At 30.3% G+C, this 60,705-nt stretch overlaps 3 protein-coding genes across 4 annotated transcripts in view; 1 reads left to right on the forward strand and 2 right to left on the reverse strand.

Moving 5' to 3' along the window:
- The window catches only part of cbfa2t2 (CBFA2/RUNX1 partner transcriptional co-repressor 2), a 39,895-nt gene extending 37,668 nt beyond the window's left edge, over positions 1 to 2,227 (reverse strand). For both annotated transcript variants that reach the window (XM_073851204.1, XM_073851203.1), the window contains exon 1: positions 2,089 to 2,227. In XM_073851204.1, the coding sequence (XP_073707305.1) occupies positions 2,089 to 2,116 (28 nt within the window). In that variant the 5' untranslated portion in view covers positions 2,117 to 2,227. The remainder of the gene's footprint in view (positions 1 to 2,088) is intronic.
- Positions 2,228 to 13,575: 11,348 nt separating this feature from the next.
- Positions 13,576 to 52,884, forward strand: LOC141346355 (alpha-1-syntrophin-like). Its single transcript, XM_073851206.1, has 8 exons — positions 13,576 to 13,912; positions 24,288 to 24,473; positions 43,305 to 43,488; positions 43,890 to 44,079; positions 44,177 to 44,298; positions 45,846 to 46,042; positions 46,885 to 47,072; positions 49,059 to 52,884. The coding sequence occupies exons 1-8, from the start codon at positions 13,627 to 13,629 to the stop codon at positions 49,149 to 49,151; spliced, it is 1,446 nt and encodes a 481-aa protein (XP_073707307.1). The 5' UTR covers positions 13,576 to 13,626; the 3' UTR covers positions 49,152 to 52,884.
- On the reverse strand, positions 19,990 to 22,860 carry LOC141346740 (uncharacterized). The gene has a single exon (XM_073851692.1). The coding sequence runs from the start codon at positions 22,858 to 22,860 to the stop codon at positions 19,990 to 19,992; it is 2,871 nt and encodes a 956-aa protein (XP_073707793.1).
- Positions 52,885 to 60,705: the final 7,821 nt, after the last annotated feature.

Consider the following 60,705-nt stretch of genomic DNA (forward strand, 5'->3'; position numbering starts at 1 on the left):
ACCCAGCTCTGAATACCATGGTAAAATAATATAGTAATCAAAATCACTATTATGTTATTGCTATCGGACATCATTAGAAACAAACATAACACTGGCAAATGGTAGACTTTAAAGGTGCCATAGAATGGAAAACTGTGTTTACCTTGGCTTAGTTGAATAATAACAGTTCAGTACATCGTTTCCTACTTCTTATATAAATATAGTGTTTGCAAAAGACCACCGAAAAATAGGTCAGTTCCAATATAACAGACTGTTACGCAACATCCCCGGGAACGTTAATAGTTACGCCCCCAACATTTGCATTGCCCAATCATCGGTAACGTCAGTACATCAGTAAAACAAGGCAAGCCACTGAAGGGACACGGTTAGCTTAATGCTAGCGCTAGCCTGTTACATTGCAGTACAAAATATTTCACTTACCACATAAACAGAGAGATGACTGAGTTTCCTAATTAAATATATATTTTTTATCAATGTGCCAGCTATTGAGATGAGCAGCTCTGTGAAACAGCCAATCAGAGCAGAGCTCATTAATATTCATGAAGCTTCCAAACAAGGCAATAACAGAGCATTTCATTCTAGGGACAAGTCCTAGGGTTGTAAATGGACCTGTAAAACCGTTTCTGGAGGTTTTTTTGCCCGTTCCTATGCCATATACCTTCTATGTAGATATCAGAGAACAATTTCAAATATTCTCTCAATGCTTTCTATGGCACCTTTAAGACAAGACACTGCAGGTCAATAGGGTAAATAAAAATGAACTAATAGTTATCACCTTACTTACCCAGTTGATTGATTACATTGATAATTGTAAACATTTTTGTATTACGCGTTTTCTAAAATGGTAGGTTTAAATATGCAAATGAGTCATTATTTAATGAAATATGAGCTAATTTGCATACATTTCTAGCACAAAAATTTAAAAACTGGATGAAGTCAATTTCCAAATTCTTGTTTGTTTTTTTGACATATTAGAGCAGTGGTTCTCAATCCTGGTCCTGGGGGACCCCTGCTCTGCACATTTTGCATGTCTCACTTATTTAACACACCTGATTGAGATCTTCAGCTTGTTAGTTCAGTTCATGGATCTCTCTCCTAATGAGCTGATCTCAATCAGGTGTGTTAAATAAGGGAGACATGCGAAATGTGCAGAGCAGGGGTCCCCCAGGACCAGGATTGAGAACCACTGTATTAGAGTCAGATGTTTTTACAGAATTTTGGATATCTCATTTTGCCACTCCATAATTCAGAAAATACTCAGAACAGACAGAAAAAATACATTTTTTACAAAATATTTTATAAGATCAAGCAAATCATATATAAACAAATCCCTCTGTAAAAACCTTCAGAGTATAGACAGGAATAAAAATGTAAAGGGTGGTGTGTAAAGATGTATTGCTCAGTGTAAGAGAAAAAAATCATTTTGCGAAAAAAGCCTTTAAAAAGATGTATTGTAATTGAAATCTAGTGCCAAAAAAGTGTTTTTTGCATGTTTTCTTTCCACTAGTCTCAAAATCTCAAACTTGACAGATGCATGAAAAAAATGTTTTTTTCTGCAGTGTCTCCCTTTAGGAGTACATTTTAATGATACAGTAAACAACTTACCAACAATTTACCTTGGTATGGGTAGCTGGCACTAAAATACCCTATTTAACACCTCACAAAAGCTTTATAAACAGTTTGAAGGTGGTTCCATATGAATGTATTGCGTTTCATTTATTTAGTTTAATTATCAAACAGAAAAATCATGCAAACAATCGCGAGAGTTTGGAACGTTTGTGACCCGAAGATGCTGAAAAACATCAATGCGCTGTTCCGCATGCGCACACTGACCTTCTTACAAGAATTTAGTCAATATACAATACTAATGCAAAGCAAGAACGCATTTTATTCCATATAGTATCAATAACGAATGTAATTAAGCTATTTACAATAAAAGATTCACCGTGTAGCCTACCACAATACGTGCTATCCTTGCTGTTCTGTTGCTCTTTTTTAGTGTGACAAGCCGCGATATGTGTTACTGTAAGATATGAGCTGCACAAAATGCTGCAAACACGCATAATCACGTCAAATTAGGGCACTTACATTGAAAAGCGCCCGGAATCCCGACCATTCTGATCCTCCTCTCGCTGACAGACTCGAGCCGTTCGCTGTGCGTATTGTGCTTTGTAGATCTTCAGTAAAATGATAGATCCACGGATTCCAGCGTGCCTGTGTGTGTTTGTCTGAAGGGGGTCTGAACACACTGACAGCCTCTCTAAGATTTTCATTACTGGAGGTGGAGCCACTGAGACTCCGCTATACAATAAACCAAAACAGTTTGGTGATACCATGGTATAGTGATGATACTAGATGTTACTTTGATGCATGTAAACATCGCCAGAAACCATAATACATGTTCAAAAGCTATCGTTTTCAGAGAACATGATAAAACCTTGGGATATTTCTGACAAAAAAATAGCATTTGCATGTTTCCAAATCAAAGGTACCAAGATAAAGCCTTGTACTTGTGGTTTATTGATTATTTTTAAGACCATGACAGTACCTTTACTTGAAGTTCACTTGACAAATGAAATGTAAATATTCCATATAGACTACAGACATTTTAATAGTTTTTATTTTAGTAAATATTGTTAATATTTATTATTAATTAGTTATTTATAATTGAATCATGATTTAGGCTATACTATAGCATACATTTGAGGTCAAAAGTTTACACCCCCCTTTCAGAATTTACCAAATGTTAATTATCATACAAAATGCATGTTGATTATTTAGTACTGACCAAAATTAGATATTTCACATAAAAGACGTTTACATATAGTCCACAAGAGACAATAATAGTTGAATTTATAAAAATGGCCCTGTTTAAAAATTTGCATACGTTTGATTCTTTAAACTGTGTTGTTACATGAATGATCCACATCTGTGTTTTTTGTTTAGTGATAGTTGTTCATGAGTCCCTTGTTTGTCCTGAACACCTAAACTGCTTGCTGTTCTTCAGAAAAAAATCATTCAGGTTCCTCAAATTCTTTGTTGTTTTTTTACTGCATTTTTGTGTATTTGAACCCTTTCCAACAATAACTGTATAATTTTGAGATCCATCTTTTCACACTGAGGACAGCTGAGGGATTCATATGCAACTATTACAGAAGGTTCAAACACTCACTGATGCTTCAGAAGGAAAAAAACCATGCATTAAGAGCTGGGGGTTAATACTTTTTGAATTTGAAGATCAGTGTACATTTAACTTTTTTTTCTTCTGGGAAACATGTAACTATATTTCGTAGCTTCTAAAAGGCAGTACAAAATGAAAGAAAATGTACACTCATTCCCACCAAAAGTTTTCACCCCTTGGGTCTTAACGCATTGTTTTTTTCCTCCGGAGCATCAGTGAGCATTTGAACCTTCTGTAATAGTTGCATATGAGTCCCTCAGTTGTCCTCAGTGTGAAAAGATGGATCTCAAAATCATACAGTCATTGTTGGAAAGGGTTCAAATACACAACAAAGATAAAAAACAAAAACTGAAAGATTTTTCTGAAGAACAGCAGGCAGTTTAACTGTTCAGGACAAACAAGGGACTCAACAACTATCACTAAATAAACAAACACACACACACAGCTGTGGATCATTCAGGTAACAACACAGTATTAAGAATCAAGGGGATGTAAACTTTTGAACCGGGTCATTTTTATAAATTCAACTATTACTTTCTGTGGACTATGTAAACATCTTTTATGTCATGTATATTATTCAGGTCAGTACTAAATAAACAATAACATGCATTTTGTATGATCCCTTTTACTTTGGTAAAATAATTAACATTTAGCAGATTCCGAAAGGGGGATGTAAACTTTTGACCTCAGCTATATATTTTCATAGTAACGTTTTGGTTGTTTGTTCTGGTTGCATCTATAGAGTGTGATTAATGTACAGGGTTCCTAAAGTGGCTGGGAATGAGTTTGGTCATCTGAATAAAATCTATAGGGTCTAAATTGCTTTTCATCCCTATCTGTGTTGATGCTGTGTCCATCCAGGTCCTCATATGCTGGTCGTGTCTCTAAACAAGATGAGAGTCTCTCCCCTCCTCCTGTTGCCTCCCACACGAACACATGCCGCTCATTCTTTCCCAGTCCCCTCACGAGTCGCCACCTGCTCCTGAGCGTGCGGCACAGCTGCTGACCAACAACAACAAATTAACACCCACCGTCCGTCCTGCAGCGAGGGAGCCATGCTGCGCCTCCTCCTGACTGAAGCGCACCGAAAAGATGCTCATCCTTGAACCTGCCCAAGCCACATTTAAAATGTCATTAGATGCAGTATATAAAAGCAAGATACTTAAAAATAACATATTTGACTAAACATTTGTTACAGTGTTTATATTTTGATGAGAACACTGGTTTGTAAATGCTAGAATAGACACTGAACTTGAAGACTTGAACGTGTATGAATTTTTAGGAGAAATGATCACCAAGCTGATAAGTGTTGGGGAAAGTTACCTTTAAAAAGTAATGCATTACAATATTGAGTTACTCCCTAAAAAAGTAACTAATTATGTCACTTAGTTACTTTTTATGGAAAATAATGCGTTACTTTTTAAATCTGGGCAGCTTTGCTTGTTTGTTTTTTAATATAAAACGTTAAGATAAAAAGCCTTTTCACACCAAAATCCTCAGGCTTAGAGAAAAGTAAATTGACGTCTGTACAGTAGACCGCAGAAGAAAAATGTCAACTCTGCAGCAATAAAAAAAAAGGAAAACAAATGTTAGATTATCTTGAGTAATTTTTGCTTATTAGTATGGATGGATTGGATCATCGAAGGTCGGCAGCAAAGACATCGGTTAATAAAATGGGATTAAATACATGAAGGATATTTGTATTATTTAACATATTTAATTACAGGTTTGCGTTGAATTTCACTGTTTTTATTCTTTTTGAGGAATACTGTATCTGTTTTTTTTCAGTGAGTGAGATGAATTAATGCATGTTCACATTCTAAAACTACAGTAACATTTTTCTCATAATTTCTCTCAACATGGGGACAAGAGAGCTTTTAATCAATAAATGAGGGGAAAAAGTAACTGGCGTTACTTATTTGAAAAAGTAACTTTTTATTTTCTTGTCAATTAAAAAGTAATGCTTTACTTTAGTTAGTTAGTAAGTAATATTATTACGTAACCTCCAACACTGTTAGTAAAGAGAAAAGACTCAAACGGAGCCGTTGGTGCAGACAGACGGACTAATAAGCGTGCCGCCTATGAATACATCATATATGTCACTCAGCAGGCCTTTGTGATGATAATTTGTAACGGGCAAATGAAGCAGCGTGCATTACGTCAACAAAGACAGAAAATGCGTTAGTCCGAATGGCAGAAGTCACCCTGCTGATGTGACTCGTGCCGGCGTGTGTGTGTGTGTGTGTGTGTGTGTGACAGCTGGGCTTGTGTCTTTGAGTCTGTGTGTCTTTGTCACTGGTCTATTTAGTGCATTAGCAGGTCTTTCACAATGCAACAGCTTGAGAATGACCGAGCAACACACACACACACACACACACACACACACACACACACACATACACATACATACATACAGGGTCCGTCTGCCCCCTCAGCTCTTGTTCTCCTGCTGTTCGGCTCCTGTGCTTGTGATTGTGTACCTGCTGTTCTCCTGAGGTCCACGTAAAAGGCCGGGGTCAGAAAGGTCAGCAGGCAGACGCTTGGTTAACCCTCCGGGGTAAAGACATCACAGACACACGCGAGCACCACTTGAGGACGGTAAGATTATATGTGAGCAGATGGACACCAGCGACGGCTTATCGTCTGCTCACATACAGCACAAATACATACATTTACATTTCATTTTTATCAGGCAAACGCGCACAGACTGTTTGTGGTGGGCTGCTTGTGCTGAGATTTGCACAAATAGAAAATAAAGTTGGGGTTAAACTTTTAAATAAAATTTTAATGCACATGCACAAGTGTTATTTATACACTATTAGAGTTTTGAATATTTTGAACTTTTTTTGTCATTTTTCTGTTTTTGTTTTAATTATCTGGTTTATTTGTTTTTGTTTTAGCTTTTATTTCAGTTTTTCAGCTTATATTTATTTCAGGAACATTGCTCATTTTGTTTACATTATGTTTTCATCTAATATTTATATATTATAAATCATTTTTTCCATATTTGATTTTGCTTCTAGGATGTATTACAATTAAATACATACATTTACATTTCATTTTTATCAGGCAAACGCACACAGACTGGTTGTGGTGGGCTGCTTGTGCTGAGATTTACACAAATAGAAAATACAGTTGGGGTTAAAATTTTAAATAAATACACTATTAGAGTTTTGAATATTTTGAACTTTTTTGTCATTTTTCTGTTTTTGTTTTAATTATCTGGTTTATTTGTTTTTGTTTTAGCTTTTATTTCAGTTTTTCAGCTTATATTTATTTCAGGAACATTGCTCATTTTGTTTACATTATGTTTTCATCTAATATTTATATATTATAAATCATTTTTTCCATATTTGATTTTGCTTCTAGGATGTATTACAATTAAATACATACATTTACATTTCATTTTTATCAGGCAAACGCACACAGACTGGTTGTGGTGGGCTGCTTGTGCTGAGATTTGCACAAATAGAAAATACAGTTGGGGTTAAAGTTTTAAATTAAATTTTAATGCACATGCACAAGTGTTATTTATACACTATTAGAGTTTTGAATATTTTGAACTTTTGTCATTTTTCTGTTTTTGTTTTAATTATCTGGTTTATTTGTTTTTGTTTTAGCTTTTATTTCAGTTTTTCAGCTTATATTTATTTCAGGAACATTGCTCATTTTGTTTACATTATTTTTTCATCTAATATTCATATATTATAAATCATTGTTGTCATACAATATTTGATTTTGCTTCTAGCATGTATTACTATTAAATGCACACATTTACATTTCATTTTTTATCAGGCAAAAACACACAGACTGGTTGTGGTGGGCTGCTTGTGCTGAGATTTGCACTAATAGAAAATAAAGTTGTGGTTAAAGTTTTAAATTAAATTTTAATGCACATGCAAACGTGTTATTTATACACTGTTATAGTTTTAATTAATATTTTGAACTTCATTTAAATTTTTTTGTAATTTTTCTGTTTTTGTCTTAATTACCTGGATTATTTGTATTTATTCTAGGTCTTTGTTTTTGCTTTTATTTTAGTTTTTCCAGTTTATTTTTATTTCAGGAACATTGCTCATTTTATGTTTTCATCTAATATTTATATATTATAAATCATTTTTTTCCATATTTGATTTTGCTTCTAGGATGTATTACTATTAAATACATTTCATTTTTATCAGGCAAACGCACACAGACTGGTTTGAGATTTGCACAAATAGAAAATAAAGTTGTGGTTAAAGTTTTAAATTAAATTTTAATGCACATGTAAAAGTGTTATTTATACACTTTTATAGTTTTAATTAATATTTCTTCTATAACTTCATTTTATTTTTTTGTTGTTGTTGTAATTTTTCTGTTTTTGTTTTAATTACCTGGATTATTTTTATTTATTCTAGGTCTTTGATTTAGCTTTTATTTCAGTTTTTCAGTTTATTTTTATTTCAGGAACATTGCTCATTTTGGTTACATTATGTTTTCATCTAATATTTATTTATTATACTGTAAATCATTTTTGTAATATTTGATTTTGGTTCTAGCATGTATTACTATTAGTGAATAGTCATTTTAGTTAATATTCTCTGAACAATGAACAATTATACTTATGAACCTGAGGCCATATAATTATAAAAGGCTTAAAGTAATGACATTTGAAATCATGTAGGATGAGGACATGCTGCAAAATAATGTATATGTATATGCAAAAATAGAAAACATCTATGAAAACAAAGTAAACAGACTCGCTCATGCATTTAATCACACACACAAAGACACAGCAAAGGTACAGAGACAGACACGCACAGGTCTGAGACCCCAGACAGACATGAAGGATTATGAGAGCAGATGGTAAAATGGCAGAAAACACCCAAACCAAAATATGCAAATATTCATATAATACCCCCAAACACGCCCACCCACACAAACACGCATATAGTCCTACTGTAGCTGTTTTAAAAAAAATATATATATACACCAATACAAATTCTGTGGTACATTATATGTGACCCTCTATGTAGCCATAAATACATTGTATGCGTCATTTTTCTTTTATGCTGAAAATCAATAGAATATTACATGGTTAGTTCCATGAGTAATATGCAATGCTAAGAACTTCACTTAGACAACTTTAAAGGCATTTTTCTCAATATTTAGATTTTTTTTTTGCACCCTCAGATTCCAAATTTTCAAATAGCTAAGCCAACAAACCATACAATCTCAGTTTTTTTTTTATAAAATGACCCTTATAACTAGTTTTGTGGTCCAGGGTCATATATGGTCTCTATGGGTTTTTTATATGTATGAAAAACATTCATACACAGGTTGGTAACTGTATTAGTTAAAATGGCAAGGACAAGTCTGATCTGCAATGCAAGTGAATCAAATCAGAGACAAGCTGAAGTGACTTTATCTGTTTAGTCTGTTCCTTTCTCTGATGATCTTTTTTTGTGAAATTATTCCACTAGCAATAGGGAAACAATTTTAAAGGAAAGGAAAGGAAAGGAAAGGAAAGGAAAGGAAAGGAAACATTTCTAAATGAAAAAAGCTAAATAAATAATTCATGGCCTGTAAGATTGAAATAGCTTCTTTCAATCAAAGCAAGATTTGAGCAGCACAAATCAGGTTTTTGAATAAATGTTGACTCACTCAATCAAGACTTTTCTCGTTTGTGAATAATTCAGTGTTGTTGAAGAAATTATTAAATGAATGATTCAGTATTCATTAATAATACATTCCCTTATCGAAATTTACTGCTGTAACTATGCAACTGCAGAAAAAATAATAAAATAGTAAAATCCTTATATGTATGATTCAGTGTTGTGAATGCTGCCATCTACTGGTTTAACTATGTAACTCCTAAAAGACTCACTGTAAAATCCCCACCACTAATTGTACAGACTGACGATCTGTCTGAAACAAACACCGCACAAAAACAAATGAGGAAAAGTCACAGTACTGTTACATATAAATACTATTTGTTTGCCTTTTCATCAGAGTTTTTTCTTCAGAAAACTTTACTTCTCAACATTCCAAAGCATAATATTGTTCTTTTTACATGCACTACGTTTCATATTTAATATCTTTTAATACTTAATTACATTAGAAATCTATTACTTTCTTACTTTTACTCAAGTAAGTCAAATATTTACTTGAGTGCAAGAAAGTACTACATTTTTAATGTTCACAAGTAATAAGTAAAACAAACAACAACATTTATTTATCAAATATAGTGCAGTAAAAAATGGAATGTTTTGGAGTGTAGTAAAGTTTTCCAAAGGAAAAAAAAAAGATAAACTACAAATACTTTTTTAAATGTCTTAGAGTAAAGTTAAAATACTTAAAAACACTTAAAATCTTTAATAATTCAATCGCTGAATCTTGTCAAATAAGGCATCTTTATTTAAACAATACAGATTGTGCCAAAAAAACAGGAAAATAATCTTTCAATAATGCAAACAAAAGTCAGTTCAGCTGTAAATAAGCTCTAAAAAAGGACAATAGTTAACAGTCATTTTTTCAGTTCAGGTCAGTTCATTGTTGAACAGTTTTGTAAAAAGTTACTTTTAAAATTAACGCGTTACAATATTGCGTTACCCCCTAAAATAGCAACTCATTATGTTACTTAGTTACTTTTTATGGAAAGTAATGCATTACGTTACTTTTGCGTTACTTTTAAAATCTGGGCAGGGCTTGTTTGTTTTTATAAAAAGTTCTATTTTTGTCAAATGCAAAAGCCTCGTCACACCAAAAGCCTCAGGCTTAGAGAAAAGTAAATTCATGTCTGTACAGTAGACCACAGAACAAAAAATGTCAACTCTTCAGCAATAAAAAAAAGAACAACAAATGTTAGTTTATCTTGAGCATTTTTGCTTATTAGTATTGTTAAATTGGATCATGGAAGGCCAGTAGTAAAGACATTGGTTGATAAAATGGGATTAAATACATAAAAGATATTTGTAATATTTTACATATTTAATTATTGCAGGTTTCGTCATGTTCTGAGTTTTGAGAAATACTGAATCTGTTTTTTTTTGTGTGTGTGTGAATGAGATCAATTAATGCGTGTTCACATTTCTTCTAGACCTAAAGTTACATCTTATTCACAATTTCTTTTCCATCAATGAATGGGAAAAACGTAACTGGTGTTACTTATTTGAAAAAGTAACTCCAATATTTTCTTGTAAATTAAAAAGTAATGCGTTACTTGACAAAAAGTAATTTGATTACTTGTAATGCGTTACTCCCAACACTGTTGTTGAATATGTATATATTTGACATATTACTGTTGACTTTGACAAATATCTGGATAGCAGGGTCTATTCAGGATTCAGCACAAACCATTCATTTGTTTTAGCTTCTCACTAGACATTAGGTTAATAACAAATTAAGTCCTAGTTGATTATGTGTATTATGTTCCATAAACATGAATTATTATGTTATATTATTTAACCATGATTATAATATGTTCGCTTATATCAGGGCATTTGAAGAACTGACTGCACCACTAGAGGGAGACAAACTCAATCAGATGGGAACACAAATAATAAATAAATCCTGCATCCTCAGCATTACTTTCTATTTTGTTGGTATTTTGTAAAATTCCTTTAACTAACAAAAGTTCTTTCACGACATCATCATATAGGAAGTTACATAATTTATTGAATTCTGTGATGTTTTGTGAGGTTTGTGCAAACATTCGTCCTGTTTAAAAATGAATTTCAAGTTGAGGTCATTATGTTAGAGTTCAAAATATTGCAACACAGGAATTAATGATCTAAGAAATTGCTCAGAGTTTCTACACTGTAAACAAAATCTGTAGAAATTACAGTATTACTGGCAGCTGGTTGCCAGTAACTTACTGTAGATTTTAATTTATGCTATTTACTGGCAACAGTTTGTTCAAAGTTAATTGAACATTAAACATTAACAAGTCTTTATCTTTACAGAATAAAACTAAAATAACAGCCTCATGCAAAGCATTCTGGGAACCAAAATCTGAAGGAAAAAAACTGAAAAAGGTTGATGAAGGTTTCTGGTTCCCAGAATGCTTTGCAGTAGGTTGTTATTTTATAGTTTTATTCTGTAAAGACAAAGACTTGTTAATGTTAAATGTTCATTTAACTTTGAACAAACTGTTGCCAGTAAATAACATAAATTAAAAATCTACAGTAAGTTACTGGCAACCAGCTGCAGAACTACAGCAAAATTTTTTACAGTGTAGCTCATTGTGAATGGACTGCAGAAGCAGTGGTTTGCTCTTTTGCTCTTTCGTATGTAGGTCAGTGAGGAGCATGATGTCTGGATCAGCGTTTGCTGAGGAGCCATCCAAACCTTTCCACATATAAAGAGACTAATTAGAGTCTCTGTTTGGTAATTAGGTTGAATAGCTTCACACTGTGCCGTCAGTGCAAACATGAGAGTCTTTCACTACATTAGCAGCCGACTGAAAAATGGTTTCAGCTGTCTGTGTTTGAGGTCTGTAGATAAAAATAATACCCTTACAGAAATGTTCTATAAATAAAAGTAAAATACCACAGTTATGGTATCAAAGAGAAAGATCATGGTACTTTGATATGTTTCATAAAATCTATCTATGGTACACTAAAGAATTATGTGCTATAAAGTGCTTGGTTTTATGTGGTTTTAAATATGTATGAATACCGTTGATTGAATAACAACAACAACAACAACAACAAAAATAACAATAATGATTATTATTAATTTATATTTATTATTTAACAAAATCAAAAATTGTAATTTAATTTTAATTTTTTTTAAGTGTTTAATTTTATTCCTGTTAAAGACACAACATATGAATTACACTCTACAAAAATTTACCATAGAGAATTCTTTGCATTTATGTATAAAAGATTTACCAAGAATAATAAATAAATGGCAATTTCCTAATAAAATAATTTGTTTTGTCATGAAAAAATCTTATTAAAAGTGATTTAATATTACAATGTAATATTAAATATTTGCAATACTTAAAATTTTGAATATTATATTTTTTATAATATTTTTTAATATAATTTATTTATAATATGATTTTAATTTTTCCTATATATATTATTAAAAGTGTTTTAATATTATAATATAATATTATATATTTGCAATATTTTATATTTTGAATATTATATATTTTTTTATTTTTTAATATAAAAATTATTTATAATATTGTTTTAATTTTTCATATATATATATATATATATATATATATATTACCAGTTAAAAGTTTGGACACACTTGATTTAATGTTTTTCATGATCTAAAAACTCAAAAAGTAGTTTTTTAGTCAAAAACTAACTATTTAAAAAAACAATACAATATATTTTTACTTTACTTTACTTTACTTTACTTTACTTTACTTTACTTTACTTTACTTTATTTCATTTTATTTTATTTTATTTTATTTCATTTTCGAATACAAATTGTGCCAAGGAATGATTCTCAGTTTGTTTTTAAGAAAAACTGAAGTTAAGAATTTTTTCCCATGGAAAAAAAAAACAACAAATTCCTAATTTCAGCTTTTCTTCAAAAAACAAACTGAGAATCATTCCTGGGCACAATTTGTATTTAAAAAAATAAAACAATATATATATATATTGTATTGTTTTTTTTTTTTTTTAATAATTGATATTTGACAAAAAAATTACTTTTTGAGTTTTTAGATCATGAAAAACATTGTCAAGTGTGTTCAAACTTTTGACTGGTAGTGTATATGAATAAATAAATCTATATATTGTGGAGTTTAAAATAAAAAATAAAATAAAAAAATGTTTTAGTTTATTAAAAAAAAAGACAGAAATGTTGGCATAAGGTGTGAAATAATTTTATTATTATTTCTTTGTAAAAACAGTCTGTGGCATACATGCATGGAGCCATTTTGTTGTCATGTGATGCCTTGCATACCCATGTGACCCCCCTAGACCCTCATAACCTTATCAAGCCTTTTTCATTATTAATAAAGTATTTTGATCTCTTTATATCCACAACTCAAAAGTTCATGACGATGAGTGATGTATTCAAGATGCAGGGAAAGTTTATATATATATATATTTTAACTTAATGTAACCAATAATGTTACATTTTAATGTATTATTGAAAGTTATTATTACTATTATTATTAAACTGGTATTCGATTAACATTTTTGTCAAGTTTATTTGAATATTTTTCATTTCATTTTTTTCTTTTGTTTCTTTTCTGCCCTTTTCTATGTGATGAAGCTGCAATATTGTAACAAGCATGACAATAAAACTACTTTGAATCTAAAAACTAAAGCTGAATTGAGAAAGAGAGATAGAGAGAGGCAAGGAGAGAGAGAGAGAGAGAGAGAGGTAGAGAGGTAGAGGGGTTTGGTTTTGGTTAGTAGGAGGGTGTAAGTTGAGTTCGGGACTGCAGCCCGTCCGCTCCGCTCCTCCGCTGGTATTCCAGGAATGTGTTGATCATGGCGGCCGCTGTGAAGCCCGTGAAGAGCGGACTGCTGGAGCTCCGCGTTACCGTTCACCACTGGATCCGCGTGCTCGCCACTCTCAGCGAGGACTCGTTTATTGTGAGCCCCGGAGAAACCGCCGATGAGTCCGCGAACAGCTGCTCGCCCGCGCCCGGAGGGGCTGTTAACGGGGATCCGGCGAACCTCAGCGCCTCCCCGGTACCGGACACCATCACGAACGTCAAACGAACCGTCCGAGTCACCAAACAAGAAGTTGGAGGACTCGGAATAAGTATTAAAGGTACGAAAACTCTTAAATATCGGTTATTAAAGTGTTCTTTGTTTACTAAAACTTATTCTTCGTGAAACAGTTACTTTGAAACTGAGGAATCTATCTATCTATCTATCTATCTATCTATCTATCTATCTATCTATCTATCTATCTATCTATCTATCTATCTATCTATCTATTTGCGCTTCTTGTACTATGGTCATAGCATAGTATTCTTTTAAATTCTCATGGTGAAGTTGTGATATCAGATACTGAAAATAATACCATGGTTTTAAATGGGTTTTCAAAGAAAACTATGGTGCAATGTCCAAAATGTCTTAAACCCATAGAACTATGGTACTTTTTTTGATATTTTTTGCCCATTCATACCATCAGATACTGAAAATAATACCATGGTTTTAAATAGGTTTTCCAAGAAAACTATGGTGCAATGTCAAAAATGTCTAAAACTCATGCAACTATGGTACTTTTTTTTTTGCCCATTCACACCATCAGATACTGAAAATAATACTATGGTTTTAAATGGGTTTTCAAAGAAAACTATGGTGCAATGTCCAAAATGTCTAAAACCCATTGAACTATGGTACTTTTTAGTATTTTTTGCCCATTCATACCGTCAAATACTGAAAATAATACTATGGTTTTAAATGAGTTTTCCAAGCAAACTATGGTAAAATGTCCAAAATGTCTAAAACCCATTGAACTATGGTGCTTTTTGGTATTTTTTGCAATCGCATACCATCCGATATTGAAAATAATACCATGCTTTTAAATTGGTTTTCCAGGAAAACTATGGTGCAATGTCCAAAATGTCTAAAACCCATGCAACTATGGTACTTTTTGGTATTTTTGCCCATTCATAGATCAGATACTGAAAATAATACCATGGTTTTAAATAAGTTTTCCAAGAAAACTATGGTAAAATGTCCAAAATGTCTAAAACCCATTGAACTATGGTGCTTTTTGCTATTTTTTGCAATCTCATACCATCCGATAATGAAAATAATACCATGCTTTTAAATTGGTTTTCCAGGAAAACTATGGTGTAATGTCCAAAATGTCTAAAACCCATGGAACTATGGTACTTTTTGGTATTTTTTGCCCATTCACACCATCAGATACTGAAAATAATTCCATGGTTTTAAGTTGGTTTTCCAAGAAAATTATTGTGCAATGTCCAAAATGTCTAAAACCCATGGAACTGGTACTTTTTGCAATCTCATACCATCAGCGTACCATGAAAATACTATAGTAGCCTACATTTATTTCAGTACCATGGTATTATCGTCTGACACTTTACTTTACTATGGCATCTTTGGGGTTTCTAATTTTATTTAGTATCTCAAAACTTTGACAGCTGTCAAAATAAGTGACATATCAGTGTAGACCTTGGAGAAACATCTCAGCATTTGACCAGATCAGTTATGATGTTTTATTAATAATGACTTGCATGGATGTGGCTCGTCATTGGGTTGCTATTAAGATTTACAGTTCGTGAATCGTGCAGTATGTGTGTGTTCTTGGGGGGGAGGAGGGCGTTTGCACCCTAATGTCGACAGCTGACCAGGGAATTACCCATCATGCTCTGCCTGTCACTGGCTTCAGATGAAAGCTGTGGAACGAGAGCAGAGGAGAGTATGGTGCTGTTTATTTTAGGGAGCCAGAGAGGGACGACCTTGCCTTGAGTACGAAGTGCAGTTGTATGTCTATATTTACTGTGGTACAAGTCTTTGGGCCTGAACACTTTTGGAAACACCTCAAAAACACACATGCAAACTTAGCAGCAACTCTTTTTTAAAATAAGAACTTTTTGCTTGGGTTTGTATGGTATTAATATGTCACAAGCCAGAAATTATATGACTAGAATTTGGTTACCATTTTGGATGTTGGATATGTCCAGGTTAATTTATGTATTGGTCTCAAACTGTAACTGATTTTATTGGAGATATTGCATTCTCAGCATTGCCACAAGGGGCACTTTGGCCTAAATGATCAGGTTTTCAATTTTAAGATTTGAGGACATCCACAACAAAGGAAAATCTCCAAATTAAGTAAGACATAATTCAACATCCAATAGCGTAAGCAAAATTCGATTTTAATATTTAATTTCTGGCTAGTAACTTTTACTGGCTTCCTGTATAAAAGCTTGACAGTTTAAAACAGGGTTATTATAGTTAATAAAAAAAAGCTGAAATAAAATTAACATTAACTTAAAGTAAACAAAAATTAAATTAAAACACAATTTTTTCAGCTAACAAAAAACACAACAAAATAACTTTAAAAGTGGAAAATGTAAAAATAAAAATTTATTCAAAATACTAATAAAAAATATAAAACTTCCTGCATAAAAGCTTGACAGTTTAACACAGGGTTATTTTAGTTAATAATAATAATAATACAAAAGCTGAAATAAAATTAACGTCAACTTAAATAAAGTAAAAAAAAAAAATAATAATTCAATTTTAAATTATTCAATTATTTTATTTAGTTAACAAAAATACAACAAAATAACTTCTAAAAGTGGAAAATGTAAAAATAAAAATTAATTCAAAATATAAAACTTCCTGCATAAAAGCTTGACAGTTTAACACAGGGTTATTATAGTTAATAATAAAAAAGCTCAAATAAAATTAACGTTAACTTATATAAAGTATAAAAAAATACTTTTTCAGCTAACAAAAAACACAACAAAATAACTTTAAAAGTGAAAAATGTAAAAATAAATTCAAAATACTAATCAAAAATATAAAACTATTGTTTCATTCATACTAAAATAACATTGGTTTAATTAACAATTGAAAAAAAATACATATATATATTGATAAACTTTTATTTTTAATTTAATTTAATTATGTTTGCATATATGTGTGTGTACTGTGTGTATTAATTTATTAGTTATATTATTATTTTATATTATTTATAAATACACACACATACATGTATATATTAAGGGAAATATGTTAATTTATATGTTAAATATTTATATATAATATAAATTGTATACAAGTGTTTACATACTAATGTTTTAATATATTATTAATATATAATTGTTTTGCAGCTCTATTATGTATAGAATAGGACAATATTTGGCTGAGACACAACTATTTGAAATCTTGAATCAGAGGGTGCAAAAAAATCTAAATATTGAGAAAATCACCACCTTTTCTAAATGTAGTCCTTAGCAATGCATATTACGTGCAAATTCAGTTTTGATATATTTACAGTAAGAAATATATATAAAATTCTTAATGGAACATGATTTTAACTTAATATCCTAATGATTTTTGGCATAAAAGAAAAATAGTTCATTTTGACCCATGCAATGTATTTTTGTCTATAGCTACAAATATACCCGTGCTACTTAAGGTTTTGTGGTCCAGGGTAACTTGTATAACCTGAATCTTTTTTTTTTTTTCATATTGCATTTTAAATCACAACTTTTATTATGAACAATCATGTTTTTCCTCTGAATCATGCCGCCCTTCTTTTAACAAAATGCTGAGAGATGTACACAGAGATCCAAAAGTCTAAGACACACATTTTGGTTCAACATTACACTGCAATTCTTATGCTGCTAAAATAATTTGTAAATAAAACAGAAGCATTTCCTCTAGTGGACTCAGACCTTTGAACGCTGTATTTGCAGAAGAATGATGCAATCAGCGGAAGGTCGTTGCATTTTAGCATTAGTGTGTTTGTGCAGGACGTCCTGGCAGGGACTGCAGAGGGAAATGATTGATAACTTGCTGGAGCTCAAGTGGAGAGCCCACAGATTGCCAACAGTATCTGGCAGGAGCCAAGAGCCCAGCCGCATGCACGTTGCATCTGTCTTCAAAGGTCAAAAGGTCACCACAGTTGGGTTATTTACATAAGAACTCATCCTGATGATGATGGTGAGGAAGAAGCTGCTGGTGAACATGACCACACAGTCTGCGAGCGTCTTTAGAGCGATATAAAACCTGGAACCACCCATAAATGTTTTATGGTTTATGCTCAGGGTGGTCATTTCTCATGCCCTTGAATTTCTAGATATGTGTTTAAAGCCTAAGATCCTTTGAGACCAGGGATAGCAGCTGCCTGATTCTCCTTGGAAATTTCATTCAGATGCTCGTCTCCTCCAAGAGAACACCACTGACCGAACCATCATTCACCAAGGAAGATATATGTGTGTCGGTCTGTAATATTTGGAGCACACCCCAGCTCAAGGATGAAGGCGATGAAATTTGGATTGGTTTTACAACGTTGCCCGTAAATCACATCAAAGAGCACATCAGTAGGCAAGATTTAGAGCTGGTTTTTGATGCAGATGGTGTGCATTTAGCAATGCACACTCATTACTTTTCAAGTTTAGTTTTAAGAGTTTTTGTATGTGATGATTTGTGTGAATGAAATTGTTTTAACCACACAATATTGAAAAATTACTGAAAATGCAGTATTTTGTTTTTCTGGAACATGAAAAAATACAGAAATTGTCACCAGATGTCTTGAAGAGCTATATTTGGGAATAATTAATCAATCTAGAACAATTGGGTTTGGTTTTGTTGCAGAGAGTATATGCACAGAAGATGAAAATAAGTTGAAAAAGTTGACAAATTACTTTCTACTCTAATGACTTTTTGCTGTGAACCGTCCTTTTAGAACAACTTGGGAAAATGTAATATTGAAATAAAATGTCTGTTTTCTGTTTTGTTTAATATTTTTATTTTATAGCAGAAAAATAAACTGACAATAAATAATAAATTATAATAAATCATGTATTGATATAAATTAAATTGTGCAGCAAACCTTCTTTAATTTGCTTTTTTTTATTTCTTTTTTTTGCAATGATTTAGTTGTGGAGTGCATCTACATAGAAAATTAAAATAATATGGGACATTTGGGGGAAAAAAACTTGTTGAAAAGTTGAAAAATGACTTTCTGCTGTAATTACTTTTTGCTGTGAACTGTCCTTTTAGAACAATTTGGGAAGATCTGATTTTTTTTTCATTTTGTTTAATATTTTTATTTTATAGCAGAAAATTAAATTGACAAAAAAAATTAATTATAATAAATAATATATTGATATCAATAAAATTGTGCACCTCTATAAAAAAAGCACAGCAAACCTTGAGAATTTACGTTTTTATTTCTTAAAATGGCATTTAATTTTTTTTTTATTGCAATGATTTAGTTGTGGAGTGCATCTGCATAGAAAATAAAAATAATATGGGAAATTTGGGAGAAAAACTATGAATATAATTTTAAATAAAATAATTTTAAAAAGCTGAAAACTTGCTTTTTACTCTGACAACTTTTTTGTGTGAACCATCCTTTTTAGAACAATTGGGTAAAATATAATATTTTATTTCTGTTTTCTGTTTTGTTATATTTAAATGTATGTATGTTTTTTTATAGCAGAAAAAAAGTAAATTTATAATAATATAGTTATATAAATAAAATTGTGCAGCTCTATTAAAAAAGCACAGCAAATCATGGAGCTTTTTAAATTGCATTTTAAATTTCTTTTTTTATATATAATTATTGCAGTGATTTTGCTGTGGAGTGCATCTGCATAGAACATAAAAATAATATGGGAAATTTGGTTAAAAAAATTAAATATACAACCATAAACAGTAACCAAGAACTTTTAGCTTCTTTCTGCTTCCTAGATTTCATAGGCCACATTTCAACTCTTTTCACTATAAAATAATATTATTAAAAACCAAGTGCATATGTTTATTTAAATAAATCACAGTCTTCACAATTTTAGCTATTTTTGCATTTTAAATTTAATTTTTTTTTTTTTTTTTTTTTTTATTGCAATGATTTTGCTGTGGAGTGAAACTGCATGGGTAATAAAAATAAAATGGGAAATGTGGGGGAAAAAAACTTAGAAAACAATGTCACATACAACCATTAACAGTAACTAAAAACTCCTTACTTAAACCAGAAGTGCATCTATTTATTTAAATAAATCACAGTCTTTGTAGTTTAATTATTGCATTAAGCCATATCACAATATGGGTTTCGATATACTGTACAACCACAAATTTGACACTTAATTTGGCAATTTGAATCCTAATAATACAATCAGGCTAAGTTGATGTTTAGAAATGATCATCTTTGTCTTTTCCAGAAAGAATCGGTCTGTCCTCCATGTTCTCTTTAGTCTCGATGGCCATTTTAAGTTTCTGCCAGAATGCTCGAGTATCTTCTCCAGGTTTGGGGCGCTGTAAAAACGTCCGTTTCTTCACCAGCTTCCGCATTCGGTAATACGGCGAAAGTTGGTGCACAGGAATATCCTCGAGAAAAACTAAAACCAAAACGTCTTTCTGTTCATCAAAAAGTCTAAAGCTGGCCACCTGGATCTCATGCGAACACCAGACGCTCTTCAGGTAGTTGTGTGTGATTAGACAGACGGTTTTGCGGCTGTTGTATATTGCGTCCACAATGTTGTCAATAATGGTCTTTCCTGGCTGGAAGTCTCGATGATGAAGGCACAATCTCAAACCATGTTGATCCTCAAGTTTGGGCACAAGTTCCTCTAGTACCCATGGCTCCTCTTGAACATTGTAGGAAATGAAAGCATCGTATTGGAAATCCGGATGATTTGCGGTTTGCTTCCTCTTTTTGTCATTGAGGAAAGCTAGAAAGAGGTAGTATGCATAGACCAACTGCCATTTTAGAAAGTGGTAGATAAATGAAATGACTAGAGTGAGAATGACGATGGAGGAGCTGTAGATAAAGCAGATGAAGTCGTAATTCACGTTGCAGGATTCAGTGTTGAAGGCCGCCAGACTCTTTCCGCTTAAAGAGAGGGGATAGCGACATTCGTACCTGTTCAGGTAAAGCACCTGCGTCTCATTGTTTTTGACAGCCCAGTCGATGAACCAAGCATTACTGCAGTCGCAAGTGAAGCTGTTGTTTTGCAAGTCAAGCACTTTGAGTTGAGGAAGTGATTGGATGATGCTTTTGTTTATAAATTGAAGGTCATTGGTACTGGCTCGTAGGATCGTCAAACTGGAGAGATTTGCGTCCACTAAGAAGTCCAAGGACTTAAGGTGAGTCCGACCCAATGTAATCTTATTAAGGCCTGATATTGGCTGGAAAAGCCTGGGTGTCAAAGCATTCCTGATCGCAAGATTATTACTTGTCAAATCCATGTAAGTAAGATTGGGAGTGTGACTAAATGTGTCCACATGTAAATTCTCTATATTAAGATTCCCAGCATAAAAAACTCGCAAGTTTTTGAGACCTTTCAAGAAGTTTGAAGGTATGTAGTTTAGGCCTCGCCGTTGACTATTAATCTTCAAAACTCTTAGTTCAGTTAGCAGGATGAATGGTTGGCGTTGTAGCTCCTGTTCACTCTCGTACGAGATGTAATTGCAACTCAGATCTAAACTCTGTAGCTTAGGCGTGCCCGCGAACACAGCATGGTTTCCTAGAGTTCTTTCTGTGATTTTGTTCGATGCAAGATGCAAATCTGCTAAATGCATCAGTCCTGCAAAAGCATATGGATAGATATTTAATATTTGGTTATCTGAGAGATGCAAGGTCCGAAGGCTATCCAAAGCTTTAAAAGAGTCATTTTGGATGGCACTCAACTTATTGTTACTCAAATCCAGGTGTTGTAAGTTTTGAGGGCCGTGTGTAAAGGTACCACTGACTGTTAACATATGATTGCTACTCAAAATCAGCTCTTCGAGATTTCCTAAATCCTTAAATACACACGCCTTGACTGTCACAATTTGGTTCTTGTGCAAATAGAGATGTCGTAACTGCGTCAGGTTGGCAAAATCAGAGCAGTCAATCTTTTCAATGCTGTTGAGATGAAGGTCAAGGACTTGTAAGTTGGGGAGAACCTGAAGAGTGTCGTTCAGTTGGGTCAGACGGTTCTTTTGTATTCGTAACTCCGTCAAGTTGGCTAGATGTTTAAATGACGAGTTATACATTCTCAATACTCCGTTGTTTCTTAGGTGCAACTGATTCAAATGTGCGCATGGTCTAAACATGCGATCAGTGAGTACAGAAAGTTGGTTATCTTCCAAGTGGAGACCCGTCAGACTAGGAAAACATGCCTTCTGCAAAAGCATCTCCACCTTGAACTCTTTCAGACCATCCAGTGCCATCCAGGTCACAGATGGGAAACTCTGCATTATATAACCCAGTTGTTTCTCTTCAATGACATTCCTACTGAAGTTGAGAATTTTAACTGTGTTCAGGAACGCCTTGTCTAGAATAAACCAGTCGGAAGAATCACTCTGGAAACTGGATGACAAATCCAAGTACTCAAGAGCAGGAAAGATGTTTTCCGTCATCCGAAACACCATCAAGGGATTCATCGACAGATCCAACTTTTTCAAACCAAAGAATGGAGATGGGATGTCGCTTGAGTTGAAAACTTTGAATCCGTTCTTTCCCAAGTAAAGTTCCTCCAGATGTGGCACTTGAAGAAGAGCATGGAGTTTGGAAATGTGCTTTAACTTGTTATTGGTAAGGTTCACAAGCCTCAAATTCGAAAGTGCCGCAAACGTCTGGTTTTCAATCGTCTCTAGGTAATTGGAGTCGAGTCTTAACTGAGAGAGACTTACAAGACCGTCAAGCAGTTTTGTGCTCACAGTTTTGATTTTATTGTGGGATAGGTTGAACTCTTCCAGGTTTGGTAGGTCACTCAATGCGTTGGGGTGTATTTCAGTTATATTGTTGTGAGATATGTTTAAAATGATCAGATTTGAAAGTCTGTTGAAATCCCCTTCAACGATCCGATGGATGTAATTGTAGGAAATATCTAGATTGACGGTGTTGTGTGGTAACGGCGAAGGTATTTTTCTGTAGCTCATCCTGTTGCACAGTACCTTCAGAAGGCCAGAGTATTCGAAAGGGAAATAAATCGTGCAGTTACTGAAAGAAAACCCATCGGTCAGGGTTATGAGGACACAACAGTTCAAAACGTAAAAAAACGCAGAACTTTGCCTCATCTTGATGATTCCACCCTTTATTTGCAGTGTGAAATCTGTAAATAACAGAATCTGCACTGATTTCAAAAGGAGGTAATGAGGCGTGCACAAGAACTTAAAATAGCAATAGACGAAAACTTCCTTTTTTTCTCAGTCTTGATTGGTTTTCACAAACAGCACCTTGATCTTCCCCTGAAAGACACATTTTTTTGTTTGAAAACGTTATTGTTTAACATTTTGGTATGTCCACTTGTGCAGTGACCTCTAATTTGCAAAAGTACTGAAGGATTGTGAAATTACTGATTATATATATATATTATAAAGGGTTTCTGCTGGTCTTAAACTCATAATTCATTTGTGTATAAACTAAGGCCATAAAAAGGTCCTAGTCAGAGTCTTAAATTCATAAAGTCATGGTATTACACGTTGCATGCATTGCTAAAAATGAACATCATCTTCTGCATATTTATTCTGTTTTCTAATACTAATGCAAAATATTAGTCTCTTGTTTTCTAAAAAATCAAAATGCATTTACTTGAGATTCAAAATGAAGATATGATGTCTTGTTTTCTGAGAAATGATGCAACACAATATGTTCCCTAAATTTTCTTTACATTGTCTTAAAAAGGTTTTAAAGTCCTAACTTCCATAATCCTTTTCTAGTATCTCTACAGTAACTGATATATTTCTTTTTGTGCAATTACACTCTTAAAAATAGAGGTGCTTTAAAAGGTTCGTCACAGCGATGCCACAGAAGAACCATTTTTGGTTCCACAAAGAGCCATTCAGTCAAAGGTTCTTTATAGAACCATCTCTTTCTTACCTTTTAATAATCTGAATGATCTGAAGAACCTTCTTTCGCCACAAAGAACATTTTGTGAAACAGAAAGGTTCTTTAGATGTTAAAGGTTCTTCATGGAACCATTTAGACAAAAAAGATTCTTCTAGCATCGTGAAGCACCTTTATTTTTATGATTGTAGATTGGCATACCAGCACTTAAGAGTATTTTGCCACTAGTTACCAGTATTACAAATATAAGAAAGATGTCCGTACCTTCTTTGTCTGTATTTCTCAGTAGCAACATGCAAACCCAGAATATCAGAGATCTGTCACAGGACTAAAAGAAGAAGCTATTTGAGTACTTCCCTGCATTTTTACGCTGAACATTGAAGGATGTGACATCACTGCGGTACTATCTGTTTATTTAATCTTATGTCAGCACATGATTGGAAAAGACTGGTTAGCCAGCAGAGGCGTTCTGACTGTGTTAAGAGTAAAAACATGGAAGCCAAGTGTATTAACAATAAAAAAAAGTATTACCAAGTATATCTTTTGAATTGCACATCACATATTTTTCATTATATGATGGTTAGTTTAAACATTTCCCCTTGTGTTTTCAGTTAGTTTAGCATGCATTCAACAGTTTTTTTTACCACATGTGTTACAGGGGGTAAGGAGAATAAGATGCCCATCCTGATCTCAAAGATCTTCAAGGGACTGGCGGCGGACCAGACGGAGGCTCTTTACGTGGGCGATGCGATTTTGTCCGTGAACGGGTACGACCTCAGAGAGGCCACTCATGACGAGGCTGTTCAAGCCCTGAAGAAAACCGGCAAAGAGGTCATTCTGGAAGGTAAGATGGAGCGGATCATTTGGCTTCAAGGAATAGTTCAGCCAAAATGTATGTATTTTTTATGTTTTTGGTCCTTGGAACACAAAAGGTGATTTTTTTTATGTTAATATCCTGATTATTCTTTTACATATAATAAAAGTGAATGAAAACTTGGGCTGTCAAGCTCCGAAATGACAAACATCATGCATATTTCTCTTCTGAAGTCATACAGTACATCAGTGTGAGGAACAAACCCAAGTTTAACTCATTATGTACTGCCTACTGTAACTCACTTGAATGTCTGAATCATGAACAAATGGAGTCTAATTGTTAACTTAACTCATTTAAAAATAACATTCCATTACTTGATACAAAACATAAAATAAAATGTATAAAAAGATCTGATTTCAGCTACAGTAGTTGACAAGGCGACATTTTGTCATTTCTTGAACTACTAAAATAACTAAAAATAAACAAAAAATTATTAATACAATTCATAATATTAAATAATATTTGAAATTTTTGTTAATTGATGTGCAAACTGAAATAAAAAAATACATAAAAATAAACTGATCTAATTACAGCTACAGTATTTCTTATTTTTTGTTTAGTTCAACTTGAAGTACTGACATAACTAATAATAATAAATAAAAACTACTGTACATAGACCTGTTTAGTCGTAACTCTTTTTATTTATATTTTTCATTCAGAGAGTAAATTAAATGAGATTAAACAAAATATTCCTTTCTGGATTAATTACAAATAAAGTAAAAATAATAGTAACAAAACTAAACAAATAGATCAGAAGAAAAAGAAGATAAGTCATAAATATCTGCTCCAAAACTCACAAATAATATTTAGAACAATAATATATAATCATAGTACATATGTACATACAGTATAATACCAATATAGACATTACAGCAACTTGAAACATTGGTAAAATGAAGAATAAATAAATAATAAATACATTTTAAACTGACATTGTCACTTGGAAAATAAATAAAATACAATTTCTTTACAATTTTACTGTGAAAGCAGTCAAGATCAGATACAGAGGGAGGGTTACTAATTAATGAATTATACATTAAGAAAAGTAGTTATTTTTTAAAGTACAAAAGCAAAGGTTGCCAAATTGTGTTAAATTGTTCTGTTCTGTTCTGCCAAGTATTGTAAATCTCTTATAAAGACCTGTTAAATAATTTTTTTTTTTAAATAATTCTAGCACACACTAGAATTTGAGATTTTTTGCCCAAAATCTCAAACAGAACTATCATGGCCTCTAATAACTTGGAATATGGAGTCATATTAACCACTTATATGATACCTTATGGTCTTTTTTGTTATTTTGTAGTTTGTGAGGCCCCATTCATTTACTTTCATTGTATTGAAAAATGCAATCATGACATTTTTCCTTTTTTTTTTTAAGTTACATAGTTTTGGAACTTGAGAATGACTAAATTAATTTTCTGTTTGCCAACGCTGTATAGATTAAAGCATTCAAACGGCAAACCGTCAAACCTTTTACAGCATTAAAGCTGGCATTGACCAACCTTTCTTTTTTTAGTTTGCACGCTGTTTCCAATCTCTCTTCTTCTTAGTACAGGGGTCAGCAACACTTTTGACATGAAGTGTTCAAATGGGAAACCATGAGACCTTAATAACTGCGTGCACAAGTGTTTGGAACTAAAATTGAGCATGAGTATATCAGCGAATGATAATTACATTAATGCACATCTTTAAAAGGCTTGATGGAGTCCATAATGGAAGGCGGGCTGTATAGTTTTTACGAGCCTGCACGTGTGTGTGTGAGATACCCATAATGCCATATCAGCATTTTAGCCCCTTTAAGAAGGCTCTTAAGCGCCAAAGATGCAGGAGTGAACGGTGTTTGCATGTAATGCTGCTCTCAGGTCCTCTGGGATGGTCCTATGAGTTCAGAATTGGTAATTGCGATGAAATGGACGTCTGGATGTTTTGGCAATTTCATATTTATTTCTTTTTTTATGCTACAAACACAGAAAGCTTTTTCTTAGCACTACAGCAAGAACATGAAGAGCAAATGATGCACATTAGGGTGTGTACTGCAAAAATAATTTTCTTAATATTTTTGTCTTGTTTTTCAGAAAAAAATATGTACACATTTTATATTGCTTTTGTTTAAACCTCAGATAATTTGGTTTGATTTATAAAAGAAGTAAAACAAGAAATCAATTAAGCAATAAGGTTAGAAAAATATTTATAATTGATAATTATGTTTACGTGAACAATCGTGACCCTGGACCACAAAACTAAACAAACGAAAATACATTGATTTATCTTTTATGCCAAAAATCATTAGGATATTAAGTAAAAATCATGTTCCGTGAAGATACTGTAAATATATCAAAACTTAATTTTTGATTAGTAATATGCATTGCTAAGGACTTCATTTAGACAACTTTAAAGGTGATTTTCTCGATATTTAGATTTTTTTTTGCACCCAGATTTTCAAATAGTTACATCTCGGCCAAATATTGTCCTAACAAACTATGCATCAATGAAAAGCATATTTATTCAGCTTTCAGATTCTGTATAAATCTCAATTTCAAGAAAATGAACCTTATGACTGATTTTGTGCTCTGGGGGTCACAATTTACAAGTGTGCATTTATTTATTTTTTATCCAAAATAGGATACTAATGCATTATTAAAATCAGAAGCTAAGTTTCCAAGGCAGCATTTCTCATTTTTTAATTTTTTAAATAACTAAATAAATTAAATTAATATATAACATATATATATATATATATATATATATATATTTTTTTTTTTTTTTAATTACTTAAACATGAACTCAAATTAAAGTGCAAAAATAAATAAATGTTACATCTAGATGAGCTAAATAAGTAGAGTTTTTGTAGTTTTTTAGCTGTTTTTTATTGTACAGTCACCATTCACAAATACAGCTTATTTTGTTGAAATGAAAATTAGCTTTCACGATTATACTTTGAACAAACATATGAATTCTGACGTGACTTATTGGTGGTATACTAGGTGAATATTAAAGAGGATATTAAAAAATGATATCACACATCTACAACACTTCTCTGATAGAATTTTCCTCTGTAATTCTTACTCTGTGATCTTAAATCTGAGTCAGAGACAGACGGGCAGCATGCATGAGAGACTCACAACGGGAATGATTGGAAGCATGAAAACTCCTGTCATCCGCTGCAGCTTTTCCCACCATGCTTGAGCGCGAAAGGCTTGATTTTTCAGAGGCTCATCCCACACACACGAGCAGCTCAGAATCTTGCAGTCGTTTCTATCTCAGGGATTTACTCTCTTCCACTTAGTGAGTTTCTCTGATCCAGTAATTGAGAGTGTTTGTGTTCTCCCTCGACTTCTGCCTCCCTCTACCAAAAAGAAGTATACTTCAAGTTTATTTTTTTAAGTATACTGTAAGGTTCGGGTATATTTTTAAGTAAACTTTACGTAGTAAGCAGTGATGCACGGGTTGATCCAAAATGAGCGGGTGCCTGCGGTCACCCGCGGTTACGAGTCATCCAAAAATATTTGTAATGATATTCGGTCGCGGTCGGTCGGGTCGTTTGAAATAAAGATGCCAATTAAACCTTTGTAATTTATATAGTGCTAGACACAATTTTCTATGAAATACATAGACCTACACTTTATTGTCTGAATAATATTTACCTTTTCTGAATGTTGAGCTTTATTAACTGTTTAATAAATGCTGACGCGGGACAAAATGCCCGATTTCCCAACACGTTGAACTGAGCAATGCCATTGTACCATTTTAATAGGCTACTTCTAAACGCATATAGCTCAGTAATGTCAGCTTTATGTATTTTCTGAGAGGGGGTGTTTTTTTTTTGAGTCTTTCTTTTTGGAATTATTAGACACATTTCACTATGTCTTTTCAAATGCCTAGGTTTGTTTAATTATTTATTAATTAATTATAAAACGGTTAGTTCCATTCCTCAATTCTGATTGGTCAGCAGCTGTGTCGTATTCATGATACGGCACTGCTATGACCGCTTCACTCAACGGTTTTGTGTATCATTGAACCCCCTTAGCAACCACCCTTAGCAGCGTAAACACAGCTGCAGCACTTAGGGACTACTTTTTACAGCGGAAGGCAGTTAATGATTTTACTTTATGAAAACGTACAACTTAATATATATAAATTAATATATATTTTTGATTTTAATATTTTTATTGTGTGGTAACCGTTTTATAAAAGCAATAAGGTACTTGAGGCCGTGCTGTATCATGAATAAATCACGGCCTCTCGTACCTTATTGCTTAATTATAATATATTTTTAAACGTTTATTCAAGCAGTAATATATAAATTATCTCATGTATATGCTTGTTTAAAACGGGGGATTAAAAACGAATTTCCAAGTAAAACCGGTATTTTTTCTTTACATTTCCAGAGAGCGAAATGAACGAAATTAAACATTACTTAATAAATTCAAGGCACTATAATTTCCTTATTCATTTGATACAACTATTATAGCTATACAAAGCTATTACAATTTTATATATATATATATATATATATATATATATATATATATAATATTATTTTGTCATATTCGTGATTCCTGAATTTATATATGAAAACTGCATTCGTTATGTTTGTATAAGAAAATTCGTTAACCTAGCCTATTAAGTTGATTTAATATTCTTGATAATTTTTAGAAGAAGTTAAAAGTTAAGAACAAAGGAATTAGCTTGTAGTCTATATATATTTAGGGCTAGAGGGCTAATCTTTTTTCTTAACTTTCATTACACTGTAGATCGAAATAAAATAATTCTTGATCATATTTAACATCGGAGAATCACTGACATAATTTAGAGTACTTCGAAAACGAAACTATTTAAATCTGTATAAAGGAAAGACAAAATAAATCACAACAAGAACCATCTGTATATTATTATACCATATTATTATACTTAACCATTAAGTATACTACTATGTCCCTATTTAGGTACTATTTTTGTTGTATGAATATCTGAACATACAAAACATCAAAAGAAAGAACAGGTATCTCCTTGTAAACCAAAAAACACTTGAATTTTTATAAACACTTGAATGTGGGTAAGTTTCATAAATAAAAAATAAATAGATAAATAAACAACATTTTGAACAAAAAAGCTAAAGTCAGTCATTATTACCTCTTTATGGGTCGACATTTTATTCCACAATGTTACACAGTTTTCCGTATCTATGGTTTTGGTGCTGTTTAATGTCTGACGATTGTGTTCGATTACATGTGGAAGCATCTGTTGTTTCGGTTTCTTCTTCACTTGTGTTTTGGAAATTCTCTACAGAAGAGGTCTAATAGCTCCCTTAGCGTATAACAATGAGCAGAGCACAAGTATAGCTCAAATATATTTAGACTTTTTCTAAAAAGTATAAGTCAAGTATACATAAATGTCATTTTAAGTATATTTCTGAGAAGTATTTAATGCACATTTTTGAGAAGTACGTAAAAAGTAGACTGAAAGTATGCTTTCCTATTAGAAGAAATATACTAATAGCACACTTGAATAAACTTCTTTTTCAAAAGAATCCTTCTGTTTTCCTCTTATTACATCTGTTTCACCACTGACGCATTCAGTCCTGTTTGATTCATTTTGTACTGGATCACATTATGGATGTGGTTTACTGGTACTGTTGTGTTTATTTCTCTGCCACCTTTTGTCTCTCACATTTCTGTCTTTCTGCCTTTCGTGGGTGGATTTTTTTTCCTGTGACATTTGAATCAAATCATGCATGTAGGTTTGTGACCTTCAGCTGCTCTAGATTTATTGACTATAAAATTCATCATTCATGGGAGAATATGTGCGGTTGAGTTCTGGTCTAGCTGAGGAGGATCTTTTCTGTGCAGAATCAGTGTGAAACTCTCACATAAACACGTCATTCAGCCTGATTTAAAGACGAAAGTAAACAGAATCCTTCTGATTCCACATGTTAACAGCATGTCCAAACCAGACGTGATACGACATGTTTCCAGTGTCAAGTCATGTTTCTGTTCTTCACTAAAGGAGTAAATGCAGCATGGCATGACAATTGACACAACAGACAATTGTTTTATCATGTCAAACATGTTTTTGTTTTAAGATTAAGAAATTAATGCATCAAATAGATCAAGTAAAGACATTTATAAAATAAAATGCATCACAGTTTCCACAAAAATGTTGGGCAGCACAACTGTTTTTAACATGGAAAATAATCAGAAATTTTTCTTGAGCAGCAAATCAGCATATTAGAATGATATACATAATATTCCTTTCTAATATGCTGCTGCTCAAAAGTTTGGGATCAGTAAGTTTTTTTTTTTAAAGTAAAAAAAAAAAAAGTCTCATATGCTCATCAAAGTTCCATTTATTTGATTAAAAATACAGAAAAAAGGGTAATTTTATTCAATATTATTGCAATTCAAAATAACAGCTTTTTAAATGTAATATACTTTAAAATAGAATTTATTTCTGTGATGCAAAGCTGAATTTTCATCAGCCATTACTCCAGTCTTCAGTGTCACATGATCCTTTAGAAATCATTCTAATATACTGATTTATTACTTTTATCATCAATGTTGAAAACAACTGTGGTGCTTAATTTTTTTGGAACCTGTGATGCCTTTTTCACGATTCTTTGATGACTAAAAAGGTAAAAAGAAAAATCCAGAAAATAAAAATTAAAAATCCTTTTTTTATCAATTTAGCACAACCTTGCTGAATAAAAGTATTAATTTCTTTCAAAGAGAGAACGAAAGAAAAAAATGACTCAGCCCAAACTTTGAACGAGGTGTTTATTGTTACAAAAGTTTTCTGTTTTAAATAAATGCTGTTTTTTAACGTTTTATTTCTAAAAGAATCCTGAAAAATTATCACAGGCTTAAAAAAATATAACTACTACTAATATAACTACTAATATAACAACTGTTTCCAACACTGATAATAAATCAGCATATTAGAATGATTTCTATAGGATCATGAATACTGGAGTAATGATGCTGAAAACTCAACTTTGCATCACAGGAATAAATTATATTTTAAAGTATATTAAAATAGAAAACCACTATTTTAGATTGCATTAACATTTCACAATATTATAGTGTTTTTCTGTATTTTTAATCAAATAAACACTGCCTTGATGAGCAGAAAAGTCTCTTTTAAAAAGCATTTAAAATCTTACTGATCCCAAACTTTTGAGCAGCAGTGTTAGCATGAGATACAAAACACATTATGCAATAATAAACTCTTTTACACTAGTATGTTCAATCCAATTGAAGTCCATTATTTTTCATTTTAATGCTATTTAAAGTGTGAAAACCAAGTCAAGTACATTGCATTGTGAGAAACAGTACGCTGTGATCATGCACTAAACATTTTGGCGAATGCACATCATCCAAGTATTCCATGCACGCCTAATATTCACAAACTGTATACAGTATACTGCAAAAATAGTATGAGTAGCATGCTATTCTGAACATATCGCTTGTCAAATGCTGCTCTCCAGAGACGCAAACTGAATGCATGACTTCATTCCAGGTCAGATCTTCATATTGAATATTTGCACTTAACTAAATTAAAATCATAAGCGCCTCCAGCTGTTTTTCACGGCTTCCAGTCAGGAGGAGAAGTTGTGCCGTATTTCTAGGACGATCAAAGTGTTTCTCTCCAGATTATTCAGTGAGATTAATGAAAAGAAAAGCATGCATTAGCTACTAATATGGAAACACACACAAGTGCACACACTGTTAAGTCATGCTCTTAATTTTGAAATGCAATGACAAAGAGATGTTTTTAAGTGTGCAAACTTTTTTGAAACTGCTGTGCGCCATGCACCAGTTAGGTCCGGTGGTTTCAAGAACATTTTTGTGTAGGCGATGAGCGACATTCTGGGCACAGCGTGCTTCGGGAGTCACGGCGTAGCCAATCGGACAGATTCCGGACGCTCCCACGGCAACCGGAGGGCAGGGGCTCGACTGTAGGGGTCTGTTGTGTTTGACGTGGCTCCGGGTTCTTGTGTTTGCCCAGTCAGGCAGCAAGAACAACCGCATGCCTCCGTGTCGCTCGACCCGGGCCTCAGCACCTGGAAACCACCGACCGAAGTCAAAAATCTCTATCTAGTCTCTTAAAGGATGCCCGCTTTGTGTCCCAAAGGGCAGGAATGTTCACGTTTAGATAGAGCAGCGACTGCGCAGACAGATTTATATCTTGTTTTTCTTTTTCCCAGAAACACTTTAAGCGAGTATGTGAATGCAGACGCGAATGTTTGGATAATGCATCGCAAGAATGCGACGGGGGCGATAGGGTTTCCTTCAAATGTCTGTGTCATTATACTAGATGTTTTCATTCAGGTAACTGAATTAACTAACTCAGAAACAAGTGGAACACATTGCTTTCTCATTCAGATATCAGGTATTGAAGCTTGTTTCCACCACGGGATAAAAAAGTTAAAAAGATAATCACAATTCTGACTCACAATTCTAACATTAGTTTATATCTGGCAATTCTAAGTTTATATTGCAATTTTGAGTTTATATCTGGCATTCCTGAGTTTCGCAATTGTTAGTTTAAATCTTGTTTATGAGTTATGTCTTCCAATTCTGACATTTTTAAGAGTTTACATCTTACAATTTAGTCTTTTTTTGACATTTTTTTTAAGATTATACCTGTCAGTTCTGAGTTTGTTTCACAATTTTTAGTTTTAATGTTATTTATGAGTTTATGCCTTCCAATTCTGACATTTTTAAGAGTTTACATCTTACAATTTAGTCTTTTTTTTTTTACATTTTTATTTAGATTATATCTGTCAGTTCTGAGTTTGTTTCACAATTTTTAGTTTTAATGTTATTTATGAGTTTACGTCTTGCAGTTCTGACATTTTTCTCGGAAGTGAGAGTTTATATATTTAAATTCTGAGTTTATATTATGCAATTCTACGTTTTAATCGTGTACAATTCTACATTTTTCTCAGAATTCTGAGTTTACATCTTGCAATTTAGTTTTTTTTCCCTCAGCAATACATTTTTTTTTAATTTAGTTTATATCTGGCATTTCTGATAATTTATCTCATACTTGCAAGTTCATATCTGTCAGTTCTGAGTTTGTTTCGCAATTGTTAGTTTAAATCTTGTTTATGAGTTATGTCTTGCAATTCTGACATTTTTCTTGGAATTCTGTGTACATCTTGCAATTTATTTATTTTTTCCTGAGGAATCTGAGTTTATATCTTTTAAGTCCAAGTTTATATTGCAATTCTGAGTTTATATCTGGCGATTCAAAATTTTGTTCTAATACTTGCAAGTTTATATCTGTCAGTCTTACATAATGCAGCGAGTTTGTGTGGCTAGAAGTGTTTGCATTCACATAGTAAAGCAGAGACCTCTTTATTTCACAGTGGAGTTGAATCTAGTATTGGACTGGATTCTAGCATTTGGTTTGGGTTAAACCAAATCATTCAAAGATGAGCTGTATTTTTCCGCCTGTTACTCGTCAGAACAATCATGACCTCCTCCCTGTTTCCTTCCTTGGCTTTTCTTTTTCCTACCGTTTCCACACTGAAAACCAATAACAGACTGCTCCTATTTCAATCAACTGAGCTAAATATGGCCATCATTGCTCTTAAATCTTTTTAACATTTTCTCCTAGATAGCAATGAGACTAAATGGATAACAAATGAAGACTTTCATTTAAAACCTATCAGATTTTTTTTTTTTTTTTTAGAGTTTCAGAAGAGATCTCAACAGTGTCTCAAACTGTGCTTCAAATTTGCCAAGATTACAACATCTGCAAGTTTCATCAAACGATCCGAACTGTATGGCAAGCCGTTTTAGCCTAAAATATAATATGCGTTACTTGTCGTAATTGCATTTTTACTAGTAACAATGCCAATTAGAGAGCTCTATAATTCAATTCCTACTAGTAACAATTCCAATTAGAGAGCTCTACAAATTAATTTTTACTAGTCATGTCTCCAATAACTTCCATTCATTTTTAATTACAGAGCTCTGCAATTGAATTCTTACTAGTAACAACTACAATTAGAGAGCTCTCTAAATCAATTTTTACTAGTAATAATTCCAATTAAAGAGCTCTCTAATTCAATTTTTACTAGTAACAATTTCAATTAAAGAGCTCTCTAATTTATTATAGTAAAAATGCAATTACAGAGCTCTATAATTAAAGATATGTTTAATTGCAGTGCTCTGTAATTGAATTAAAGAGCTCTTTAATTCAGTTCTTACTAGTAACAATTAAATTAAAGAGCTCTCTAATCGGAATTCTCACTAGTAAAAACTGAATTAGAGAGCTCTTTAATTGGAATTATTATTAGTAAAAATTGATTTAGAAAGCTCTCTAATTGTAATTCTTACTAGTAATGATTCAATTGTAGAGCTCTGTAATTAAAAAATGAATGGAAGTCAATGGAGACATATGACTAGTAAAAATAAATTTGTAGAGCTCTCTAATTGGAATTGTTACTAGTACGAATTTAATTAGAGAGCTCTGTAATTGAATTGTTTCTAGTAATAATTGAATTAGAGAGCTCTTCAACTGGCATTGTTTCTAGTAGGAATTGAATTATAGAGCTCTCTAATTGAATTGTTACTAATAAAAATGCAATTACAGTGAGTAACGCTTAGTATATTTTAGGCTAAAACAGCTTGCCATACATATCTTTAATGTGTTTTTTTTTTTTTTTTTTTTTTACTAAAAATTGAATTATAGAGCTCTGTAATTGGAATTATTACTAGTAATAATTGAATTAGAGAGCTCTCTAGCTGTAATTGTAACTAGTAAAAACTGATTTAGAGAGCTCTCTAATTGGCATTGTTACTAGTAAAAATGCAATTATGACGAGTAACGCGTAGTATATTTAAGGCTAAAACGGCTTGCCATATAACTGCTCTCTGTGTTCATTGTATAGCTTTATACTCTTACTGGATGACAAGTTTGTGTTTCATTAAGATAATTTAAGAGAAACATCTCTGACAAAGTTGAAATCCAATGAAAAATCCACAAAGATCTCCATTAAGTCTCCTGAGCTGTGAAAGAGCAACCTCTGCTCTTTACCGTTTCCTCACAAAAATGCACATCGCATGGCAATTTTAATTCCACAAAGGCCATTTAGCATCAGTCCCCAAGGGCTTTTGTGCGACAAAATCCTTCCGTCTATAAATAGCCTCAGAATCCTCTAATCTAAACCTCTGACGAGAGTCTTTTGTTGATGTGATTAATGTTTGGTAGGAGATGCGAGACCACTGAAGACTTGAATTATGAGAAAGCAACAGCAGAAGGACAGTGCTGTGAAGCACAACCGTGATTGGAAATGACAAGGAGAAGAAGATGAGACAGTTTCATAGTGTGTGATGATCAGTGTGTGTTTGTGACACATGCTGAAGGTTGTGGGGTTAAAGGTGACAGCCATTACCAAGTATACTTCAAGTTTATTTTATTAAGTATACTTAAATAAAGTTCAAGTATATTTTTAAGTATACTTTATGTAGCAAGTATACAAATATCAGTGTACTAGTAGTATACATTTAAGTGTACTATTTCAATAAATTAAGTATAACAGTAGTAAACTTTGAGTACACAACTAGTTTACATCTGTGTTTTTAGTTTGTACTGCAATACTGAAAGTGAACTTATAGGTATACTCATAGTTTACTAATTAAATACTTTTTTAGTACACTTTGAACTATAGTCTCAGTAAACTACTATTTTAGTAGATTTATACTGCAGGTATACTCTAAGTTTTCTTTAAGTGAACTTTACATCATACTTTAAGTATACTACTATGTCCCTATTTAGGTATTATCTTTGTTATATGAATATAGAAAAAATCAAAAGAAAGAACAGGGTATCTGTTTGTAAACAAAAACATTTTATTCTAGCTTCATGCATTCTTTTATTATAAACACTTGAATGTGGGTAAGTTTCATGAATGCAAAATAAATAAATAAACAACATTTTGAATGAAAAGCTAAAAAAAAAAAAAAAGACAATTCCATCTTCATGGGTCAACATTTTATTCCATAACGTTACAGAGTTTTCCGTATCTATGGTTTTGATGCTGTTTTATGTCTGGCGATTGTGTTCGATTACTTGTGAAACAGTCTGTTGTTTCAGTTTCTTCTTCAGCTGTGTTTGGGAAATTCTCTACAGAAGAGGTGTAATAGCACCCCTAGCGTATAACAATGAAAACACGGATTCTCAGAGCACAAGTATAGCTCAAATATATTTAGACTTTTTCTAAGTATAAGTCAAGTATACTTAAATGTCATTTTCAGTATATTTCTGAGTCAGTATATAATGCACATTTCTGAGAAGTACATAGGAAAGTATACTTTCAGTCTGCCTTTTATTTTAGTTTAAAAGAAGTATACTAATAGCACACTTGAATAGACTTCTTTTTCGTAAGTGAGGTGTCGCTTCACATCAGTGTTTTGGAATTGTTGAATATGCATGAAAAACAAAGACATTGTATTGTTTGCATATGATTAAATAGATGCAAGAGCGAAGGCCAATTACAATTGTGACCCTGGACCACAAAACCAGTCATAAGGTTAAATTTTACAAAACTGAGATGTATACATCACATGAAAGCTCAATAAATAAGCTTTCTATTGATATATGGTTTGCTAGGATAGGACAATATTTGGCCGAGATACAACTATTTGAAAATCTGGAATCTGAGGATGCAAAAAAATCAAAATACTGAGAAAATCACCTTTAAAGTTCTCCAAATTAAGTTCTTAACAATGCATATTAATAATCAAAAATTACATTTTAATATATTTATAGTAGGAATTTTACAAAAAATCTTCATGGAACATGATCTTTACTTAATTTCCTAATGATTTTTGGCATAAAAGAAAAATCAATAATTTTGACCCATACAATGTATTTTTGGCTATTGTTACAAATATACCCCAGCGACTTAAGACTGGTTTTGTGGTCCAGGGTCACAATTCAGCATGCATATACTGGGATGTCATCAATGCTGTTGTTATCTTGCAATTATGGCTTTTTTCCCCAGATGTAAGAGTTTATATCTGTCAATTCTGAGTTTATATCTCACAATTCTGAGTTTAAATCTTGCAATTTTGGCTTTTTTCTTCAGAAATAAGAATTTATATCTGCCAATTCTGAGTTCAAATCTTGCAATTATGACTTCAGAAAACAAAAATCGAAAATTGAGGATAAATGCTGCAAATTGAGAGGATAAAAGTCAAAATTTTGCGATAAGTCACATTTGCCTTTTTTTGGACTTATATTTTAGTGAAGTATCAATGTTCTTTTTCGCTATATTTTAATGATTGGAGACGTTCAAACTTTAATCTTGAATTTCTTAGAACATAAAAAGTTTATATAACCAAAGGTAGCCTAACTGAGACTGAACTTATTTCAAGTTTCAATGGACTTGGCACATTAAGCAGAAAATCAACCTGCAAATTACATTTTGTTAATGTAGTTTTTGTTAAGATGAGATTGGAGGATGCATTTCGAAGGAAAGTCGACATTATATGCTCTTGGCAACTCATTTTACTGCTGGCATTCAGTGTTTTTCCAAGTAAAATGACATTTAAAAGAGAAGAAAATTAAAGAAGTAGCTGTTGGACTTGATTTGATCCATTAGGAACAGAATGGACCATGCAAAGTGAGCGTCACATATTACAGTTTGGGCTTTTTTCCACAGATGTGAGAGTTTATATCTGGCAATTCTGAGTTTATATCTGAGTATTCTGTGTTTAAATATTGGACAATTCTACGTTTTTCTCAGAATTCTCAGTTTACATCTTGCAATTTTGTCTCTTTTTCTTCAGAAATAAGAATTTATATCTGCCAATTCTGTGTTAAAATCTTGCAATTATGACTACAGAAGAAAACAAAAATAAGAATTGTGATAAAAACAAAAAATTATGAGGTCAAAATTGTGAGATAAAAGTCACAATTACCTTTTTTATACTCAGGAGGCTTATGATTTAGTGAAGTGGCAATGTTCTTTTTTTCCTGTATTTTAATGATTGGAGATTTTTATACTTTAATCTTAAATTTCTTAGACATTTCAAAAAGGTAGACTAACTGAGACTGAACTTACTTAAAGAAAATTAACCTGCAAATTGCATTTTGTTAATGTAGTTTTTGTTAAGAAGACATTGGAGGATGCATTTTGAAGGAAAGTCGACATTATATGCTGTTTGAAACCCATTTTATTGCTGAAGTTCAATGTTTTTCCAAGTGAAATGACATTTAAAAGAGAATACATTTAATCGTGCAATTATGAATTCAGAAGAAAACAAAAATCAAAATTGTGATAAAAGCTGAAAATTGTGAGGATAAAAGTCAAAATTGTGAGATAAAAAGTCACAATTACCCTTTTTCATACTCAGGAGGCTTATGTTTTAGTGATGTATCAATGTAATTTTTTTTTAATGTATTTTAATGATTGGAAATTTTCTAGCCTAACTGAAACTGAACTTATTTAAAGTCTGAATGGACTTGGTACATTAAGCAGGAAATTAACCTGCAAATTGCATTTTGTTAATGTAGTTTTTGTTAAGATGAGATTGGAGGATGCATTTTGAAGGAAAGTCGACATTATATGCTGTTGCAACCCATTTTACTCCTGAAATGCAATGTTTTTTTTCAAGTGAAATGACATTTTAAAAGAGAAGAAAATTAAAGAAGTAGCTTTTGGACTTGATTTGATCCATTAGGAACAGAATGGACCATGCAAAGTGAGCATTACATAATTAAATAAATGTTTATACTAGCATTTAAAAGTGGCCAGTAAGATTTGGCTTTTAAAGAAATTAATATTTTAATTTAGCAAGGACGCATTAAATTGATCAAAAGTGACAGTAAAGCCATGTATAGTTCTTTAGAATATTTTTAATCTTCAAAGGATCCTGAACAAAATCATTTTCCATAATCAGAAATATTTCTTGAGCAGCAAATCCGCATGTTAGAATGATTTCTGAAGGATCTTGTGACACATCTTGTGAAAATTCAGGTTTGCCCAAAGAAATAAATTGCATTTTAACAAATATTCACACAAGAAGTTATTTTAAACTATAATGATATTTCAATTTATTTTTTCACAAAAGTATTTTTATCAAACAAAAGCAGCTTTAGTGAGCAGAAGAGACTTCTTTAACAATAAAAGTTACAAGTTACAGTCACAATAAATACAGGAACATGTATTAAGAAAGTAAGTAGAGTCAGCTTCATTTCTCGTGGAGTTTACGTCATCTTTAAAAAGCGTTTGAGGCTGATTCTGCTGAGTGTGTGTGTGTTTGTGTGGTCAGCAGGTGAAGGACTGAGGAATTCAGACACAACATGTGTGAAAACAGACTGTGTGTGAGATGCTGCATTCGCTACTGTAAATGTATTTATAGAGTGAGAGAAAGACGGCTGTGTTTGTCCACTGCTGCTGTATGTGCTGACTAGATGAAGTGTGTTAGTGAACGGCTGACCGCTGAGACAAGATCTATTCTGAGCCAAGGAAGCCCCTCTTTGCCTGTATCACTCGCCCAGACAGAGACAGACAGAGAAAGAGAGATAGAGAGAGAGAGACAGAGACAGACAGAAAAAGAGAGAGAGAGAGAGGGGTGTGTTTCACACCAGCCTCTACAGTGAAACTCGATCTTCCCTCCATAGTGGCGTCTTCTATTTGTAACCATCATGAATGTGTGTGTGTGTGTGTGTATTAGAGACAGAGACTACTATGTGTGTTCATGCCGAAGGGTTTGTCGTGTTTGGTGTCTGGTGTTTGTGTGTGTATGGTTTATTAGCAGTGTTAAAGAACTACATTTTTCAGTAGCCTGATAATTTGTGCAGCTTTACATTTGAGTTGATGGAATGGAATAATCAAACACACTTTTTTTAAATTCAATCTTGTGAATTATTTCTTTCGGAATGTATCATTGAATTTTTTTTTTTTTTTTTTTTCAGTTTAATGCATGCATTTATTATTTATTCTTTTTTTTTAAATTATTTATTTCGGAATGTATCACTGCATTTCAGTTTAATGTATGAATTTATTTATTTTGAATTTATGTTCAGGTTTCATACTTTCTAAGTGAGATTTTTGTTGTTGAATGGTTCTGTTTTTGTTTTTTTTATACTATATTTTGTACTTGGTTTAATTAAAGAATTCAGTTGTTAATTTAATTATTCATTCAATCATATATACAATTATTTATTTAGTTAGTTTAACTAAAGTACTTTTTCATTCATATAAAATAAATATTTAGCAAAACATTTTTGAATCCAAAACTGATATAAAATTAAAGCCTTATGTCTAAATAAGTTATTTTTGATTTCATGATTTCTGAAGAATCATGTGACACTGAAGAGTAATGATGCTGAAAATGTAGGTTTAAATTGCATTTTAACATATATATTCACATGGGAGACAGTTATTTTAAACTGTAATAATATTTCACAATTTTACATTTTTTCAGTATTGTTCATCAATTAAAAGCAGCTTTGGTGAGCAGAAGAGACTTCTTTCAAAAACATTTAAAATCTAGTCTAAGATAGAACTGTTACATTTTAATCAAGGATTGATTTGGTGTTTTTTTCTTTGTAAATTTATCTTTCTTTTTCTTTTAAACCCCTTAAGTGTCACCTCCCATTTTTGAACAAAGTAGTGAAAGTGCACTATCCAAACTTAAATTATTATTAAATTCATGAACGCTTTGGAATACAGAAATAAGGTTGGACTCTTTTTTTTTAAGACGACAAACTGCAGATTACTGCAGAAGTACAAAACTTTCAAAATTTTAATGTATTAAAAAGTTATAGAAGTATAAATTTACTTTAACAAAAATGCACTGTACAATTTTTGTTTATTTTATATAAAATATATATTTAGCTAAATATTTCTGAATTCAAAACTGATATAAAATAAATCATTATGTCTAAATAAGTTATGTTGCAAATTTGAAGTTGATATAAAAAAATTTAAGGTTCCTGTAAGATTTTATTTAAGATGTCTAAGGCTGTGTTCAAAATAGCATAATACTCATACTATTTGAGTAGTATGTGAACAGTATAGAATATCCGTGAAATAATGCATATGACATTTTTTATTTTTGCATTTACAATATTTAAAATATTTAAACATTTAAAAAAATAATTTGGCTAATTTGTATTTTTTAATGCATTTTATTTTATATATTTTTTTGTTTTTGTATTTGAAATCAAAAAATGTTTAAAACAATTTTTATTATTTTTATTTTATATTGTTTGTATTCTTTATGAATATTTTTGATGCATTTTTCTGTCACAAATGTCTAAATTTCTCCGTCAATATTACATCTATAGAAAGTCAAGATTATAAAAAATATTTACCGTAATACATTTTGTATTAGAGGTTTTAAGCCTTCATATGATATATAATTTATGATTATTACAGAAAAACTGAAGAGGTGCTTCCTTCAACAGCTTCAAAGTAGTTAAACATGATGTAGTTGTACAGCTGTTGTTTTGACCTCTAAATTTTATAAACTAAAGTGTTTTGAACTTTGACTTGTATTAAACCGCTGTAACATTTCATCTCCAAATTTATTAAATGACTAACCTTAGCTTCTTATTTTCAACTTGTTTTCAATTTTCACGTCAGAAGGCTGTAGTTGAAAAAAATGAGGAAAAATTGGACATTTATGTATTTATTTACTTATTTTTTGCTTTAACAATGTGAATATGTAGCCATTTTAAAATCCATCCTCAAACCTCATGTGTATGTGAGCATTCATTTATGACGGTTTCCTACTTATTTCTGGAAGCGTTCACGCAAACATCATGCATTGTCCTTTTAGTGCATGTAAAGTCAGTAGAAATAAAGCATCAGAATCTGCCAGCGGTTTGTGCAAACAGACTTTACTCCAGCACTGAATGCGCTGAGCAATACTTTCCTAATGGAAACGTTTTTATTTTTGCTTGCGTACAACATCTTCCTCTTTCATCCAAAGCTGCTTTTTTGGTAATTTGTACTCTCCTTTTATAGCCGTTCAACTTAAATCAGCAGGATTTTTCAAAGTTTAGTGGGTTATGCCCACAAATTGAGTCTAAGGCTGTGTTCAAAATAGCTTACTACTCATACTATTTTTCCATATGCATGCTGTGAACAGAATAATGCATATTATGACATTTTTATTTTTGCATTCACAATATTGTATTTTATTTATATATTTGTATTAAAAATATATTAAAAAACTATTTTGCTTCTTTATTTATAATGTTTGATATATTTTTAGTATTTTTATTTGAAATAAAAAATGTTACAAATATAAAATAAAATATATGCATTTACAATATTTTATTTTATTTATATATTTGTATTAAAAATATCCAAAAACTATTTTTCTCATGTATAATTTTTATATACTGTTTGTATTTTCATTAGAAATAAAAAAATGTGACAAATATTTAAAAAAAATTATATTTTTATTATTTGTATTTTTTATAAATTGTTTTTATATTGTTTATTTTTTTAATAAACAATATAATTAAACAAGTTTAAAAATACAAAAATCTATATTTTTATTATTTGTATTTTTTATAAATTGTTTTTTTTATATTCCGAAATGTTTGTTGTTGCGTGATGCATGAAACTTTTTTTACATACTATTTTTACAAAATATCATTCAGTCATCAGTTTTTGTGTGTAGTATGTAGTAAACAAAATGCAAGTGTTCCATTCTTTATCAGGACAGTAGTAAAGAGACCTGTGCTTAGCTATATTTCAACATGACAGGAACACTTTAAACTAGCAGTAAGAATAATGCCCATCTCTGTCTTTTTTTCTCTCTGTAGTGAAATATATTAAAGAGATGTCAGCGTTTTTTAAGGGCGGATCGACGGCGGGACCCCCGGTGTTCGATTCCCCTCCAGCCACCCCACAAAAACAGACAGACCCCGCGCTTAAAGAGACCCAGACCATCCCTCTCCGAATGTGCCAAGTGACACGCAAACAGTGTGCGCCAGACACAGAGGACAGGTACAGACACACACCTGTAGAGTTTACACAGTGTTTTATAATATAATATAATATAATATTGGCCAATATTATTTATATTAGCCATAACAACTTTGTGTGTGTGTTTATACATATATATATATATATAAGATTTCTCTTTTTGGCCATTTTTAAGTTTAGCCATAACAAAAATGATTGTAAATGACATGTCTCTGACTCAATATTCTGATTAGATGAAGCATCTATCAACACATTCTACACTAATGCATCATAAAACAGCCTACAGTTTGACTAATGAACTTCATTATTTGGCAGAAGAGTTATTCATAATGATTATTATCTTAATATGCTCAAAAAGGCATTATGCCACGAGAGGTCATGTTGAGACTTGATTTGTAAAGTCTGCTCTTCTGTCTCTGTAGGTATTTTGAGGTGGTGTCATCAGACAGGAAGAAGTCTGTGTTTCTGCGGGCTAAAGATCACGCCATGGCTCAGGCCTGGTATAACAGCATCCAGACCGGAAGTGCAGCATTACTGAGCAGCGCCAAAGCTGAGCTGAAAGCCCTGCAGCCGAGTCTGGACATCACACACATCGGCTGGATCATCGAGCAGGTGAGAAACACACACCATGAGATGAGATGAGATGAGATGAGATGAGATGAGATGAGATGTTGCAGCAGAGCCTGATGATTGTGTTTGTGTGTGGCAGGGCTCAGAGCGGCCGATCCTAGCGGTGTTGACGGACAGAGATTTGCTGCTGTATGGATCCCTGCCCGACAGTAAAGAGACACTCAACAGCCCAGACAAGAGCTATCCTTTAATTACCACCAGGTACAAACACACACACACACACACACACACACACACACACATATATATCAGACACTCAAACAGTGCATACTAGAGCATTAAGATGAGAGGACATGCATTACATGCATTTACCACATTAAAACAGTGAGGCTGGCACAATGCACAACAGTTAACTATAGTAATTTGTTGATAAGATATGATAAAAAATTAATTTTATTTTATTGCAATAGCCCAAATTTTTTTTTGTATTTTTTTGCAATAGCCCATATTTTATTTTATTTTATTTCATTTCATTTCAATAGCCCAAAATAATTTATTTTAATTTATTTTTTTTATTTTATTTCAATAGCCAAAAATACACTGTGTGGCTCACAATGATCGATTTTTCTTTTATGCCGAAAATCATTAGAATATTAAGTAAAAATCATGTTCCATGAAGAATATATCTTATGACTGGTTATATTATATTATATTATATTATATTATATTATATTATATTATATTATATTATATTATATTATATTATATTATATGTGAAAGTCATGGAAACAAAACAAAAATATCTATAAAGATTTAACTTTTTCTTGGTATGCTCAATTTTGTATTGATTTTGGTGCTTGGTGAAATAATAAAAAATTGAAAACAAGTAAACATTTATTCATTCATTCATTTTTGGAAGAAACAATATTATATGTGACCCTGGACCACAAAACCAGTCATAAGGTTAAATTTTACAAAACTGAGATGTATACAGCATATGAAAGCTCAATAAATAAGCTTTCTACTGATGTATGGTTTGTTAGGATAGGACAATATTTGGCTGAGATACATCTATTTGAAAATCTGGAATCTGAGGATGCAAAAAAATCTAAATACTGAGAAAATCAGCTTTAAAGTTGTCCAAATTAAGTTCTTAACAATGCATATTACTAATCAAAAATTACATTTTAATATATTTATAGTAGGAATTTTACAAAAAATCTTCATGGAACATGATCTTTACTTAATTTCCTAATGATTTTTGGCATAAAAGAAAAATCAGTAATTTTGACCCATACCATGTATTTTTGGCTATTGCTACAAATATACCCCAGCGACTTAAGACTGGTTTTGTGGTCCAGGGTCACATATGCTAAATTGTCCAAGAATAAGTATGTATACATTTTATAGTTTTATTTATACTTTTATTTTTATACTTTATTTTTTATACACATATACACATATTCTGAGACTATTGATAATTTATCTCTATTTATTCATTCATGCATTCTTTTTAGAATAAAAACTGTTGTATTCTTATTAAAAATATTCCAATAAGGTGTGTATATATGTATATATTTACATATACATGCATTTTTAAACTATTTAGCAGACTACAATACAATGATTTGGTATGTCATTGTTACAGTGGGTTTGTTGTTGTTTTGCTTTGTCATTGACAATAATAATCCGAATGCACAATTCTGACTCATGCTGTAATTCATTAAGGTAAACTGTTCAATTTGTAAAGCAGATTTGTAAGTAGTTGAGTTGTGTGTATACTAATATCTGCTGTTTGTCTGGGTCAGGCTGGTACACTCTGGACCGGGTAAGAGTTCATCAGTCCATGACTCGGAGCTGACGTTCGGCCTGCGTTTGGGCACTAAACAGGGCGTGGAGACGCATCTGTTCAGAGTAGACACGGCTAAAGACCTGTCCACCTGGACGCACCTGCTGGTGGAGGGCTGCCACAGCGCCGCTGAGCTCGTGCAGGAGGTCACAACAGGTGAACAAACTTCACAAACCTTCATGATCTCTCCAAAGCATAAAATAAATGAGTATATGTTAGTAGATGAACCAGTGGGCAGAGATTGCATGTGCTTGTATTGCCCTCTGTTGGGTCAATAATGTGCTGCACTCCAGTAATGGAGCATAGTATGTGCACTGTGCTTCATTTATTTGTTTATTTGTTTTTGCATGGATGTTTTCTTAGCCTGCTAAAAGTACAAAGGGGTAGTAATTTTAGTAATATTGCTATGTGTTTTTGTCATTTTTATTATATTATTTACATAAGTATAAATCTATGATAAAAATAATATGTGACCCTGGACCACAAAACCAGTCTTAAGTCGCTGGGGTATATTTGTAGCAATAGCCAAAAATACATTGCATGGGTCAAAATTATTGATTTTTCTTTTATGCCAAAAATCATTAAGTAAAGATCATGTTCCATGAAGATTTTTTGTAAAGTTCCTACTATAAATATATCAAAATGTAATTTTTGATTAGTAATATGCATTGTTAAGAACTTAATTTGGACAACTTTAAAGGTGATTTTCTCAGTATTTAGATTTTTTTGCACCCTCAGATTCCAGATTTTCAAATAGATGTATCTCGGGCCAAATATTGTCCTATCCTAACAAACCATATATCAATAGAAAGCTTGTTTATTGAGCTTCCATATTATATATACATCTCAGTTTTGTAAAATTTAACCTTATGACTGGTTTTGTGGTCCAGGGTCACATATGATAAAACATTACGGTCATGGAAAACCTTTTAAAAAGGGAATTACATGTACAGAAAAGAAAATAAGTTCAGTTAACGATGATTTTGTATTTTCTGCAGCATGCAGCTGGAACGGGAAGTCGTGTATGTTGAGCGTTCACATAGACAAAGGCTTCTCGTTGTTCACGGAGGAGGCCGGCGTCAGGAAGAACGTCCTTCTCCAGCAGCCCTTCGAGCGTCTGCGCATGTCCTCAGACGACGGCATCCGCATGATGTTCCTGGACTTCGGAGGCCCAGAAGCTGAGATCGTGAGAGACATTTTTATGCTTTCATTTCTTTCACTTTAACTCCAACTTGTGCTGAATTTAAGAAGCTGTTAGCTCTTTGCTAGAAGAAGTTATTGCTTAGTTTTTTCTGTTCACTATGCTTGAATTTGTAATGAGCACTCTGACTTAACCAGCTGGAAACATGCTTGAGATTTCCTCTGAAATTCTAGAGAAGACACATGTGAGATTACTGGAGTCTTTTTTTCTCTGGAGAAACGGAGAAATTGCGATCTACAGCAAACAGTCTCAGTTTTTTTAAAATCTGCTTTTAATTTCAGCACCTCCTAAGAGAAACAGAGAAACAACTGAGATATTAAAGATCTCTTGTATTTTTTGTCTCTCAATGCTGTCCCAATTCTGTTCTTTCTCCTGGTTTTTATTTGTTTTCTCAAAATGTGCAATAGAACACACTTTAAAACAATGTAACATTATTGTGCAAACATTTGTAATTTTCTTAGTCTGTCAAGAATAAAAATACGTTTTTGTTTTATATTTGAGAAATCGACCTGACTTTACCAAAATTAATGTAAACATTCGATATTTTTGTTTAATAATTTGAACTGTTATAAATTTTATTATATTTTTCAGTTGATAGTTTAATTGTAGTTTAATTTTTATTAAGTTTGTTATGTGCTTTAGTCATTATTATTATTATTATTTAAATAACAAGTAAGTTTTTTAATGTAATATTTATTTTTTATTGAAAAATGAAACATTTGAGATTTTTGATGCATAGTTTATACTGTTACAAATTTTATTTTTTGTTTAAATTTTTTAAAGTAAATTTAATGTTTTATATATTTTTTTTCTTTTTTTTTAGATTTGTTTCATGTAATATTTCTTTATTAATTGAACAATTAAACATTTGAGATTTTTGATGCATAGTTTATACTGTTACAAATTTTGTTTTTTGTTTTAAATTTTTAAAGTAAATTTAATGTTTTATATATATATATATATTTTTTAGATTTGTTTCATGTAATATTTCTTTATTAATTGAACAATTAAACATTTGAGATTTTGGATGCATAGTTTATACTGTTACAAATTTTGTTTTTTGTTTAAAATTTTTAAAGTAAATTTAATGTTTTATATATATATTTTTTTTTTTTAGATTTGTTTCATGTAATATTTCTTTATTAATTGAACAATTAAACATTTGAGATTTTGGATGCATAGTTTATACTGTTACAAATTTTATTTTTTGTTTAAATTTTTTTTAAGTACATTTAATGTTTTATATATTTTTTTCTTTTTTCTTTTTTAGATTTGTTTCATGTAATATTTCTTTATTAATTGAACAATTAAACATTTGAGATTTTGGATGCATAGTTTATACTGTTACCAATTTTATTTTTTGTTTTAATTTTTTATTCATTTTGTTATGTGTATTTTTTTGTTAAAGAATTATTTATTTTTAATTTTTTCGTTTGTTTTTATAATTTTTAGTTAGTTATTTTAGTCCTTCAAACTCAAATTTATTTATCATTATTTCCTTTTTTCAGCAAAAAACATATTTTATTTTATTTATTTATTTATTTTCATTTACCCAAATAAAATAATTTTTCACTGATGCTGATTTTAGAAGAAACAATATTATACGCTAAATTGTCCAATAATGGGTATATATACATTTTATATTTTAATTTATACTTTATTTTTAATACACATACACACATTCTGAGACTATTACTCATTTATCTCTTAATTATTCATTCATGCATTCTTTTTACAAGTAAATGTTGTTTGCTACTGTAAATATTTCAATAATGTGTGTGTATATATTTTATTTTATTTTATTTTTATTTTAGCTTTAAATTAACCAAAATAAAATCATTTTAATATTCTTAGGGTTAGTCTGAGCAGTTAAAGACTTCAACAAATAGCCTATTTGGTTTTCAGTGCCGTTAAAGTGAAACATTTGAAATATTGATGAGAACTCATGTGTTTTTTTTGTTTTTTTTTCAGCAACTGGACCTTCACTCCTGCCCTAAAACCATCGTCTTCATCATTCACTCTTTCCTGTCGGCCAAGGTCAAGCGACTAGGGCTATTGGCATGACGACAAACGCCATGGCGACAGAATTGACCGGTGGACCACTGGACATCAAGCCAAATCTTCCATCACAGACTGTCACGGGTCAGTGTTCAGATGCGGACGGCCAAACCTACAGCCATTCAGTGACGATTTTAAGCTGTTTCCCTCATAGCGCTGACCTTTTATTCTTCATTATTTTATTGGTTTGTATCTCAGCTAAACTTTATGAATGTTTGAAAAATAATCACATAATCATATGTTATGAGGGCAGCGACACAAACGAAAGATATTAAACTCTGTTCCAGAACCTACGTAGGCAGCTGTCTATTAAGGGAGCATCTGATTTGAGACGCTCATGTTTGCAATAATAAGCCTAAAAATATACATAAAATAAAAAGAAGATAAATATATTTAAAGAAAATAAAGAAATAAATTTACTTCTAATTATTATAGTCAAATCGTGAGACTTTTCAGTGTGGAAATAATTATTTATAATCTTTTATCTTCATCTTAAATATTTTTTTCACCCCCCAAAGCTTTAAGGCAAAGCATACATGTTATTCTGTATTAAAATTTTCCCGACAGCCTTCCTATGATGCCTTAAAAGTGCTGTCTAAGAAGGCAGCTCGCTAGGTTTTGGAACAGAGACTGTGAAAAACAGCTGCTCTAATCACGAAAAGGGCTTTAACGTTTGGCAGCTGAGAGAGTTTGAGAAATAACATCTCAAATCTCACCTTTCTATGGTGAGAAATAATGGTTCTTTCTAATTTGACTATCTTCTGACTATCTTATAAATATAACCTTTTAAGACACACCGTCTTCCAGAATATCTATGCATCATCCGTGAAGAGAGAGAATCAACCAGCTGAACCCTTGCAAAAAAAGACACCGCAGTATTTATGATTACAATATTCATTGTATACTATATGGCATATGGTTTTGTAAGGGAAGTGTGGTTAGATCTCTCTCTCTCTTTCTTTTACAAGCCAAAACTACAAATAAAACTCAACTGGGAGTTATAATTCAGATTTAGATTTGGATAAGCCTTCACTAAACGTGAACTGTGTTATACTGACCTCTAATGGGCGTAATGAGCATTACTAGCAATATGAGCTGATCTTTGGCTGTGTTTACAATGATATGTTAACATACTGCATACTAGATTTACTAGTTTTGATGTTAACATGTTGCTAAATGATGCAATAATAAGGCTTAAAATAAAATAAAATTGTCTGTTGTAATTAAAATAAAACAATAAAACAACAATAAATTACATAAAAATGTAATTAGTTATGAAACTTAAAAAAAAAAAAAAAACTTTTTAGTGTTTAATATATTTTTTTATTTTTTTATTTTTTTAAAATAATTTCTCTCAACCAGAGCACCCTGCACTAAACACTCAATCCCACAATGCCCTTGACATTTTTGTACATGCTTGCATTAAAAATTCACAATAACTTCTGGGATAAGAAGATGCTGAAATAAATTATTAAAAAAATTAATAATTAATAATAAAAAAATTTATTGTTGCTAACATGTTGCTAAATGATGCAATAATAAGGCTAAAACTAAAATAAAATAAAATTGTCAATTATAATTCAAATAAAATGACAATAAATTACATTTAAAAATAAAGTCAAATAAAAATATAAAATTAAATTAGTTATAAAACTTGAAAAATAAACTTTTCAGTGTTTAATGTTTTATTTCTCTCAGCCAAAGTGCCCTGCATTGAATACTCAATCCCACAATGTAATGCCCTTAACCTTCCATTTGCAGTAAGTCAAATGTGCCAGAAATAATACCATTGTGATTTTGAATCATCATTTGTTCAGATGCCTAAAGAGTGACATTTTATACATGCTTGCATAAAAAAAATTCATCATAACTCCTGGAATAAGGAGATGCTGCGTGCTGAAATAAACATGTTTATTGTTGCTAAATGATGCAATAATAAGGCTAAAAATAAAACAAAAAAAATTGTCCATTGTAATTACAATAAACTGATGATAAATTATGTTGAAAATAAATAAATAAAATTAATTAAAATTAAAGTATAAAATTAAATTAGTTATGAAAGTCTAAAACAATTTACTTTTCAGGGTTTCATTTTTTATTTTGTTTTTTTATGCATCTGCACCAAATACTCAATCCCATAATGCAATGCCCTTGACCTTCCATTTGCAGTATGACACATGCACCGCAAACAATACCATTTGCGAATTTGAATCCTCATTTGTTCAGATGCCTAAAAAGTGACATTTTTATACATGCTTGCATTAAAAATTCATAATAACTCTTTGGATAAGGAGATGAACATGAAATAAAGATGTTTGTTGTTGCTAACATGTTGCTAAATGATGCAATAATAAGGCTAAAAATAAAATAAAATAAAATCGTGATAAATCGTGATAAACTGATAATAATAAAATAAAATAAAATAATAAAATAAAATCGTCCATTGTAATTAAAATAAAACTATATATATATATCATTTTTAAATCATCAATTGTTCAGATGCCTAAAAAGTGACATTTTATACATTTTATACATTAAAAATCCATAATAATGCAAATGCTGCGTGCTGAAATAAACATGTTTATGTTTATTGCTGCTAACATGTTGCAAATATAAGGCTAAAAATAAAACAAAAAAATTTGTCCATTGTAATTACAATAAACTGATAATAAATTATGTTGAAAATAAATAAATAAAATTAATTAAAATTTGAATATAAAATTAAATTAGTTATGAAAGTTTAAAAAAAAAAATACTTTTCAGGGTTTAATTTTTTATAAATTTTTTATGCATCTGCACCAAATACTCAATCCCACAATGCAATGCCCTTTACCTTCCATGTGCAGTATGACAAATGCACTGGAAATAATACCATTGTGATTTTAAAACATCATTTGTTTAGATGCCTAAAAAGTAACATTTTTATACATGCTTGCATTAAAAATTCATAATAACTTATACCTGCTGAAATAAACATGTTTATTGTTGCTAACGTTGCTATATGAAGCAATAATAATTGCAAAAACATTTTAATTAAAAAAAAAAAAAAGACAATAAATTACATTGAAAATAAATAAATAAATAAGTAAATAAATTAAAAAAAATTAAATTAGTTATGAAATAAAATAAAATAAAAACTTTCAGGTTCATTTTTTATTTAATTATTTTTTTTAAAGGCATCTGCACTGAATACTCAATCCCACAATGCAATGCAAATAATATAATTTGTGATTTTGAATCATCATTTGTTTAGATGCCTAAAAGTGACACGTTTATTGTTGTACTATGCATACTATGTTTAACAGCAGACAGTATGCAGTATGCTGGTATTGCATTGTAAACACAGCCTCTTTTATGCAATATCATCTTGTCTTGTTATTTTTGACCTCCTCTAACTGATTTATGTGAGTAATTATGGACCCTCAGCTGTATTCCTCACAGAATTCTTTCTGTTTTCACATTTTTAATGTGCCGTTTGAGTTCTTCTGCTCTGACTACATGGTGACGGCGATATGCAAGTGTTTTCTGCTCAGAGACGGACCTTTACAGGTGGAAAATCTCCTTCATGTGGCCTTTTTTAAACTCTACTAAATTTTAATATATTATAATTCAAACTAAACTATATTCAAACTATGTTAGCTATCGGATGGAAAATCATATTATATCCTTATTTAAACAAAAGAGTGCCTTTTAGGGTTGTTTGTATATAAAATTGCAATAAATATAACTGTTGACTTGAGTTTTATTGGGTCATTTCCTGGGGAGGAGAGGCTGGGGAAACGCTTTCACTCATATTTGGTCGAAAACAAGACTGAAAAGCCCAATAAAACACACACAAACACAGTCCAGAAGCCGGATTCTGAGGTAACATTCATGAGTCACGTAGGTTTTTAAGAGAAATAAAACAGACAAATCAGCCAGTCGTAGAGACGACTCTTGTTATTGTTTTCTCGCTGTGAGACAAAGCTTTATTTTTCTACTGCTATTAGCGCATGAACATAATGAGGCCGAACACACACAGCAGACTGAACTATAAGTAGAACCAGGAAACATATTAAAACATAAAAAAACATATAAAACATTGTAGGAAAAAATTCTAAATATTCAGAGAGTGTAAATAAGAAAACCAGAGCAATAATTAAATTAAATTAAATTTAATTAAATTTAATTAAATTTAATTTAATTTAATTTAATTTAATTTAATTTAATTTAATTTAATTTAATTTAATTTAATTTAATTTAATTTAAAGATTATTGTATAAAATATCAAATCATTATTTTTAAAGGGAGAATTCAAAAACTATTTTCACAGAAAACATAAAACCTTTTAAGGAAATTTTCAAAAAAATCAGAGTGTAAATAAGGAAACAGCAATTTGTTAATTTAATTATTTGATTTATTTCATTTTTTTAAAGGGAGAATTCTCAAATATATTTTGGAAGAAAAAAAAAAACGATAAAAAACAGAATTTTTCAGAGCACATAACCAGGAAACAAAGCCATTTTAATTTAATTTGAAGAAGTTACTGTCTAAAAAAACACTATTTTAAAGAAGATAATTTAAAAAACTAATTTCTTAGAAAATACATAAACCACTTACATTTTGTAATATTCAGAGAATGAAAATAATATTATTTAAATTGAAAAGTTTATTGTCTCAAATATCAAATCATATTTTCAAAGTTAGAATTTATTTATTTATTTATTTTAAATGTAGAATTCAAAAATAATTTTCTCAAAAAATATTTTAATTAACCTTTATTTATAAAAGGGAGGATGCCACGGGGTTAAACAGAAAGTACAGAACAAGAACAGATTCAACATTTTCTCTGAAAATTCAGAAAGCATTTTAGAGAAAAAAAGCTTATTTCAAAGGAATAATTATATTTTAATTTTAATAAAATGATGCTATTATTATTATTCAAAAAATATATATTTTAGCTAGTTTTAGGCAGAATTAGATTTTTTCTTCTGAAATTTAAATGGGATATTTTATTATTATTATTTATCAAAAACGTATGCAAAAAAGTTAATGTTAATGAAAAATAATTTAAAATAAATAATTTATTCAAAGAAGAGTCACGTTTATCATGTAATGTAAGTTCAATAATCGCTGTTATGAGTCACTTCAAAGCAAAGCAAAACGAAAACTCGTCCAAATGTATTTAGTGTTCAGTAATGCATTAAAGGACATAAACATGAGACATTTATTCATTTTCCATATTGACTCCATGCAGGTTAACTCAGATCTGACTCCGTGCCTGTTGTTAACTTCTGAAAATAAGACCTTTTTCCAGATAATACAAAAAAAAATAGTTATTTTTCAGAGTGGTAAAGTGAATGAAATGAATAGTGCTGGTCATGTGTGGATGTTCAGGGACAATATTGATGGAAAAGAACTCAGTGTTATCAGAGCAATTAATCAAGCTTCACACAAAACCAACCAACATACTTTTCCCGTAAACACACCTTTACCCGGCAACCGTCGCCATGGCAACAGAGATTGGCAGCAGGCCTCTGTGTTCATCAGTTAGATGGAAAAAATTGCCATTGAGCTCTTTGCATGAGAGAGAGAGAGAGAGAGAGAGAGAGAGAGAGAGAGAGAGAGAGAGAGAGAGAGAGAGAGAGAGAGAGAGAGAGAGAGAGAGAGAGAGAGAGAGTGCAGTGAATATTATTTTGATTAGATAAAAAACTGAAAGGCACTCAGGAGGAAAAGAGAAAATTGGTGCCGGCGCTGCATTAAGAAAAACTGATGAATCAAACGAATCACTGATTCACACTGAACGATGCTTCTGTTCTGTTTATTTTTGTTACACAAGATGCTCATATGTTTTTAAATTAATGCAAATGCTGAATTTTTCAATCAATGAAAATTTATAATTGGTATACTGATCAATTCTGTGCAGAGATTTGTTTACGAGATGTTTGTAGCTTAGTGTAGTTATGTTTTATATATATATATATATATATATATATATATATATATATATATATATATATAGCTAAATTAATTCACTTTGAAGGTGAATTTTAGTTCAATTTAAATTGAACTTAAAAAGTTTATTGATCGAAAAATCAAAGCATTATTAAAAAAATAAATAAAAAATATAGAAAATACACAAAGCATTTACGGAATAAATCGACAATGAAAAAGGCACACTAAATAATACAGTGACAATTTTGAAAAGTGATTTCAATTAGTTTAACACAAATCTTTAAAAGAGAAAATTAGTGGTTGAACAGAGAGTACTAATTCAATATTTTGTCAGAAAATATTTGAATAAATATATATTTTTTAATTATTCTTATTTAATTCTATTTGTAAGGAAATAAAATGTAACTAAAATATAGCTTGTATATTTTCTTCAAATTGAAAAAAATATTTAGCCAATAGAATATTTTAGTAATTGAAAAATGCACTTTAAAGCAAACAAAAATCATAAAATTAGAGCAAAATATTGTAATTGAAACGAGGAAAAAATTGTAAAATACCTTTCATGAAAATATCTGTAAAATTATTGTTTTTGCACTTTGTTTCATTAAGATATTTTACAGTTATTTTATATTTTTTGTTCGGTAATTTTATGTTTTTTACAATTTTCTTTCTTTTTTTTTTTTACAGAGAATAAACAATTAAATATTATTTTTTATTTTATTACTATTATATAAATTACAGTTCAATTAATTAGATTTTTTAAATTAAAAAGTATCTAAAATATTGTATATACATTATATATAGTATATACAGAATATAAAAAGTAAAATATAAAAACTTTTAATAAATACAACATTTAAATGAAACATTATTAATAATAATGTATTGCTATTATACAAATTATTACATTTTTGTTGTTATTGTTTTAATAATAACATTAAATTGACGACCTGAACAACCTTTTGAATTTAAATTTGAAAATATGAATTAAAAATAAAATTACATTTACGTAGCTTTTTTTTTTACAGTGAATAAACAATTAAATATATTTTTTAATTTTATTATATACATTATTGTTCAATTAATTAGATTATTAAAAATAAATAATAAAAACATTTAATAAATATAACATTTGAATGATTAAAAGAATTAACAATTAAATGAAACATTATTAATAATAATGCATTGTTATTATACAAATGATTTAATTTTTGTTATTATTGTTTTAATAATACCATTAAATTGACAACCTGATAGGCACACTTTTTATAGTTAAGTTTGAAAAAATAAATTAAAGATTATATTATGTTATCAGTATAATTTATATGGATTACTGTAATGGTGCAGTTATTCATTTTGATTGTAAAAAGCATAGTGTGCATTCAGCTGAACAACATGATGATTAGATGATGCTGATCTGTCCCTGTTCATCTTTTATTCTTCATAATTCTATCTCCTGACAGAACAGATGGTTTTGCTGTTCAATCTGTAACAGGTGGGTTCACTAGTTCTGTCATTTATCCGCAGCTCATTATCAGTCATTCTGGGCTCATTTCAGGCTCATTCAGGATAATTATCCTTTATACATTTATTCATTTGGCAGATGCTTTTATCTAAAGTGATTCATATTGCGTTTAGGTGCACATGTATGCCATTCATTGAGATGAACCCCATGACCTTGATGGTGAATCAGTATTTTATGTTGAAAAGCTAATGTATATCATTCCTATGCATTTTTATTTTTATTCTTTCTGGTTAAGCTAATTAAACTAGTTAGGAGTTCAGTAAAATTGTTCAGTTTTGGATTTTAATGGAAGTGGCTAGATTTTGTTTCGTTTCTTTATTAAGTTAATTTAGAAATATGTTTGGAACATTTTATGTTTGTTAAATTCAAGCTTTTTTTTTTCTTCTAAAGTACGACCAAGTGGCCACACTGTAAAAAAATAAAATAAAAAATAAAAATAAAATGTTGAATTAACTTAAAATAATTTGTTACCTGTCTGCCTTAATTTTAAGTTCAGTCAACTCAAAAAAGTTTAGTCAACTTAAAATGTTAAGTTGTACTAAGTGACAACGTAGATATTTGAGTTGATTCAACTTAAAATTTTAAGGCAGCTAGGTGACTTTTTTTGTTAAGTCAACTCAAATATCTAAGTTGTCACTTTCACTATTAGTAATAATATTTCATTTTTATTCTTGTTTAATTACTAATATACTCTATTTGCTAAATATAATATTTTTTATTCTAAAATACTATATTTTAGTTAGATTTTATTTCTTTACAAATAGAATACATTTAATAGTAAATTTATTAGTAATACATTATAATAATAATTTCACTTTTTTGTTTAATTACTAATATATTCTATTTGCTAAATATTATATTTAATATTTTAAAACACTATATTTTGTTAAAATTAATTTATTTTATAGATATAATTAATTTAATAATTTATTTATTAGTAATAAATTATCAATAATAATTTCATTTTTATTCTTGTTGAATTACTAATATATGCTGTTTGATAAATATTATATTTAATATTTTAATATACTATATTTTAGTTTGATTTTTATTTCTTTACAAATAGAATACATGTAATAGTTTATTTATTAGTAATACATAATAATAATATTTCACTTTTTTGTTTAATTACTAACATATTTCATTTGCTAAATATTATATTTAATATTTTAAAACACTATATTTTGTTAAAATTAATTTATTTTATAGATATAATTAATTTAATAATTTATGTATTAGTAATAAATTATCAATAATAATTTCATTTTTATTCTTGTTGAATTACTAATATATGCTGTTTGATAAATATTATATTTAATATTTTAATATACTATATTTTAGTTTGATTTTTATTTCTTTACAAATAGAATACATGTAATAGTTTATTTATTAGTAATACATAATAATAATATTTCACTTTTTTTAATTACTAATATATTCTATTTGCTAAATATTATATTTAATATTTTAAAACACTATATTTTGTTAAAAGTAATTTATTTTATAGATATAATTAATTTAATAATTTATTTATTAGTAATAAATTATCAATAATAATTTCATTTTTATTCTTGTTGAATTACTAATATATGCTATTTGCTAAATATTATATTTAATATTTGAATATACTATATTTTAGTTTGATTTTTATTTCTTTACAAATAGAATACATGTAATAGTTTATTTATTAGTAATACATAATAATAATATTTCACTTTTTTGTTTAATTACTAATATATTCTATTTGCTAAATATTCTATTTAATATTTTAAAACACTATATTTAGTTAAAATTAATTTATTTTATAGATATAATTAATTTAATAATTTATTTATTAGTAATAAATTATCAATAATAATTTCATTTTTATTCTTGTTGAATTACTAATATATGCTGTTTGCTAAATATTATATTTAATATTTTAATACACTATATTTTAGTTTGATTTTTATTTCTTTACAAACAGAATTAATTTAATTGTTTATTTGTTAGTAATAAATTGATAATATTTCATTTTTATTCTTGTTAATCTACTAATATATGCTGTTTGCTAAATATTATATTTAATATTTTAAAATACTATATTTTAATTAGATTTTATTTATTTACAAATAAAATTAATTTAATTGTTTATTTATTAGTACTAAATTATTAATAGTAAAGTTTCATTTTTAACTGAGTTATTTTTAATTTCTAAAATATTATGTTTAATAATGCATGCATGAAAACTGTATTTTAGATATTTTTAGGTTAAATGTTTTTTTTTATTTATTAAAGAAATAGAATGATTTATTATTTTATTTTATTTTATTTTATTTTATTTTATTTTATTTTCTTTTTTTTTATTTTATTTTATTTTATTAATGACTCTTCGCTCTTAGACTGTTTTCCCCATCGTGCATCAGCAGGAGGCGCTGTGTCTCTGTGTTTGCTGTGCTGCTGGTTTGTGGGGGGTGGAGAGCAGCAGAGCTCAGATTGAAGAGGTGACCTAATTCAACTCAGGACATCCCACAATGCTCGCTCATGTACAAACACACACACACAATGAGAATGAGGAGGGAAGGAAAGAGCGAGAGCGGCTTTAACACACAAGATGAAAAGCCGTGGCATTGTCCGACCCTCCCAGAGCTCCATTATGATCCACAATCACTCACAATCACAACCTCAAAGTCACAGCCAATAAACCTCACTCATTTATTAAAGGAATACTTTAGACATAAAAAGAAAGAAAATGACTCATTATTCAGTCACATTATTTCATTCTTTTGAACCCGTATGACTTTTTTGTTTAACAGAATTGCTTTTTTTCCTTACAGAAAAAGCATAGAGTGTTAAATAATGCAAAAAAACCACTAAAGTCCGCATGAGTCATGCAATATGTCATAATATTTAGCTTTGTGTCATATTTCTTAATTCTAATCAAGTAATTCCTCGACTGTTGTTTTCAATGTTTGTTTTCATTCAGAGATTCAGAAATGGCTTTCCAAGACAATTAGCGCTGCTTTTACATTAGTACTGCCATTAGTTATCACATCATGTGAGCCGTCCAGATTTATATTATAATATTTATATATTTTAGTATCACATGTCATATGGACTAGTGATGTGATAAAGTACAAAGTTGTTTACTTTCAGTGTTTTTTGTTAAACTATTAATATAATTTTTGTTAGTTAAAATAAACATAAAATAAAATATAAATATGAGATCCTAAACAAAATAGAGTACATTGGCACCTAAGTGAAATAAAATTTAAATAGTGATATAACATATTTAACTTTATATATATATATATATATATATATATATATATATATATATATATATATATATATATATATATTAAATAAAAAAAATTATAATTATAATTACATACAAATAAAAACATTTATATATATATATATGATAATAATAATAATAATAATAAATATGAAAATAAAGCTAAATAGAAATATTAACAAAATTGAACAAAAATCCTTTTTAATATTAAATCTTCAACAAAAATTAGAAAAATCTGGCAACTAACTCAAAACAAGTTTTAAGTACTGAAATTACTGAAACTAAAACAGAAAAAAACATAACTAAATAAAATACAAATGAAATAAATGAAATACAAATAATTAATTAAAACTAAATAGGAATTAGAAAAAAATAAAAATGATAAAAGCAAATCACAAAAATGATTAAAATGTAAAATTAAAAATATTTTTTAAAAATATAATATTTGACAAAATACTAAAATATAAATATACATAAATGTAATTATAATAAAATAAAAAATAAAATAAAATAAAAATAAATACATTATATATATGAATAAATAAATATATAAATAATAATACATATGAAAATAAAGCTAAACGTATATGAGCAAAAACTAACAAAAATCCTTTTGAATATTAGATCTTCAACAAAAATGAGAAATGCTGGTAACTAACTCAAATAAAAAAGTTTTTACTACTACAATTACTAAAACAAAAAAGTAATGTATTAATAAATAAATGCAAGTTAAATAAGAATAAAATAATAAATTAAAACTAAATAAAAATATTAAAAAGTAATAAAAGAAAACTATAAAAGCTAAAAAAAACCTAAAATTTAAA

This window comes from Garra rufa, chromosome 12 (assembly GCF_049309525.1).
Source record: "Garra rufa chromosome 12, GarRuf1.0, whole genome shotgun sequence".
Lineage (NCBI taxonomy): Eukaryota > Metazoa > Chordata > Actinopteri > Cypriniformes > Cyprinidae > Garra > Garra rufa.

Bases quoted from the DNA above. Each gene is read 5' to 3' on its own strand.
- LOC141346740 (XM_073851692.1), bottom strand. From the start codon at position 22,860: ATGAGGCAAAGTTCTGCGTTTTTTTACGTTTTGAACTGTTGTGTCCTC.
- LOC141346355 (XM_073851206.1), top strand. From the start codon at position 13,627: ATGGCGGCCGCTGTGAAGCCCGTGAAGAGCGGACTGCTGGAGCTCCGC. The intron at 13,913-24,287 runs GTACGAAAACTC...CATGTGTTACAG, and splicing joins ACTCGGAATAAGTATTAAAG to GGGGTAAGGAGAATAAGATG. The intron at 44,299-45,845 runs GTACAAACACAC...TGTCTGGGTCAG, and splicing joins TATCCTTTAATTACCACCAG to GCTGGTACACTCTGGACCGG.